The sequence below is a fragment of the Hylobates moloch genome, unplaced genomic scaffold (assembly GCF_009828535.3).
Source record: "Hylobates moloch isolate HMO894 unplaced genomic scaffold, HMol_V3 SCAFFOLD_22, whole genome shotgun sequence".
Classification (NCBI taxonomy): domain Eukaryota; kingdom Metazoa; phylum Chordata; class Mammalia; order Primates; family Hylobatidae; genus Hylobates; species Hylobates moloch.
In genome coordinates this window covers 19,653,718-19,725,806 of record NW_026652297.1, presented here as the reverse complement: position 1 = coordinate 19,725,806, position 72,089 = coordinate 19,653,718, and the positions used below count along the sequence as shown (strand labels likewise).

Genomic DNA, 72,089 nt, shown 5'->3' with positions numbered 1-72,089 from the left:
AGTCTACTTTGTCTTTCAGTGCTGGTCCTAACGCGATTTGACATATCCTCAAGCCTTTAAATGTAATTTTAGGAGAGATGCTTTAAATATCCTGTTAACTTCAGGAAATAGTGGCGCCATGTTTATTTCAATGCCAGGGACAATGAATTCTTTCTTGAAGTACATTTCTGAACTTCTCTGGGGTTCAATTTATTTTCCACATACCCCCCAAAATAGGAATAATCATATCTCTCTACATTAAAGAATACAAGATAAAAGACCTTGTAACATTTTATCATATTTAAAATAAAGCAGTAACAATAAATAGTTATGCAACAAGAAAACAACTTTTTATCCTGGGGGTAGAAAGAGGGCAAAAAGTTTCATAACAATAGAATTCCACTAGAGGGCAGTGCACCCCAGTGGAGGCTCAGAGCAAATGTGCACAGGACGTCTGATTAAGAAGTTATGTGGCAAACACGGAAAATGTTTGTGATATAATATTACTATAAATAAAACAGCTACAGGAATTTTTTTCAAATGACTTCAGATACTCCTTGAAATTTACATATGTTTGTGGTCAAATATCGTGCAGTATTTGAGAACATGATCTTAGACCTGGGGTCATTCCTGTGTGCACCACTGTCCTTCAATGAGTTGTTTAAAATTTCTTGAGTCTCAGTTTCTCTATCTGTAAAGCAGAGGCAATTACAGATACCACATAGGGCTGTTGTGAGCATTAAAAGGGATCATATATATAAAAGTCCAGCATGGAACCAGGCATATAATATTGCTCAGCAAAAAAAAATAACAGGATGATGACGACAAAAAATACTAAAAAGGAAAATAAAATAATTTTAATTATTGGAGTAGGTTGTTTAGAGATTTATTGCATAGTATATCTTTTTTACATTTACAGTGGAGAGCTTGTGATGGAATATCTATTTTTATTGACTGTAAATGAAATTATTCTCATCGATGAGAGAATAATTCTATTATTCTCTTCAGCATTTTAAACTCTAGAGAGAAAAATGTTCATGTAGCTACAAAATGTTATTTTTGTCATTTTAATGTCTACAATATCATTATCACATTTTTGCTATTTCTTTTCATTTCCTAAATGAATAAACTGTCAACACCCAAAGGAAAAAAATGGAATATACAAATAAGTTATCTCTTAATCCTTTTAAATATTATTCCTCATAAGTTATGTAGCCTTGGGATAGTATAGTATATTTCTCTTAGAACTCTCAGTGTAAGAAAATTTCATCTGATGAAAAATAGAAATATGTCAAACATGACAATTACTCTTTACAAAATGATTGTTTAAATATGAGTTCCTGTAATCATTTAGGAATTTCTTTACAAAATAACTATATGTTACAGAGGCAACAGGGCATTGTAACTTAAGGCTAAAATACTCCATCACTGACAATGAAAGTGAATAAAGATTGAATGTCTCTGAAATTATAGTATGAATCAAAGTGGAAATATTTAATTTATAAAATTTTGATTTATACATGTCCACTCTGTTCTTAGCCTTTTAAAAGTAGCTGACTCACCCACCTAACATGTGAAAAAGATCAACTAAAAGCCAGCCCCAGGCAATAACTGTCATCACAGGCATTTGTCAAGATTACACCTACTATTCCTACATCATGGCTGCATCAGTGTTACCCAGATGACCGACACCACCATCATCAACAACATCTCCAGTATAACTACTACTTCCTCTGACTGTATAAACATATTGTTCACTTTTTTCATCTCCCTATTTATTTGACCTCACCTGGCCCGTTAAGAGAGGAAATTGGTTAGGAATTTCCTGTACCTACTTGAATTCTAACCTCAGATGTAAATGACAACACATTCTTATGAAACTAGGGATGGCAGTTACCCACCTCCGTGTCTAAAGCAAGGATAGATTCTTGGAACATCAGGCTTTTGATAACCACTAGGAAATATCATCAGACCAGGAAGCTGAGGAGCTGTCCCCTAACCCACCTGCCTGTCACGAAGGAGCTCTAATGGAAGATGGCTGAATAGAAGGCTCCACACTGATTGTCCCCCACAACAGGAACACCACATTTAACAACTATCTACATCCAAAAAGCACCTTCCTAAGAACCAAAAATCAGGCAAGCACTCATGGTACCAGGTTTGAACTTCATATCACTGAAAGAGGCATTGAAGAGGGTAGTAAAGACAGTCTTGAATCGCCGATGCCACTCCTTCCCCATCCCCCTGGCAGTGGCTGCATGGTACATAGAAAGAATCTGTGCACTTGCAAGAGAGAAAGAGCAGCGATTGTGAGACTTTGCATTCAACTCAGTGCTGTCCTATCACAGCAGAAAGCAAAACCCAGCTGAAGTCAGCCAGTGTGTGCTGAAGGAGGGAGCATCTAGATGAGCCCTAGCCAGAGGGAAATTACCCATCCCAGTGGTCAGAACTTGAGTTTCAGCAAGCCTCATCACCATGGGCTAAAGTGCTCTGGGGCCCTAATAAACTTGAAAGACAGTCTAGGCCACAAGGACTGCAACCCCTAGGAGAGTAATAGTGCTGAGCTGGTTTCATAATCAGTGGACTTGAGGGGTACACCAACTACTAAGAAGCCAGCCGAAGCGGCTAAGAGAGTGCTTGTGCTACTCCTCCCATAAACTCAGGCAGCACAGCTCATGTTCCAAAAGTGACTCCTTCCTTCTGCCTGAGGAGAAAAGAGGGGAGGTTAAAGAGGACTTTGTCGTGCATATTGGGCCAGCTCAGCCACAGTAGGACAGGGCACTGGTAAGAGTCGTAAGGCCCCCATTACAGGCCCTAGCTCCCAGACCACATGTTGAGACACACCCTGGGCAAGAAGGGAACCCACTGCCTTGAAGGGAAGGGCCCAGTCCTGGCAGGATCCACCAGCTTCTAGCTAAGCAGCCCTTCAGCACTGAATAACCAACAGTGATACCCAGGTAGTATACCAGGGGCCTTGAGTAAGACTCTGAGATGAGCTGGATTCAGGTGAGACCCAGCACACTCCCAACTGTAGTGGCTATGGTGAGAGATTCTTTCTGCTTGAGAAAAACAGAAGGAAAACTAAAGGGGACTTAGTTTTGCACATTAGGTACCAGCTCAGCCACAGTCAGGTAGAGTACCAAGTAGGCTCTTGGGGTTCCCAATGATAGGCCTTGGCTTTTGGACGGCATTTCTGGACCCACCCTGGACCACTGGAGAGCACACTTCCCTTAAGGGTGAGTCTTAGGCCTGGCAGCATTTACCACAAACTAACTGAATAGTGCTTGGGCCATAAGTGAACATCAGCAGCAGCCTGTTAGTACTCCCTGTGGGCCTGTGGTGGTAGTGGCTACAGGGTGAGGCTCCTTTGCCTATGGAAACGGAAGGGAAGAGTAGGAAGGACTGTGTCTCATGGTTTGAGTTCCAACTCAGCTGCAATATAATAGAACACTGGGTACATTTCTAAGGTTTTTAACTCTAGTCCCTAGCTCCTGCATGGAATCTCTGTGTGCACCCTAAGCCTGTGGTAACTTGCTGTCATGAAGGGAAGGACACAAGCCTGGCTAACTTTGCCACCTGCTAATGGTAGAGCCCTAGGGCTGTGAGCAAATGTAAGTGGTAGCCAAGTAGTTACAGAAGGCTTTGGCAAGACCCAGTGCTGTGCTGGCTTTAGATATGACCCAGTGCAGTCCGAGTGGTGAAGGCCACAGGGGTGCTTGTGTCACTCCACCTGCAGTTACAGGTGGCTTAGCACAGAGAGGGAGACTCTGTTAGGGAGAAAGTAAGGGAAGAGAACAAGAGTCTCTGCCTGGTGATCCAGAGAATTCTTCTGGATTTTATCCAATACCACTAAGGCGATACCTCTACAATCTATAAGAACTACAATATTACTGAGCGTGGGGTGACCCCTAATGCAGATACAGGTTAGATCACAACACCCACATCCTTTCAAACACCTGGAAAGCCTTCCCAAGGAGGACAAGTACAAACATTCCCAGACTGTGAAGGCTACAATAAATACTGGACTCTTCAATGCTCAGACACTGATGAACATCCACAAGCATCAAGACCATGCAAAAAAACATTACCTCACCAAACGAACTAAATAAGGCACCAGGGACAAATCCAGGAGAAACAGAGATACGTGACCTTTCAGACAGAGAATTCAAAGAAATTCAAGATAACACAGAGAAGGAATTCAGAATTCTATCAGATAAATTTAGCAAACATTGAATTAAAAAGAATCAAGAAGAAATTCTGGAGTTGAAATATACACTTGACATACTGAAAAGGTCATCAGAGTCTTTTAATAGCCGCATTGATCAAGTAGAATTAGTGAGCTTGAAGACAGGCTACTTGAAAATATACAGTCAGAGGAGACAAAAGAAAAAAGAGTAAAAATAGAGTAAAGCACACCTATAAGATCTAGAAAATAGCCTCAAACGGGCAAATCCAAGAATTATTGGCCTTCAAGAGTAGATAGAGAAATAGATAGGAGTAGAAAGTTTATTCAAAGGGATAATATCTTGGAACTTCTCAAGTCTAGAGAAAGATATCAACATTCAATACAAAAAGGTTAGAGAACACCAAGCATATTTAACTCAAGGAAGAGTACCTCAAGGCATTTAATAATCAGACTCCCAAAGGTCAAGGATAAAGGAAAGATCCTAAAAGCAGCAAGAGAAAATAAATAAATAACATACAGTGGAGGTCCAGTACATCTGGTAGAAGACTTTTTTTTTTTTTTTTGAGTCAGAGTCTCGCTCCGTCACCCAGGCTGGAGTGCAGCGGCATGATCTAGGCTCACTGCAAACTCCGCCTCCTGGGTTCACTCCATTCTCCTGCCTCAGCCTCCCGAGTAGCTGGGACTACAGGCACCCGCCACCAAGCCCCGCTAATTTTTTTGTATTTTTAGTAGAGATGGGGTTTCACCATGTTAGCCAGGATGGTCTTGATCTCCTGACCTAGTGATCCGCCTGCCTCGGCCTCCCAAAGTGCTGGGATTACAGGCATGAGCCAACGCACCTGGCTGGCAGCAGACTTTTGAGTGGAAACCTTACAGGGCAGGAGAGTAGCATGACATATTTAAAGTGTTGAAGGAAAAAACTCATCCTAGAATAGTATATCCAGTGAAAAATATCCTTCAGCATGAGGGAGAAATAAAGGCTTTCACAGACAAACCAAAGCTGAGGGATTTTTCATCAACACCAGACCTATCCTACAAGAAATGCTAAAGGGAGTACAGAAAGTAAAGGACACTAATGAGCAATATGAAATTGTCTGAAGTACAAAACTCACTGGTAATAGTAAGCACACAGAAAAACACAGACTGTTATAACACTATAATTGTGGTATGTAAACTACTCTTATCTTAAATAGAAAGACTAAAAGATGAATCAATCAAAAATAGTAACTACAACAACTATGCAATACATAGATTGTACAATATAATGTAAATAGAAACAACAAAAAGTTAAAAAGTGGGGATTAAGTTAAGATCTAGACTTGTCATTTGTTTTATTTTTCCTTGTTTGTTTATTTGTACACTGTTAATTTGTTATTAGCTTAAAATAATGGGTTATGTTAGTATTTTCAAGCCTCATGGTCACAACAAATAAAACATAAAATGCATATATATACACACACACAGAAGCAAGAAATTAAACCATACCACTAAAAAAAATCACCTTCACTAAAAATAAGACAGGAAGAAAGGAAAGAAGGAAGAGAAGATCACAAAACAATCAGAAAACAAATAATAAAATGGCAGGAGTAAGTCTATTTATCAACAATAACAATGAATGTAAACTCTCCAATTAAAAGAAATAGTGGCTGAATGGATAAAAAATTAGACTCAATGATCTCTTGCCTATAAGAAATACACTTCACCTAAAAAGATACATATAGACTGAAAATAAAGGGATGGAAAATGATATTGCATGCCAATGGAAACCAAAAAAGAGCAGAAGTAGCTGTACTTAGACAAAATAGATTTCAAGACAAAAACTGTAAGAAGAGACAAAGAAAGTTATATAGTGATAAAGGGGTCAATTTAGCAAGAGGATATAACAATTATAAATATATATGCACCCAACACTGGGGCACCCAGATACAAAAACCAACTATTATTAGAGCTAAAGAGAGAGATGGACTCCAATGCAATAATATTGGGAGAGTGTAGCACTTCCATTTTTGGCATCGGACAAATTATTCAGACAGAAAACCAACAAAGAAACATCAGACTTAACCTGCACTATATACTAAATTGACCTCATAGATATTTACAGAACATTTTATCCAACAGCTCCAGAATACATGTTCTTTTTCTCAGCATATGGATCATTCTCAAGCATAGACCAATTGTTAGGTCACAAAACAGGTCTTAAAACATTTTTAAAAAATGAAATAGGATCAAGCATCTTCTCTGACCACAAACTAGAAAACAATGACAAGAGGAATTTTGGAAACTATACAAATATATGGAAATTAAATAATATGCTCCTGAATGACCAGTGGGTCAATGAAGAAATTAAGAAAGAAATTGGAAAATTTCATGAAACAAAGGAAATGGAAACACAACATACCAAAACCTATGGGATATAGTGAAAGCAGTACTAAGAAGGGAGTTTGTACCTGTAAGTGCCTATGTTGAAAAGAAGAAAAACTGGCCAGGCACAGTGGCTCACACCTATAACCCCAGCACTTTGGGAGGCTGAGCCAGGTGGATCACGAGGTCAGGAGTTCGAGACCAGCCTGGCCAACATGGTAAAACCGCGTCTGTACTAAACTACAAAAAATTAGCCAGGTGTGGTGGCATGGACCTATAGTCCCAGCTACTCGGGAGGCTGAGGCAGGGGAATCACTTAAACCCAGGAGGCGGAGGTTGTAGTGAGCCAAGATCATGCCACTGCACTCCAGCCTGGCGACAGAGCGAGGTTCCATCTAAAAAAAAAAAAAGAAGAAAAACTTCAAGTAACCCAATGATGCATCTTAAATAACTAGGAAAGCAAGAGCAAACCATACCCAAAATCAGTAGAAGAAAAGAAATAAAGATCAGAGCAGAAATAAAGGAAATTGAAACAAAATAAATAATACAAAAGATCAATGAAACAAAAAGTTGGATTTTTGAAAAGATAAGCAAAATTGACAAACTCTTAGCCAGACTAACAAAAAAAAGAGAAGACAAATAAATAAAATCAGAGATGAAAAAGGAGGTATTACAACTGATACCACAGAAATTCAAAGGATCATTAGTGGCTACTATGAGCACCTATATGCCAATAAATTGAAAAATCTAGAAGAAGTGGATAAATTCCTAGACACATAAAATCTACCAAGATTGAACCACGAAGAAATCCAAAATCTGAACAGATCAATAGCAAATAATGAGATCAAAGCCAGAATAAAACATCTCCCAGCAAAGAAAAGCCCAGGACCCGGTGACTTCACTGCTTAACTCTACCAAACATTTAAACGAATGCCAATCCTACCCAAACTATTCCAAAAAATAGAGGAGAAGGGAATACTTTCAAATTCATTATATGAGGCCAGTATTATACTGGTAACCAAAACTGAACAAAGACGCATCAAAAAAAGAAGGCTACATGCCAATATCCCTGATGAATATTGATGCAAAAATTCTCAACAAAATACTAGCAAACTGAATTCAACAACATATTCAAAAGATCATTCATCATGATCAAGTGGGATTTATCACAGGGATGCTAGAGTGTTTACCATATGCAAATCAATCAATGTCATATGTTATATTAACAGAATGAAGGACAAAAACCATATGAGCATTTCCATTGATGCTAAGAAACCATTTGATAATATTTAACATCTGTTCATGATAAAAACCCTAAAAAAACTGGGTATGGAAGAAAAATACCTCAATATAATAAAGACCATATATGACAGACCCATAGCTAGTATCATACTGAATGAGGAAAAACTGAAAGCCTTTCCTCTAAGATCAAGAACATGACAAGGATCTCCACTTTCACCACTGTTATTTGATATAGTACTGGAATTCCTAGATGGAGCAATTAAACAAGTGAAAGAAATATAGGGCGTCGAAAAATGGAAAGACAGAAGTTAATTATCCTTGCTTGCAGACGACATGGTCTTATATTTGGAAAAACCTAAAGGCTCTATTGAACAAATATTAGAAATGATAAATTCAGTAAAGTCATAGGATACAAAATCAACATACAAAAATCAGTAGCATTTCTATATGCCAACAGTGAACAACCTGAAAAAGAAATTTAAAAAGAATCCTATTTATAATAGTCAATTTTATCATATTTAATAAAAGTAAAAACCTAGGAATTAAGCAAAGAATTGAAACATCTCTATAATATAAACTATAAAACACTGATGAAAGAAATTGAAGAGGACACCAAAAAATGGGAAGATATTCCATGTTCATAGAATAGAAGAATCAATATTGTTAAAACATCCATACTACCCAAAGCAATCTATAGATTGAATGCAATCCCTGTCAAAATACCAATGACATTTTCACAGAAATAGAAAATATTCTAAAATTTATGTGGAACCCTAAAGATCCAGAATATCCAAAGCTATCCTAAGCAAAAAGAACAAAACTGGAGAAATCACATAGTAAAAAAAAACAGCATAGTACTGGGATAAAAAAACAGACACGTAGACCAATGGAGCAGAATACAGAACTTACAAATACGTCCACACACATATAGTAATTGATTTTTGACAAAAGTCCCAAGAACATACACTGGGGAAGGCACACTCTCTTCAAGAAATGGTGCTGGGAAGACTGGATATCCACATGTAGAAGAATGAAACTAGACCTCTATCTCTCACCATATACAAAAATAAAATCAAAATGTATTAATGACTTAAATCTAAGACCTCAAACTATGAAACGAATACAAGAAAACATTGGGGAAACTCTCAATACATTGGTTTGGGCAAAAATTTCATAAGTAATACCCCACACGCATAACCTACCAAAGCAAAAATGAACAAATGGGATCACATCAAGTTAAAAAGCTTCTGCACAGCAAAGGGAACATTCAATAAAGTGAAGAGACAACCCACAGAATGAGAGAAAATATTTGCAATCTATTCTTCTGGCAAGGGATTAATAATCAGAATATTTAAGAAACTCAAACAACTCTATAGGAAAAAAATATATAATAATCTGATTATAAAATTTGTGAAAGATCTAAATATATATTTCTCAAAAGAAGACATACAACTGGCAGACAGGTGTATGAAAAAGTGCACAAAATCATTGATCATCAGAGAAATGCAAATCAAAACTACAATGAAATATCATCTCACCCTAGTCAAAATGGCTTATATCCAAAAGACAGGCAATAACAAATGCTGGCAAGGATGTAGATAAAAGGGAAGCCTGGTACACTGTGGTTGGGAGTGTAAATTGGTACAACCACTATGGAACACAGTTTGGAGGTTCCTCAAAAAACTAAAAATAGAAGTACCATATGATCTATACCAATCCCACTGCTAGGTGTATACCCAAAAGAATCGGTATATCAAAGAGATATCTGCAGTCTTGTGTTTACTGCAGCACCATTCACAATAGCTGGAATTTGGAAGCAAACTAAGTGTCCGTCAACAGATTAATGGATAAAGAAAAGTGGTACATATATACAATGCAGTACTATTTAGCCATAAAACAGAATGAGATCCTGTCATTTGCAACAACATGGATGGAACTAGAGGTCATTATGTGAAGTGAAATAAGCCAGCCACGGAAGGACAAACTTTACATGTTCTCACTTATTTGTGGGAGCTAAAAACTAAAACAATTGACCTTATGGAGATGGAGTAGAAGGATGGTTACTGAAGGCTGGGAAGGATAGTAGGCTTGGTGGGTGCAAGGGAAGTATGATGGTTGATGGATACAAAAAGATAGAAAGAATAAGACCTAGTATTTTCTAGCACAACAGGGTGACTGTAGTAAAAAATGATTTAATTATACATTTAAAAATATATAAAAGAGTATGATTGAATTGTTTGTAACACAAAGGATAGATGTTTGAGGTGATGAGTACCCCATTTACCCTGATAGGATTATTATGCATTGTATGCCTGTATCAAAATGTCTCATGTAACTCATAAATATATACACTTACTATGCACCCACAAAAATTGAAAATTAAGGAAAAAGTAAGCTCTAATGGATCCCAAGGCAAGTTCTTATCACTGGGGTATACTCTAGAAACAGGAAACAAGGGCTCCATAAATATCTAGAAGAATGTGAAACTAGATGTCTATAAAATAGGCCAGAAGCCTCAATTTAACACACTCTGATCTTTGCCTTTTGGGTGGCCTTGACCCACACAAAGCTGGACCTCCAGGTCACCTACAACCTTGACAAGTTTAGCAAGTCAATAATTGCCTGAACTACAGGATTCTTCTACTCAACATTCTTCTACTCAACATCCTGGATCCAAAAGCTATTACCTATCAGTATTTCCTAAACCTGGCTGATAATCAGAATCACTGGAGGAGGGGTAATTTTTTGTTTTTATAGTTCAAGTTCCAGAGGTTTTAAATTCTATAACTTAAGAAAACTCCCCAGGTCGGGTGTGGTGGCTCATGCCTATAATCCCAGCACTTTGGGAGGCCAAGTTGGGTGGATCACTTAAGGTCAGGAGTTCGAGACCAGCCTGGCCAACATGGTGAAACCTTGTCTCTACTAAAAATACAAAAATTAGCTAGGTGTGGTGGTAGGCACCTGTAGTCCCAGCTACTCAGGAGACTGAGGCAAGAGAATCGCTTGAATCAGGGACGCGGAGGTTGCAATGAGCTGAGATCATGCCACTGCACTCCAGCCTAGGTGACAAAGCGAGACTCTGTCTCCAAAAACAAAACAAAACAAAACAACACACACACACACACACACACACACAACTCCCCAGATGATTTGATGATTCTCCATGCTTGAGAACCACAGGACATAGATGACCATCTCATCTCTTCACCAATCCTGGCATCACAAAATTCCCTGATGTGAGTGTTCTTTGATTGATGGCAATAGAGCTTCTGTGGGCCCAGACTAGGATATATATCCTTGAGAGCCTGAGGTAGAATCCCTGGCTCCTCCCTGCCTAGCTCTGGGCCCACCAGGCAGAAAACTCAACCTAAAATAGATGGCAAAGTGAGGGCACCAGGCCCTAGGACACTTTGGCACAGGAACTCTGGCTATCCCTCCCCAGTTTCAGGTGACAAAGATGATGCAGTAGCTCCTACTAGAGCTCAGAGCTATGCAGATGAGGCCCAGGGGTCAAGGGTTGCAAAGGCCACTAATCTAGTAGGGATGACCTGCTTTGTTTCACAATCTGAAATGCTGTCATCCTAGAACTACCCTGGATAACTGATTAAACATAATCTTCAGAGACTTTGAGAGAAATAAGCCAAGATGACGTAGCTGTTCCCAACTCTAAGTCTAAATGAAACATTATGGCAATGCACTTCATTTCAGACTGTCCCCTTGCCATACAAGGACACTATCCTGCTTGTGAATATCCTCAAGAAAATGTATATGTCCCCTCTCTACCATTGTCCTCCTCTCAAGGAACTTACCCCTCTTCATGGAAGAGCCAACCACACACTCTTTGATTTTGATAGCCTATTTCTATTTTATAGGGCTCTACTAAAAAAACAAAAAGATTCATTTGCCGTTCCACTTCCCACCTCCTATAGATCATTTATTAGATAGAGCACAAAGTCTAGGTTCGAAGTTCACCCATGTCTATAGATGCTGAGAAAACACTCCTACAGTCAAAGGCTGATCTAGTTATCATGGCATGTGGATATGATTCACAGTAGCACCTCATCTAGAATCTTACCTTTCACAATAATTAGGATCCATTCTATACTAAGATGAGGCACCTATAGTTCAAGAAGAGCTACATGCCAAAAGCGTTGAGAAATTCAAAGTGCTATCCTCCATCTGACTCCCCTTCCATTGTTAACATCTCACTCACAACAAGGACCAGATGACCTCTACTAGGACTACTTCTAGATGACAGAGACCATCTGCCCCATCACCTATACTGTAATACCCACCTTCCCTTCCATGTGCATCCACAAAATTTTTACTATTCTCTGCTGCCCACAAAGATCCTATCCTCAGTCCCATATTTCAGTGCCTAGCCCCGGTGAACCAAGATTGAGAAGATGCAATGGGTTCCTGGGCACATCAAATCTCACTTCAGTGTTTGGTTCACTAAGAAAGGAGTGGCTGAAAGGACAGTAATGGAATGCTGCCTTACACTTTGGAAACAGGATCTACCAGAACATGTAAAGCAAATTGAACAAAGAGGGTCAAAACACATCCCATACTTGTCCCTTTGAATGGGTCTGACTTTCCTATGCATTGCCCCACATAGGGCAAAAGGAAGACAGAAAACTGGCCATAGCGTATCTCAAGATTTGCCCATAATGTCTTCTCACACACCTGCTCATGACATTAACTTAAATGCTTCTATTTGTATTGGATTCTCATTCAACCCTATTGAATATCAGACCATGCCCATCCATTGCCCCCTGGCACCTACCCACACACAACTTGCCTTCATCTGTCAGGTCATAGGACTTATATAGATTAGGCTGGACTCTCTAGACCCTCCTAAGCTTCCCCACTATGGGTGAATATTTGAGAGAGGCTTTAAGACTATCCTTAGTGTGTGAACAAGGTTCTTCCTTCCCAGTTTAGTATCTTAGATTTAGGGAGCCTCTGTCTTATGCCTGGCCATGGATTCCAGGAAAGACCTAACCCACAAAGAAGCTAACTTCCCCATATTCAGGGAGGCTAAGCTTTCTTATGGCGGCAGTTACTATCCATCTGTGTTCTTCTCTTAATGTAGATCCAGTGTGTAGGTAAGGACTTGGCAGGGTGACAGAAGATATCTTTGTCTAGGGGCAAAAGTAATTTACTAAGGGGATATGCAGAGAGACAAATAGGTGTTCCTTGAATTAATGATAAGAAAGCTCTCTGGGGATTTCATTAGTAGTATTATCTTAAATGTGGTCAGTTTGGATGGTTTCTGACTTTTCAGAGGATGACCTTTGAATTCAGCCTCAAATCCTGAAGCAGAAGGTAACCTTATGGGAAGCTTTCAAAGATGTCTGAGCTTCGTGCTTGGATTTACTTATCTCTTCACAGTTGTGAACTTTGGCAAAGTTACAAAGAGCTACTGCCCTGCCAGCAAGCTGGCCATTCCTGTAGAGACTGATTCACACTTTGTAGTCATTGATCCACAGAAAGCAAATTAATAGCACAAGTAGAAAGGCAAGGCATAGGATGTAGGTTATTTGCCAAGTGGGCCACTGTTCTGGCATGCATTTGGTGATAAATTTCAGCACTGGACATGTTTTCAGCATTTAAATCTGGCCCATTAATCCAGTAGCTGCCACAGTGAGCACCTTTCTCTTTTGGGCCACCCTCAACATTGAATCATCACAGTTTGGTCACCTTCTCCTGGAATCCCTCATTAAGCCCTTAAGCAGGATGATGTAATTTTATATCTATCCTAGTAAACACAATTTCCATGGGATATATTTCACATAATACAGACAAGTTATATATTTTACTGCCTGAATATGACTCAATGGAAACAGATCTCTTTTTAAGGAGGATTTAAAAACTTTTAGGACATAGGAAAACTGTGCTAAAGATAAGAGTACCCACATGAACTAGAATAAAGAGGAAAAATAACCAGAAAACCAGACTTATGAGCTGGCAAATTAGGCAGCATCTGTTCAGCTTGGCAGAGTTCCTTGAAATAACTTCACACTACCCCATGGCTGATAATAAGCACAGCCAAAGAGGCTCTTTGACTGAATGAGCCTAAATCTCCAGCTAGATCTCAAAAACAAACTTCCTTTTGTTTCTCTGAGCTGAACTTCTAACTTCACTGATTATTTTCCAGATGGGCCTTGGTCCTGCCTTGAACTTGACCATGCTTCTTATTCCTGATCATGACTTTGGAAACTTCCAGTGACCACCTTGCATTTCTTTCCTGGCAATGAATCCACAGAATACTTGGTTTAAACACCCTCTTGGTTTGACATTATTCCCAGGCCTCTCCTCTCCAATACCACCTCTAACCATGAAGTACCCCCTTAGCTTAGTCCAATAGCAACTTCCTGGTGGAATATTAAAGGCACTGGAAGGTCTCCTTTCCTCCTAACTTGTATCTCTATAGAAGCTTTCCTAATACATTCTTGTAGAGTTGGCAACTCCCTCCTCTGTGCTCTCACTGTTCTAAAATTTGTTAAATTAATAAATTTACTCATGTGGCTATTTCTCCTATTTATCTCCTTAATAACAGATACTAAGTATCATTTAACTTTTTATTTCCTCCATTTTCTTGCACAGGGCATTCATGGCACAAAGCAGTTCTCTAATTAATGCTTGATGAATGGATGGATGAATGAATAGATGAATGCTTTCATAACATAGTCATCTTTTCTCCAACACCAGGATGAAATCATTTCCACGTAAATTACCCTAAAGTTACTGGTGTTCCTATCAACCATGAAAAAAAAATATATCTACTTCCAGGAATGTCATATGAACTCTCAGAGTTCTCCACTCAAGACAAGAATCTGCATTTATATAGTATATTTTCATTTATGTGTTACTTTTCAAGATGATAATTGTAACTGACATTGAGTAGTTACTGTACTCTAGGCATTGTTCTTAATACTTACATATATTACTCCATTAATCGTTACTTCAATCCTATAAAGTAGGTGGTATTTGTTATCTTGAGGAAATGAAATCTGGAATGGTTACAAAACTTTTCAAGTTGTCAAAGCTAGTAAGTGACAGAACCAGCAATTACACCTAGAACCCCCTTCCATAGCCCCATTCTTAACCACATAAAACCCACCCCAGACAATAGTCTGTTCATTTTCCTCAAACACCAAAGATAGACCTTCAGAGGCCATGAAAGAGGTGGACACTCTAAAACGCAAAGTTACAAAATATAAAGACAAAACCTACAATCTAAATTCTATGATTCCCTTTCTAGTTCCTTAGTAAAATATTAAACTAGTGTTCTTCTCAATCCAATGAACGAAATAGGGATTTTATAATGCTAAAGCCCAATAGATTGCAGTCTCTATTATATTTCTTTTTATTCTTAATTTTGAGCTTATTTCCTTATTATCTTTCCTCCTTATTCTTGTTCATCTGCCTTATGTTATTCTCTCAGATACCTCACACAATAAATGCACAGGAGGAAGGGGGAAGAGACACACAGATTTAAGATAAAGATGTAAGCTGGGGAGGAGACTAGTGAGGATTACTGGAAATCTGTGCCAGTGTATAAGTGATCTTCCACCTCCAACTTTTCTCACTACATTGATCATCCTTCAGCAATTTGAAAAACACTGCCCAACAACTCACAGAAGAAAAGAAAAGAATGGCCAATAAGTATATAAAAAGATATTCAACTTCTTTAGTAATCAGGTAAATAAAATTAAAAATTAATGAGGTACCATTTCGTATCTGTCAGGCTGGCAAAAATTAGAAGGTATGATATACCAGAAATGGGGAAAAAGGAATTTTGAACCCCTTCTGATGGACATGTAAATTAATATAACCACATCAATACAGCCGTTATGGAAAACACTGTGGAGGTTCTTTTTTTTTTTGTATTTATTTATTTTTTTTTGAGTCAGAGTCTCGCTCTGTCGCCCAGGCTGGAGTGCAGTGGCGCAATCTCGGCTCACTGCAAGCTCCGCCTCCCGGGTTCAAGCCATTCTCCTGCCTCAGCCTCTCCGAGTAGCTGGGACTACAGGCGCCCGCCACCACGCCCAGCTAATATTTTTTGTATTTTTAGTAGAGACGGGGTTTCACCATGGTCTCGATCTCCTGACCTCGTGATCCACCCGCCTCGGCCTCCCAAAGTGCTGGGATTACAAGCGTGAGCCACCGCGCCAGGCCTGGAGGTTCTTAAAGAAATTAAAAATAGAGCTACTGGCTGGGTACCCTGGCTCACGCCTGTAATCCTCGTACTTTGGGAGGCCGAGGCAGGTGGATCACTTGAGGCCAGGAGTTCAAGGCCTGGCCAACACAGTGAACCCCATCTCTACCCAAAAATACAAAAATTAGCTGTTCATTCATGGTGGTGTGTGCCTGTAATCCCAGCTACTCAGGAGGCTGAGGCAGGAGAATTGCTTGAACCTGCGAGGCAGAGGTTGCAGTGAGCCGAAATCCATGCCACCGCACTTCAGCCTGGGCAACAGAGCAAGACTCTGTCTCCAAAAAAAAAAAAAAAAAGCTACTATATGAACCAATAATCCTTCTTCTGGTTATATACATAAAGGAAATGAAATCATCACCTCATAAAAATATCTGCACACCCATGTTCATTGCAGCATTGTTTACAATAGCCAAGATATAGAAACAACCTAATGACCATATTACCCAAAGCAATCTACAGATTCAATGCAATCCCTATCAAGACACCAAAGACATTCTTCACAGAAACAGAAAAAGCAATCCTAAAATTCATATGGAACCAAAAAGACCCCAAAGAGCCACAGCAATAAAACCAATACTGAATGAAAAGAACAAAGCTGGAGGCACTGCACTACCTGACTTCAAAATATACTACAAAACTGTAGTAATCAAAATGGCACAGTAGTTGTATAAAAACAGACTCATAGACCAATCCAACAAACTAAAGAACTGAGAAATAAATCCACATACATATAGTCAACTGATTTTTGACAAAGGCACCAAGAACATACATTGGGGGAAAAACAACCTCTTCAACAAATGGCGCTGGAGAAACTGGATATTCATATGCTAAAGAATGAAACTAGATCCTTATTTCTCACCATATACAAAAATTAACTAAAACGGAATTAAATAATTAAATGTAAGACCCGAAACTATAAGAAGAAAACATAGGGGAAATGCTTCATAGCATTGGTTTGCATAAAGATTTTACAGATAAGACTTCCAAAAGCAGACAAAAAAAGCAAAAGTAGACAAATAGGATGATATAAAACTAAAAATTCTCTGCAGAGCAAAGGAAACAATCAGCAGAGTGAAAATACAACCTGCAGAAGAGAATAAGACACTGGCAAACTATTCACCTGACAAGGGGATTAATATCCAGAATATACAAGAAACAGAAAACTCAACATTAAAAATAGTATTAGTCTGATTTTAAAATGGGCAAATGATCTGAATATACATTTTTCAGAAGAAGAAATACAAATGGCCAACCCATATACGAAAAAATGCTTCAACATCACTGTTCATCAGGGAAATGAAAATGAAAACCACATTCTCACCCCAGTTAGAATGACTATTACCAAAAAGACAAAAAGAACAAATGCTAGCAAGGATGCAGATAAAAGGAAACCCTTGTACACTATTGGTGGGAATGTAACTTAGTATAGCCATTATGAAAAGCAGTATTCTGCAAAAATCTAAAAGTAGAACTACCACATGATCCAGCAATCTGATTACTGGGTATATATCCAAAGAAAAGGAAATCAGTATATCGAAGAGATATCTGCATCCCTATGTTTACTGCAGTACTACCTACAATAGCCAAGATGTAGAATCAACCTAAATGTCCATCAATAGATGAATAAAGAAAATGTGGTATGTCTACATAATGGGATACGATTCAAAAAGAATGCAATCCTGTCACTCACAACAACATGGATGAGCCTGGAGGACACTATGTTAAATGCGGTAAGTTAGGCACACTAAGATAAACACCACATGTTGGCACTCATATGTGGAAGCTGAAAAGTGAAACTCATAACAGTAAAAAGTAGAAAAGTGGTTACTAGAAGCTGAGAAAGAGTTGGAAGTGGGAATAGGGAGATGTCGGTTAACAGATGCAAAGTTACAGCTAAATAGAATAGGTTCTGGTGTTCTGTAGCACCGTAGGGTGACCATAGTTAACAATAATTTATTTTATATCTTCAAGTAAATAGAAGAGAGAATTTTGAATGTTCCCATCACGAAGAAATGATACATTTTTGTGGTGATGGATATGCTAACAACTCAAATTTGATACATGATGTGTAATGGTCAAAGTAATTTGAAAATAAAAATCTTCAAAATTAAATTTAATTTAATAGGTTCAAATGAAAAATAAACTGTTACATATAACATTATATATATAACAAAATATCATTTAGCCTTAAAAAAGAAGGAGATCCCACCATTTGTAACAACATGGATGAACCCGGAGGACATTATGCCAGGTGGAACAGGACAGACACAAAAAGCAAAATATTGCATGATCTCACTTATACGTGGAATCCTTTTTTGAAAGTTAAATACACAGAGATGGAGAATAAAACAGTGGTTTACCAAAGATGGGGGGTTAGGAGGAGATAGGAAATGGGAGATGTAAGTTAAAGGATACAAAGTAGTAGATACGTAGGATGCCCAAGTCTAGAGATCTAACGTACAATATGAGGACTATAGTTAATAATATTGTATTATATTTAGGATTTTTGCTAAATTAGTACATTTTAGCTGCTCTTGCCATACACAGAAAAAATGCATAACTATGTGAGATGATGGATATGTTAACTTGTTTCACTATAGTAACCATTTTATTATCTGTATGTACCTCATACATCATGCTGTACACCTTAAATACACACAATAAAATGTTTAAAATTATGTAACCACATCAGAGAGTAATTTGATATAGTTGAAGATATATGAGACTCTGTACCCCAGAAATTCTGCTTCTTCATCTATCCCTAGAGAAACTCTCCCACATACGTATTTAAGAATATTATTTGAAGCACTGTGTTATAATAGGAAAAAATTGAAACATGAATGCCCATTAACAATAGAATGGATACAACAATGAAAATTAATAAACTAGATGTATTAACATAGATAGATTCCAGGCCAGGCATGGTGGCTCACACCTGTAATCCCAGCACTTTGGGAGGCCATCAAGGCAGGATGATCTCTTGAGCCCAGGAGTTCAAGACCAGTCCGGGCAATGAGACCTCCTCTCTACAAAAAATTTAAAAATTAGCTGGGCATGGTGGCACAGCCAATAGCCGCAGGTACTCAAGGGGCTGAGGTGGGAGGATTGCTTAAGCCCAGGAAGTCAAGGCAGCAACGAGCCATGATTGTGCCACTGCAATCCAGCCTGGGTGACAGAGAAAAACCATGTCTGAAAACAACAACAACAAAAATAGATTCCCAAAATGAAACATCCAGTGAGAAAAGCAAGTTAGTGGACAAGATACCATATAGTATAATAACATTCATAAAACTTTGAAAAGGCACAACAATTCTAAATATTTTTCCTAGATCTAGACATGGAACATAAGCATTAAAATATGCATAGAATGAATCAACATTCATTCAATCATTCGAATCAACATCAAAATAGTGGTTGCCTCTGCAATGAGGGAGGTAAATAGAACTAGTGTAGAGAATTAAGGGGACTATGTATTTATTATATTTTTTCTTTTTAAAAGTGGTCTGAAGCAAATACTACAAAATAATACAATTTGGGAATTCTAGATAGTCACTCTACAGATGTTTATAATACTTATCTATTTATTTATGTTTAAAATATTTTAGTAAAAAACCAAACACTTACCATAGTTTCTAAGGGGTTAAAAATAGAGCCTAGTAAGGGAGGCTGCAATTAAGGACAAAGTGGCTTGAGGACGTAAATGAACCCAGACAGCGCTGTGCTCCAGAGACTGTGAATTATTGTCAAAGCCTGGCTATGCATCATTTAGAGAGGAAGGTGGTTCCCCTTCAAGGCCAGCTGTGGTTATTTACCAATAAGAGTGATAGTTTACACTTGTCAGACAACGTTTATTTCTCTAGAAGTTAGGCAGAGTTTCTGTGATTCACATTCTAATACTGCTTGTCTTTGGTAAATCCTGCCACTCACACAGTCATGAGACTAAAAATAACAAAGCATAATTCCGTTTCTAGTAAAATAGGGCATGTACAGACTATAAAACAAAATTGCTAGATGAGCCAAAGCAAATCTTTTGGTGCAAAATTCTTATTTCCTTTGTGGTCTTTTCTCACAGCCAGATTCTTGTTAGAAAGAATTCTAAAATATATCTTTTGTAGACTTGGGAGCCAACTCAGAGTTGGCCCCAAAATGAGATAATTTTAGCACGAATAAGGGTAATATCTGTCAGATTTCTGAACACATGAAATATGTATAAATCAATGAGTTAATTGTCTCTCTCTCACATACACACACACACACACACACACACACACGCGTGCATGCGCTAATTGATCACCTTGGAGATGCTAGCAAACCAATTACTTATTTTGGAAATTAGTAAATAAAAGAACTATTTATCCTTCCTTTCCTATATGAACTCTATCACTACATAATCAAATGGTAGATAAGGCAAAGTTTCTCATTAAAATTTTCAGCAAATAAACGAAGAAGGAATGTGAGAATAGGAATACTGCCATTTTGCAATTTGTAGAGAATTAAATCATTTGGGCAATATGCAACCATAGCTGCTCAGGGCACAGAAAGAGAGACAACCAAACGTTGCGTGCCTCCTGATGAAGTATATACATCATTGCCTGTGAAATAGTCTTGCTAAAACAACCAAACTTGAATCTGACTAGTTTTCAAGATCCAAATATCAATTCATAGGAATACAGAGGGCAGAGGAACCTGTGAAAAGGGGATATAATTGGTAAACCCAGACTGTTGGAAAATACGGGAGAAATAATCATGTTTCTACAACAAATAATTGCAAGGCAAGAGGGGGAGGAAGAAGAAACATACAAATTAAAAGACTCAAAAGGCAAATTTTTTTAAAAAAACAAGCAAAACTAAATGGCAGTTTAGTGAGGCACACTTGGGTTGTGAAACTGTAAAGAAAAATAAGAAAGTGAATATCATAAAGTCAAGACAGTGCTTACTGTTGGGGGAAGGATGAGTTGAAACTGGGACTGAAAATGTGTAAGATTTGTGGAGTATTTGGAGAGCCTCTGTCTTCTGACATGAATGGTGGTTGTAAGGATGTTTGCCTTATACTAATTTATTAAGCTGTATGGACCATTAATTAAGGACAGAAAGCCTATTGAATATAAGTGTTGAAATATAATAAGCTGATAAAAATAAAAAATAATATCACTATTGGCCGGGCATGGTGGCTCCCGCCAGTAATCCCAGTACTTTGGGAGGCCGAGGCAGGCGGATCACGAGGTCAGGAGTTCGAGACCAGCCTGACCAACATGGTGAAACCCCATCCCTACTAAAAATACAAAAATTAGCCAGGCATGGTGGTGCCTGTAATCCCAACTACTCAGGAGGCTGAGGCAGGAGAATCGCTTGAACCCAGGAGGTGGAGGCTGCAGTGAGCCGAGATTACTGCACTCCAGCCTGGGTGACAGAATGAGACTCTGTCTCAAATAATAATAATAATAATAATAATAATATCACCATTAATTTGCCTCTAATAGAACCTCAATAGATCTGTAAATTGCATGATTCTTATCAAAAGCTTTGAGAGTGCATCAAATAGTTACAAAAACAGTGTTAAAAAGATGGACTGCATAGTGACAATTATATTCCATTTGGCTCTTAATTTTCAGGAATGAACATAATGCACTCCTGCCATGTGTTATTTTCCAAGAGAATTCTGAAACCTTATCTCCCATCACGCCATTAAGAAGCAAAACATAAAAAAGATAAACACAAGCCTGTTGATATCTTAAAGTAAAACAGGAATTTCAAATATTAGGCCATGAAAACAATTTGAATACTTTTTGATCCCACAGAATAAAATTAAATTTCACTTCCACATTTCAGTATATGCTAGGTTCCAAATTCAAACACAGTATATGTCATATTTTAATTTGTTAGCTGACAAATCACACTTTTTATAGAGTGTAAATTGAACAGCATGCATGCATTCTTAATAGGGGAATAGGCAAGACTTGTCTTCATATATTACTGATATTAAATAGTGTACCTAAAATAAACTTTTTAATAGTTATCTATTTTACTTCAGTTCATTCAATTGTCATGCACATAAAAATGATTAAATGATCAAATATAAATCAAAAAATTGTTTGCAATATTACATATTTCTGTGAAAGTGGTTCCAGAAATTGTTTTAAAGGCCTGAGGAGAGGAGATCTGGCAAACGCTGGTCTACTTAGCTTGTCTAGATGTTCCTTCATAATCTGATTCCACCCATCCTCTAGCTTCTTCCTACTTTATATAAGCGCATGAAAACATGCTCATCATTATTAGCATTCAGGTAAATGCTAATTAAAGCTGCAATGGATATCACTGCACACCCACTAGAATAACAAAAATAAGAAAGTCTGACAATACAAGTGTTAATGGAAATGGGTAATAACTGAAACTTTCATATACAGCTGGTGAGAATGTAAAATGGTACAACACTTTGAAAAACGGGTCAACAGTTTTCTTATAAGGTTAAACATATATTGACCATACAATCATATATATGTGTATGTTATATGTATGTAGGTACATATACACATATAGCTGGTATATATGTATGCATACATGTGTGTAAGAGAGAAATGAAAATATATGTCTGCGCAATCGAAAAGAAATTGTATATGTAGAGAGTAGAAGGGTGGTTACCAAGGGTAGGGAGAGGGAGGGAATTGAGAAGTGTAGGCCAAAGCATACAAACTTGCAGTTATGTGGAATGAATAAGTCTAGGTATCTAATGTAGCGCATGAGGACTGTAGTTAGTAATACTGTGTTGTATACTGAAAATCTGCTAAGAGTGGAGTTTAAGTGCTCTTTTCACACACACATAAACTCTGTAAGGTATGGATATGTTAATTTGTTTGACCACAGTAATTTCACTATTTATATGTATATCAGAATATGTTAGACACCTTAATCGATGAATTTTTTAAAAAGAAAAATATATATCCACACAAATATTGTACAAAAATGTTCATATTAGCTTTTTGTAGTAGCAAAACATGGAAACAGCTTAAGTCTCCAACAGTAGTGAATGGATCAAGTAATTGAGATCTATTTGTACAACAGACTACAACTCAGCAAGCAAAGGGAATAAAATACTGATAGAACAGCATAGGTAAATTGTAAGAACATTATGCTGAGTCAAATAAATTGGACACCAAACAGTACATATCATATGATTCCATTTATATGAAACTCTAGAACAGGTAAAACTAATCTACAGTGACAGGAAGTAGATCAGGAGTTGTCTGGGGGCAGAAGTGGTGATATAATGGAATTACCTACAGGGGCATGAGAACATTTTGTGGGGAATAGAAATATTCTGTACCTTGATTATGATGGTGGTTATAAGGGTGTATACATTTGACAAAACCCTTCAAACTTACATTTACTATGGGTAGCATTATATGTGAACTATAGTTTAATGAAGTCGATATTTTTTAAAGTGCTAGAAGAAACTATACCTTAAAGGTGCCAAAAGTGGGCCTGGTGGGGCACACCTGTAGCCCCAGCTACTTGGGAGGCTGGAGCAGGAGGATCATTTGTGTCCAGGAGTTCAAAGCTGTCGTGTGCCATAATTATGCCTCAAAATAGCCACAGCACTCCAGCCTGGGGAACATAGCAAGATCCCATCTCTAAAAATAAAAATAAAACAAAAAGTACTAAAAAGATTCAGAATGGGGGAAAATTTAGCATGCTGTGATCCCCAGAGAGGGTTTCCTAGAAAAGAATCTTAAAGAGATGTTTTAAAGAGACAAGAAGCCAGAGACCGTGTGCAGTGGCTCACGCCTGTAATCCCAGCACTTTGGGAGGCCAAGGCAGGTGAATCACGAGGTCAAGAGATCGAGACCATCCTGGCCAACATAGTGAAACCCTGTCTGTACTAAAAATACAAAAATTAGCTGGATGTGGTGGCATGCACCTGTAGTCCCAGCTACTCGGTAGGCTGAGGCAGGAGAATCACTTGAACCTGGGAGGTGGAGGTTGCAGTGAGCTGAGATGGCACCACTGCACTCCAGCCTGGCAGCAGAGCTAGACTCTGTCTCAAAAAGAGAGACAAGAAGCCAGCCCAGGAAGAGGAAATGGCAGAAGCAAAGCACAAGAGTAGGGAATTTACACAGTGAATTAAAAAAAAAAAAAAAAAAAGGATTATTGTTAGTATGTTTTGAAGTTGATTTTTTTGATGAAATAATATTGTTGAGAATTTGGGCTTTTATTATTTTCTCAACATTGTTTAGCAGCAATAAAGCAATTTTTAAATGCACCAACAAGTAAATATTGCAGCTTTTAAGTAATGTTCTTTATGCTTTTGTTTAATGGATTTTCTGGAGGTTGAATGGCTGTGTCTAGTCCTTGACCTACACAGTTTAATTATCCTTATCGACTGACTCATGAAATTCTATCATGCGCAGTGGTGTGCTGTAAGTGAAGCTTTGTTCCTGTTGTGAAATTGAGAGTTCTCTGCCTTTCCTCCTGGCTTGTGATCAAGAATTAGGCTATATCTTATCCCCCTGCCTGAAACAGAAACCTAGCAAGTTAGATGACTATGAAAAAGACATCCTGATACTTTATCAGAAGTCCAGACAATGACCTATCACATGAGATTCTTCTATATTACACAATGAGACCAGATTTCAGAATCAGGGTTAGGCATACCAGCAAAAAGAGGGGTGGCTGAGGTGGGGTAATTTCTGAACATTTCAAAGACCAGGCTGTCTTTTCAAATGTATCCCTCTTGCTGACTGGTGGCCAAGAATCTATAAGAAAGTGCCATTCCTGTAGTTTGAGGCCTTTTTAAAATAGATGACCTCTGAGGCTCTTTTGCACCCTCAACTTTTAACATTCCAAAACAGTGCTTGAAATTTTGAGGTTCCTGAGCTAAAATAGGCCTGTGTCTATGTTTTTTCTCAGACTGCCCAGTTTTAAATTTGTGTGTATGTGTGTATTCAGAAAAAGAATAATAAACAAAATTTTAAAGGTTTTTTTTTCACTCTAGCTCACCCATCCAATTTATCACTTCTTTTCACTGTCTGAGCTGCTTTTAAAAAATAACATAAGTGATTGTTGTCCAGAAACATACAAATTCATTGTGTTTAGTGAAATGCAATTGATTATTACATATAGATGATTGATAGATGATATAGATTGATAGGCAGATCTGTTTAAATCTTTTTTACGCCTGTTTAGAAATTTATTTCCTAATTTTTTATTCCCTTGTGTAAGTCTCTGCTCTTTAAATGTCTTTTGAATTGGTCATAGCATCTTACTGGTTCCCACTGTAGCATCGTAACTGGTTCATACTGATTAATGAGTTAATCAAAATATTTGACACGTACATTTTATAGTTGGTTTTACCTTTTAAAAAATCTTTTAAATATACATTATTTTAGATCTCAAAAGGAGATAGTTGAATGAATCATTAACTATTTATAATTTAGGATGCATTACCACCTTTGATTTGATTCTGAAAAGTCCCTTTCTTTTTTCTTTTTTTTTTAAACGGAGTCTCACTCTGTCACCCAGGCTGGAGTGCAGTGGTGCGGTCTTGGCTCACTGCAGCTTCCGCCTCCCGGGTTCAAGCGATTCTCCTGCCTCAGCCTGCTGAGTAGCTGGATTACAGGCATGTGCCACCACGCCCAGCTAATTTTTGTATTTTTAGTAGAGATGGGGTTCCATTTCTTATATGTTTGTTTTCATAATATTTTTATTCCCTTACCTCACTTCTATTTTCTCTTCACCCCCAACATGGACAGCTGTTTTGATGAGTATAATGGAAATCTTGTTATTTGAGTGTGTTCTTGCAGATTGGTGGTATTTTGTGTGTATATATGTTTTTAATTGAGGTAAGACATATATGAAGGTGCATAAAGTATACTAATCTTAGGTACAGGGCTCAATGATTGCTCAATCACCATATGTATATCCATGTAATCACCACTCAGTTATAGAATATTTTCAACAATGTAAAGTTCCCTTGTGCCGCTTCCCAAGTAATACCACACCTACCACCTGCCCTACCTCCTCAGAGGTAACCACTATTCTGACTTCTATCTCTATAGATTAGTTTTGCCTGTTCTTGAAACTTTATCTATGTTCTTGAACATATCACACTGTTTTCTCTTCTGCATCTGGTTTCTTTCACTCATCATCATCCCTGTAATAGTCATCCATGTTACTGTGTATAGGAATAGTTTGTTAATTTTTTGTTGTTGAGTAGTATGTAGTATTCAATTTTATAAATATGTCACGATGTATTCGTTCTCTTATTGAAGATGAGAACCCAAACCATCTACATTTATACAGTTGACTACCTACATTAGTATGACTCTACTATTCCACTGGCATCATCAGGATCATTTTAATATTTTAAGAAACGCTCGCAGGCCGGGCGCGGTGGCTCACGCTTGTAATCCCAGCACTTTGGGAGGCCGAGGCGGGTGGATCACGAGGTCAGGAGATCGAGACCATCTTGGCTAACACGGTGAAACCCCGTCTCTACTAAAAATACAAAAAAATTAGCCGGGCGTGGTGGCGGGTGCCTGTAGTCCCAGCTACTCGGAGAGGCTGAGGCAGGAGAATGGCGTGAACCCGGGAGGCGGAGCTTGCAGTGAGCCGAGATTGCATCACTGCACTCCAGCCTGGGCGACAGAGCGAGACTCCGTCTCAAAAAAAAAAAAAAAAAGAAAAGAAAAAAAAGAAACGCTCATCTAGGAAGATAAAAGTCACAAACCACTTTATTATTCATTCCAGGAAATTCTTGAAACTCTTCAATAGAAATCAACAAACAATAATTTATACCTTTAGTTGCTTTAAACCCTTTACCTTGCCTTGCTGTGTCCATCAATCCTAATTATCATATTCTTTCTGCTCCTAACCAAGACCTACTCTCTTACACTGAAAGACCCACCTTAAAGCACTTCAAGCTATCAATAAATATCCTGACTTGGTCCTTACTACTCTGAGACACTACAGAGACTCTGTCACACTACAGAGACTCGGTCAGGATAGTTCTTGATTCAGCTTTGTCTTTATCAACAGGTAGTTTGGGTGATAATTTAGAGAGCCAACATTAAATAAGGGACAGTTGGCTTTTTTCTCATTTTTTGGCTTTTATAAATAAAGCTGCTACGGGCATTCTTACACATGTTTTTATGGACATAACCCCTTTCTCTTGGGTAGATATTTAGGAGTGGGATTGCTCACTTGTATTCTAAGTTATCTATTTAACTCACTGGAAAATTGGAAGATTTCCCCTAAAGTCAAGCTTTCCAGCTTTTTTGAAAACCTGGAAAATACTTGGCAATACTGGGCCAGCATTCCTCATTGTCACAGTCAGCTAGAGCTGAGTAGCAGCTCATCACTAGACAATGACAAGCTCTCCTCTCTGGCTCATCCACCCACTTTCCCCATGTAAGTCAGCTGTCTGTCTGCTTCAGTAGGAATGTTATTAATAGCTGGTAATCTCTGTTCTAACCATAGGCTTGGAAAGGGTAACTCTTTAAGCTTTTATTAATTCTACTCCAGTATAGATAAGCAAGAGTGGTTTTTATTGGAAAGGAATAGGACAATCAGGGGCTGAGAAATGAGGCCCCTCTGCCACTGATGGGGGAAAGCAGCAACAACAGAGAACAAAGATGACTTTGGAAATCTTGATCTATTTTGCAATTTAATCTAGAGCCAATGCTCTCTAGAAGGAGACTGGCAGTGGAGAAATGAGAGGAATCAAAACCAAAAAAGACCTAAATCAGTCTCCCTTACTTATTATCATCATAAGTAACATTCATGAAACATTTTTTGCACTTAGGGTATTGCAGATGTAAAGAAAAGTTAAAATAGCTCCCTACTGTTGAAATGAAAGAATTTAACCTAATCCAGAGTCCTTTATGCTATAAAAAAAGAAATAGGTCATTAAAGACTAAAAGAGCTTCTTTTTATTTTGGTAGGTATGTGAAGAGAGCAGAACAGAAATCAAGTGTACTTCCACATAATTAATGGGGGCTCATCGACTCCAAGGGCCTGGGATAAGACTCTAGCTAATTGAATAAATTTTTTCTTCCTCAGAATGGGTTTTTTTCCCCCCAGCCTATTAAGAAAATGCTTGGGAGGCATGTCTGTGCTTGGTATAATAAGCCTATTAAAAGGAAGTGGTCTGTCTACACCCGATACAGAGTTGCAAAAAAGGTGCCATTCCTTCCCACCACCCTGCATCCAGGCGAAGGAGAAATCAACTCTTGGCCTTCCTTATAAACTTATGCTAAAATTCCTTAACCCTCCCATAAATAAAATTTGTGTCTACCTGCTTGGCCTGGTATGATGGTCTTAGGGCAATTGAGTGGTCAGTGAGGAAAAAAAAGTGAGGCTTGAACCATCTCGTTCTCATATTGGCTCAGCCTATTCTGTGTACTAAACCACAGAAACACCAGCAGGAAAAGGAGGGTGGCTAGGGGTGAGATGGAAACATAAAGACCCAGGAGGCTGGGGCACAGCTCTGGTATTATAGAATGTTCTGTTTATCCTGGTAGCTAAGAAGATACTGTCTTCTGATAGGTGAAGGGAGGGAGACCACATATATAAATTGCACTTACACTGTTTAAGAGCCAAATAAATCATATCCAACATCATTTGTCAAAGAGTTTGATGTGAATTGAATGACTCCATCAGATGTCAACCACGAAGAAAGATAAACGAGAGGGCTTTTCACACCAGGCTAATTGTTAGCTGCCCAGAACAACCTTGGGGTTTGCAGGCAGTACTTGACCTCTAGACTTTCAAAGTGCATGATCCTCAATCATTCAGGGCAGAGCCTGCTGCTGTTAACCCTCTCCAGGCCAGGCCAGGCTATGAAACATCTGAGCCTCTATCTCCAATTTCTACTCTGCCTTTCTTTCTCTGATCCCCTGCAATGTCTTTCCAGGTTCTCTCTACTTCTACCCAGTATCCAGCTTCAGCCTGTCAGTCAACCTGAATCTTCATATTTCAACCACAAATTTGTCCTTGAGTTAATCACCAGTCTCCTTTGTTCAAGTTCTCACAATGCTCAACAGTCAGCCTGACCTCCCTGGGTCTCCTCTCGAGAATTGTTTCAACAAGCAGCCAGGCCAAGTTTCTTGCTTCCCATGTAGATGTTGGAAAATATTACAATGAAAAGCATTTCAAGATATTCCTCCAACCTAAGTCAGAAGCCCTTAGCCCTTTATGTAATTTTTGTTGTTTAAAAACTTTATCAACTGCTTTCTTTTTGCCAAGTGTATTAGTCCGTTCTCACATTACCATAAAGAACTACCTGAGATGGGGTAATTTATAAAGAAAAGGAGTTTAATTGGCTCATGGTTCTGCAGGCTGTACAGGAAGCATGGCTAGGGAGGCCTCAGGAACTTAAATCATGGCAGAGGCAAAGGGAATGGAGGCACATCTTACACGACCAGAGCAGGAGGAAACGGGAGAAAGTGCCACACACTTTTAAACAACCAGATCTCGTGAGAACTCACTTACTATCATGAAAACAGCAAGGGAGAAATCTGCTCCCCTGATTCAATCACCTCTCACCAGGCCCCTCCTCCAACACTGGGGTTTACAATTTGACATGAGATTTGGATGGGGACACAAATCCAAACCATATCACCAAGCATGGTACTAAATGTTAGTTTAGGCATTAACTCATTTCATTGACATTTCCATGTTTCTAAAGTGATGTATCCTCAGCACAGTGATGCTTGGGACAGTTCAAAAAGTTACGGTATGGGATCACTTATGTTTTTAAAGTGTGAAGTATAAGCCAATTTCCTTAGCTACCTCAGTCATCAGCTCCAATGAACTAAAATCAAGTGAGGCCTTTACCAATGAGTTTGTGGGAAACGTTAAGGATATAAAACACATTTAGGAGATATTAGAAAGGCATCATACAGAGAATTAAGTTTAATGCCCTCCATTTTCTGTGTAATAACCTGTAGCTGCTCCCCTCAAAGCTCATCAGTTTCGGCTGGACGAGATATTTCTTTTGAGGTCATAACCACACTTAAACATTCATATTGAGCTCTACAATTTAATAAATTTATCTAACTCAGTCTCTCTGAGGAGTCAGCCTCGTCATAACCCACATGTAGAAGTACTGAATGAAGCTGAGCCCTAGGCTAAGCAACCCCATGGGAGTCAGGAGACATAGGTGCTACACAGTCTCTCCCACCACTGGCTCTGTGACCTTATGAGAGTCACAACATCTGGGAACCTCCTTTCATAATCTGTAAAGTTAAGGGAGAGCTTCACATAATCTAAGTCTCTTCAGTCTAACATTCTATCATCGTGTTAATCTCCTATCGCACGAGTTATGTAGTCACCACATGAAAATGCATATAGAAGCCAGGCCAAATAACGAAATGGCTAACTGTTGGGGTAAAAACAAAACTGGGCTTGGAGAGGGAGGAATTTAACACAAACTTCTCCAACCTCAGGTATGGACAATTGATGTTTTCTCATGTTGTATAAAATGCTAAGTAAACACAGCCTTATGATAGCCTTCCACTTCCAGCCACAGTGTCATGCCAATCCCTCCATTATAGAAACCCTGGAGCTGCAGCTGGCCAGGAGTGGGAACTGGAAGCGGTAGGACTGTGGCACACTAGATACCATGTACCCCATTTGTAGTGGACCTTGTTGGTGCCCCAACTGGAACCTACAGATCTCTTTTGCCAGCTGTGTGCCCTTCCCCCACTTCTTACATGCTTCGCTGCTAATACTTCACCCATGTGGCCTTCAGAGGCTTGCTCTTAGGCCCTAAAATTAATCACTGATAAGGACGAGGGAAGAACTTGTCGATTATGCTGTCTCCTCTTCCTGCAGGGGAGGAGGGTATATAAAAGCGCACCTCCTTGAACACTAGGAACAATAAACTGAGGTATCATTTGTTTTAGTCTGTAACTTCACCTGGAATCACACCCTTACTAGGCTTCACCCCTTCCTTATCATGTTTCCCAACTCCCTTATCAGTTTCTCTTGGGAGCACTTTATTTATTTTTGTTTTTAAGGCAGGGTCTTGCTCTAGAGTGCTGTGGTGTGAGTGCAGTGGCGTGATCCCAGCTCACTGCAGCCTCAACCTGCCAGGCTCAAGTGATCCTCCTGCCTTGGCCTTCCACAGTGCTGGGATTACAGGCATGAGCCACCATGTCCAGCTGGAAACACTTTTTAAATAAATCACTTACACCCAAATTCTTGGCTTAGAGAATCTTCTGGGAGAACCTGATCCACAATACTACCTAAATGCATTCACATGCATCTTTTTAAAAGATTACTATTCTGTCACATGACGTGTATCAAAAAGTCAAATTTAGCCAGTAAACTGCCAGTTTAAAACGTCTGATTTAGTCTAAGAAAAACTTTTATTCTCAGGCCAGTAAAGAAAGCAAGGAACTTGACAAAGTTAGTGAAAAATTTGACAAAGATGTTGAGAGTCTCCAGAGACCTGTATATCTAATGCCTATGGTTCTTTCTGCTCTATATATCAACATCTGCTATAAAGATTGAAGAACAGAAACAGAGTGCTGTAATTCTTGGGCTGGTTTATGATGCAGAGTAGAAATCACTTATTCTTCTATATTTTAAAGGCCCTGTAGTATTCTTCGTACTAATAATGCCTAACATTTGTTTAATGTAATATACTATTCAAGTCCTTTCTAATACATGACCCTGTGCAATCCCTACAATGCTTCTGTGAAGTAATATTATTATCCCTGTTTCACAGATGAGGAAACTAAGGCTGTGAAAGTTGCAAATCAGAAACATGAGTCTAAAGTGTGGATGTTTTTCCAGCATATAGAGTGTAGGTGAAAGACCTACTCTTTCAAGATCAGAAAACTGCTGATTCCAAACCAGATAGTTTGTAGAAGGAGAAGAGTATGTGAGAACTGAGATAGAAACAATTAATAGGGAATGTAAAAAAAGGGAAAATAAGATGTTTCCAGGAGAAACCAAAGAAGGTGATATTATGAAGATTTAAAAAAATAAGTAAAATACAGAGAAGGCAGAAAATGATGTGGTTCATAAGAAAGGTGGAAATCTAGAGGGAGGAAAGTTTGGTGGAGTCAGATGAAGAGTCCATTAAGAAGATAAGTGGGAAATGACAAAAAAAGGAAGGGTCAGAACTGAGGCCGGTTTGGTCAGTTTTGAGGGTAACAAAAACTATAAACAATACGCACTCACTGGGCAAGCCAGGTGTTAGGGCTGTCCTGACAGACATGAAGGAAATCCAGAGAGCTGTCTGCCAGCCTTAAGAGAGGTAGACAGCTAACAAACTGGCCAAAGACTGGGCCAAGTCAGGCATGGAGAGGTTTGGTGATAGGCAACAGGCTATAGCAAGCCGCAGAGTCTGCAAGCTGATAAGGAAGCAAAGAGTGCTTAGCAAGCTAGGATCAGGAGCTCCAACATCAGGTTGTGGGAATTCTTTCCCATACATAAATTAAAAAAAAAAAAAACCTATCTTGTGCAGGACCTATGGTTTGAGAGAGCAAGAGGTGATGTTGAAATACATACCCAATCATGAAAACTGAGGTCTAAGGCAAAGCAGATCAAGACTGAGCTGCAGGCCAACAGGATGCTGATCTGGCCTTAAATTTTTCTTATTTGCTGGTCAGTTTGATCTCAGAACCTGAAGTCAGCTGTGACACTGTGGAGCACAGTGGTTAATAGTATAGACTCCTAGAGTTCATCTGCCTGGATTCAAATCCTGGTCCCACCACTTGCTAGCTGTATAGCCTTGGATAAACTACTTAACTTTTCTATGTATCAATTTCTCCATCTCTAAATTGGGGATAAGAATAGTATCTTCTTCATAGGATTCTTAGGAAAATAGCATTAATACATGTAGTAGCTAGGAGGGAGGTTCATATGGTATACATTAAATAAGTGTTACCTGTTATTTAGAGTAGAGCCTGCAACTGGTATGGGAGAAGGGACTATATGGCTAGGAAACCAGGCAGGCTATTACAAATGGGGAGAAAGGAAAAAAATCCTTAATAATCATTATAGTATCATACTGAAGGCTGTCAGGTAGCTTTGGAAAGGGATTGCAGACACTGTGAGGAAAAATCACTGTCAGAATTTTATAGTTTTGTTTTTCTCAGTGGCCTTGAATCTTCACTATGCTGAGAACATATCCCAATCTTTACAAGTCTTTAAAAGGTCAGGAACTTGGCAATAAGGCTGCACTTTGTCAGCCCTTGTTTTTGTTTTGTGCAAACACAAAGAACTTCAATTCTATTAATACCATGAGTCATACAAACCAGGACATTTTATGTAACCTGTCCTGAGTTCCGTAATTTTTCACCTGAAAGTAGATATACCTGTGAATTTGGCCAAGGATGGAATCATGATTTAAAATGTGTGTCTTTTTAAACAGGAAATGATGGAGATAGCTTTTGTCATGCCAAAGTAGATTCAGAGAGGCAAAGAGTTCGCTAAATTATTATTACATATATGCATAAATTAATTACAAAAGGTTTTGGTAAAAAGCTTTTATCTGGGAAAAGAAAAAGGAAGCCACGGCTTTAGCTTCATAAGAAGACAGGGTAGAAGAAATGTAACAATGAGTGGGATCTTCAAGTACCTAGGAATAGCAGGATATTGTAGAATCACACACAGTAAGATTTGACACTCACCTAACACTGATTTTGGAAGTCCATGGCATGTGATACACTATGCTAATCACATTTATATCATACATAATTTTTCCTACCATAAATGTAGTTTAAATGTTAACATCACAAACTATTTGAAGATTAGTTAATGGTTCAGTTTTTCCATTATATGTAATATTACACTAGCAAGCCATGCATAAAATTGAATTAAAATATTAATTTTCTAAGAGTTCTGGGAGTTGCAAGTTTTATTTCCATAGATATTTAGCACCTCCTAAAAATGAGCTATGACTGCTGTGATGGTTTTAGTAGAATTCTCCTAAAACCTCTTATTTTTTTCCAGACAGTCTAGGTTCTGGCTAACGCAGGAGTGGCATAGAGCTAAATGAAAGGCAGCAAACTCATTTGCTGAAACCGTTTTCCCAGTCTGAAAGATAATGACAGTGGCAGCCTAGCATGGGAAAAGGATTTGAAGATAATCAAAAAACCAATCTGTGCACCTGCTGAGAATCATAGATACAATATGATTTGACAATGGGCCAGCTGACCATGATCCTCAGTAAACAAACATTTCTGGAGGGTTTACTGCACAAAGGGCATGCCATTAGGTGTGGTAGAAGATCTAAAATAAACAGAACTCATAACCACTACCCCTGAGAATGTTCATAGCCCATTTTGTGGAGAACACAAACATACTTGAAAATGTGGCAAAACTTCAGAAGGGAGGACCTCCGTATGTCCATTAGGACTCCGTCTTGCAAGAAGAGAAAATAAACTTGAATATTAGAGAAAACTTGGGCTTATATCCCAGGAAATCCGAAGATCAAGTGGGCTGCAGTTGGTTTGCCTGGTCCACTCTGCAACGTCGTCAAGGTCCTAATTTCTTCTTATTTCTCTACTCTTCCTCCTTTAGGCCAACTTCCCTCGTTACCCTGAAATGATTGCCACAGTTCCAGGCTTCACCTCTGAATATTACACCAACCACTCTGAAGAAAGAGAATGTGTTTCCTAGCAATTTAAATAAGAGTCTTGAAATTTAGTTTGGGTATCTTAAATCCCATGACCACCTGCGTGGTGGATATGTTCATTAATGTAAGGAAATTGGGATCCACCTCTGGAATGAGGGAAAGAGTGAGATTCCCTCCCAAACACTTTTGGGCTATTTGAAGGAGGGATAGATGAGCATAGAAGATTCTGGGTACTGTTAAAAAGGGGAGGCTGAGCACAGTGGCTCACGCGTGTAATCCCCGAATTTTGGGTGGCCAAGGCAGGTGGATCGCTTGAGCTCAGCAGGAGACCAGCCTGGGCGACATGATGAAACTCTGTCTCTACCAAAAAATACAAAAAAGGAGCCGGGCATGGTGGCACGCACCTGTAGTCCCAGCTACTTGGGGGCTGAGGCAGCAGGAACTCTTGAGCCCAGGAGGTTGAGGCTGCAGTGACCCAAGATCGCTCCACTGCATTCCAGCCTGAGTGGCAAAGTGAGAACCTGTCTCAGAAAAAGAAAAAAAAAGGGGGGTGGGGGGTTGGGAAGAGGAAATGGACATTGTATAGGTAACTACTCATATACATCCGGGAAATTCTGCAATCTCTCCTAGAACTGGGTCTAAGGTTTCACAGTTAAAATAGTGACCATTTTGTTGAGCATAAACCCCCTCATTGAGATTTAATTCATTTTTCCTTTATCCAGAATACAACTGAAATGGTATGAATTCCTTTTTTGTCTTCATAAAGGTCTGTTAGATCATGGCTTCAATTGTCATACATCCATTTCCAATAATTTGAATTCCTTTTATTTCTTAAAACTTGCTTGAGAACGACCTATTTTTCCACTTCAGGATACTTACTTACCTTCCTTGGGTGCTCTTCAGTGTCGTTAAAGCAGAGTAACAATCTCAGTGGGGTCCTATACTTGCTATAGCTACCATTAACTGAGAACTCTGTGCTGACAGAGTCTATGTGGTTTTCAGACTTTAGCTAATTTAATGTTCCTTACAATGTAATGAGATAGTACTCACATTTTTAAGATGAGAAAACAAGACCAAAGAGGTTAAGTAACTTGCCCTAAAGCATGCCATAGCAGAGATTGGATTAGAACCCAGCATTCTCTGATTCCAAAACTTACTCTCTGTACGTTAAGCCAAACTGCCTCTAAAACACTAATCTTCTAGCTTGAGCAATGCTAAGTATAATTGGTGAATAAGAAATATTCCTGAACATTATGTAAATATAAGGAAAGAATAAGTGCCAGCACCTGCAAGCCTGTCACTTAAAAATTATTCCAAGGTTAAAACATTGAAAGAATCTATCCTTCTTCAGTATTCAAATTGTGTCCCACAAATCACTTAATTCTCCTCTGAAGTCAGGTTTATGAAGTGGTGTGGGTTGAATGCATTATAATATATCAATGATTAATGATTTGCATATGCTAATAACATTTTTATAACCCTACTTCGAGTCTTGCTGATTAATTTTAGACAAGATTACTTAGCTTTCAAAATATAAGAAAATGAATATCCTTTGCTTTAAAGTCAGTAGAAATTCACTGATGAAGGCAGTTATTGGAAGAAGTTAAAAAGGAAAAGTGCAAACAATTATGTAATGTTGAGTTTAAGTGAGGAATAGGGGATAAAGGGCCTCAATTAAAGCCAAGCCAAAAAAAGTAATTAGGCTGCACATAATTGTCGGAATGAACTGGAACAAGAAAAATGAAAAATCTGGTCAGGAAAAGAGAGAGACACGTCATAGTGCTGTCACCTACATTAGCACAAAATTATCTTCTTGGTGACATCCCTTTTCCCCTCTCTTTATGAGGAATGCAGCTCTTCACACATTTGCAAATGCTTCTGACAGTCTTAACTTGGTCTTACTCCTAACAATCAAAGCACTTCTTTTCCAAATGCTTTTTAGATTTCCTTTTCTCTAAAACCACCAACAGAACATATACTAAATAGGATTCTGTCTGGGTTATGTGACTCCAAGAAGAACATTTGGCCTTGGTACACTTTTAGAAGGAAAAGAAACTTCATCCTATATTACATAAATGGAGAGACTCAGTTAATTCAATCCAAATATTTTTATTTTCTGGAAACATTTTTAGTTACTAAAAAAAGTTTTAAGTTTTTCTGCTCACTGTAACCTATTTTTCTGATCCACTATATATTTACTTATTATATAAATATTATAATAAATCATAATGTTTGTTATATAATAATTATACAAAACAATGTTCCCCTTTTATAAAGAAACATACACGCATTTCCATTAGTCTAACAACTGAACTATTCTTTTCTCATGTCCCTTTCCAGTTTGTGTCTTTATGGAAATGAAACTTAAAATTTGTTGAAATTTTAATACAAATAAAATTGTGTACTCTGCATTTTTCATTTAGCATTGGTTGATAAACATTTTACATACTGCTATGTGAACATCATGAATATTTTTAATAATTTCATGATAATTCAACTAAAATAATATTCTATAATTTACCCAACCACTTCTCTATTGTATACACAAAATATTTTCAATTTTTCCTGATTACAAATGAAGCTGCCATAAATTTTATCCTGCATAAAACTTTCTCTGCATTTTGATATTTTCTTTGGACAAATTCCCAGATATTTTGCTATAATTTTTTAGATGTGCCTAAGTCCATTTGGTCTATACTGTCGCTCAAGTCTAATGTTTCTTTTTAGTTTTCTCTATGAGTGCTCTATCTATATTGAAGTCTCCCTCTATTATTGCATTGCTGTCAATTTCTCCTTTCAGATCTGTCAATATTTGCTATATATGCTTATGTGCCCTGATGTTGGGTGCACAAATATTTACAGTTATTACATCTTCCTGTTGAATTGACCCTTTATCATTATCTAATGAACTTCTTTGTCTCTAGAGACAGTTTTTGACTTAAAGTCTACTTTGCTTGACATAAGAATAGCCATTTCTGCTTTCTCTTGGTTACTATTTGCATGAAATATCTCTTCCTACCTCTTCATTTTCAGTTAGTTTGTCCATGAATTGAAACAGAGTCTTTTGTAGGTAGCATATAGTTAGATGCAGTTTTTGTTAATCTATTTGGCCATTCTGTGTCTCTTTTTTGGGTTTAGTCCATTTACATTTAAAGTAATTATTGATAAGAAAGTATTTACTATTGTCATATTGATAACCGTTTTCTGTTTGTCTTGTGTTTTTTGTTTTTGTTTGGTTTTGTTTTTTGTTTCTTTGTTTTTGAGACAGAGTCTTGTTCTGTTGCCCAGGCTGGAGTGCAATGGTGCTATCTTGGTTCACTGCAACCTCCACCTCCTGGTTTCAAGCAATTCTCCCACCTCAGCCTCCTGAGTAGCTGGTATTACAGGCACCAGCCATCATGCCTGGCTAATTTTTTTTGTATTTTTGCAGAGACAGGGTTTCACCATGTTGGCCGGGCTGGTCTTGAACTCCTGACCTCAGGCGATCTGCCCGCCTCAGCCTACCAAAGTGCTGGGATTACAGGCGTGAGCCACCGCACCCGGCTCGTGGTTTTTTTGTTCCTCTTTCTCTTGCCATTTTTTTATATTGCTAGGTTTGGGTTCCTTTCTCTTTTTCTTTTGTGAACTTCTATAACTATTTTATCTGTGGTTACCAAGGGCCTTATATAAAATATCTTATAGTTTGATAGTCTATTTTAAGCTAATAACAATTAACTTCCTTTGCATGCAAGAACACTCTGCCTTTACCTCTCCTCCCCCTGTATTATATGCTATTGAAGTCATAATTTGCAACTTCTTGTAGTATATATCCATTAATATTTTTTAGTTATAGTTGTTCTTGATATTTTTGTCTTTTAATTTCCATAGTAGGATTATAATGGATATACCCACTACTGTTATAGTAATAAAGTATTCTTTTTTGTCTTCTTTGCCAATGAGTTTTATACTTTTTAATGCTTTCACACTGCTGTTTAGCGTTGTTTCATTTCAACCTGAAGAACTCCCTCCAAAAGACTCCTAGATTTGATTAATAAATTCAGTAAAGTCTTAGATTAAAAACTCAGTGTACACAAATCAGTAGCACTGTTATGCACCAACAACAACCAAGCTGAGAGCCAAATCAAGAACTCAATCTCAATTCCTTTTACAACAGCTGCCAAAAAATAATTAAAATACCTAGGAACATATGTAACCAAGGAGGTGAAAGATCTCTGCAAAAATAACTACAAAATACTGCTGAAAGAAATCATACATGACACAAACAAATGGAAACACATCTCATGCTCATAGATTGGAAGAATCAATATCCTGAAAATGACAATGCTGCCCAAAGCAGTCTGCAGATTTAATTCTTCTCAAAATACCAACATCATTTTTCACAGAATTAGAAAAAACAATCCTAAAATTTATATGGAACCGAAAAAGAGCCTGAATAGCCAAATCAATTCTAAGCAAAAAGAATAAATCTGGAGGCACCACATTACCAGACTTTAAATTATTCTACAAGAGTATAGTTATGAAAACAGCATGATACCAATATAAAAATAGACACATAGACCAATAGAACAGAATAGAGAACCCAGAAATAAAGCCAAATACCTACAACCAACTGATCTTTGACGAAGCATTAAAAAATATAAATTGGGGAAGGGAAACCCTATTTAATAAACAGTGCTGTGAAAACTGGCTAGCCACATATAGAAGAATGAAACGGGATCTCTATCTCTCCACCTTATACAAAAATCAACTCAAGATGGCTCAAAGATTTAAATCTAAGCTCTGAAACCATAAAAATTTTAGAAGACAACCTAGGAAAAACTTTTCTGGACATTGATCTACGCAAAAAAATTCGTGACTAAGACCCTGAAAGCAAATGCAACAAAAATAAAAATAAATAAATGGGACCTAGTTAAACTAAAAAGCTTCTGTACTGTGAAAGAAATAATCATCAGAGTAAATGAATAATCCACAGAATGGAACAAAGTATTTGCAAACTATGCGTCTGACAAAGGACTAATATCCAGAATATACAAGGAACTCAAACAAATCAGCAAGAAAAAAAATTCCATCAAAAGTGAGCAAATTACATGAACAGACATTTCTCAAAAGAAGTTATACAAATGATCAACAAATATATGAAAACATGCTCAACATTACTAATCATCAGGGAAATGAAAACTGAAACCACAATGAGATACCACGTTACCCCTGCAATAATGGCCATGAAATAAAACTCAAAAAACAACAGATCTTAGTATGGATGTGGTTAAAGTGGAATGCTTATACACTGCTGGTGGAAATGTAAATTAGTACAACATCTATGGAAAACAATATGAACATTTTTTAAAGAACTAAATCTACCATTCTATCCAGCAATCCCACTACTGGGTATCTACCCAAAGGAAACGAACTCATTATATCAAAAAGACACCTGCATATGTATGTTTATTGCAGCACAATTCACAATTGTAAAGATATGAAATCAACGTAAGTGCCCATTGACCAATGAGTGGATAAAGAAAATGCTATATATACACCATGGAATACTACTCAGCCATAAGAAAGAATAAAATAATGTCTTTTGCAGCAACTTGGATAGAACTGGAGGCCACTATTGTAAGTGAAGTAACTCAGGAATGGAAAACTAAATACCATATGTTCTCATTTATAAGTGGGAGCTAAGCTATGGGTATACAAAGGCATACAGAGCAGTGTAATGGACTTTAGAGACTCAGAAGGAGGATGGTGGGAGGTGGGGTGAGCTATAAAAACTTCACATTGGTGGTGGCTCACGCCTGTAATCCCAGCACTTTGGGAGGCCGAGGCGGGCAGATCACGAGGTCAGGAGATCGAGACCATCCTGGCTAACACAGTGAAACCCTGTCTCTACTAAAAATACAAAAAATTAGCCAGGTGTGGTGGCGGATGCCTGTAGTCCCAGCTACTCGGGAGGCTGAGGCAGGAGAATGGTGTGAACCTGGGAGGCGGAGCTTGCCGTGAGCCGAGATCATGACACTGCACTCCAGCCTGGGTGACACAACGAGACTCCGTTTCAAAAAAAAAAACACTTCACATTGGGTGTAATGTATATTACTTGGATGATGCGTGCAGTAAAATCTCAGACTTCACTACTATGCAATTCATCCATGTAATCAAAAATCACTTACCTCAAAAACTATTGAAACAAAAAATATTTTTAATAAAGAAAAAAATAAAAGATAGGCAAAGTAGTAGAAACAGTTCCTGCCATATGGCTACAAACTGTAGAGAAGCCATTAAAAGGAATATTTCTACAGTTTGTTTAAAAAAAGAAAGGAAAAGAAAAAAACAGTTATTAAATACACCTTCTATGATAGGAACCAGGACAGGCAATTTTACATACAATATTCACTGTATTATCACAATAACCTGTAAGTACTATTATTCATATTTTCACGTAAAGAAACAGACTAAATGAAGTTAGGAAATTTACTTAAAGCCATTTGATGAGAGAATGTTAAGACTTTTACCTTTGTAGTTCTGAAAATTATCAGTTATAATTTCTAAACTTCCTTCTGTTTTGTTCTTGATTTTATTGTAGGGCTACTCAACTATTTGAACACATTATGATCCCATATTATGCATACTGTATTCCCCCAACAGTTGGCAATATTCATAATTATTAAGAGAATTGAAAATGAAACCAAGGCACAAATAAACCTATTAACGTACTTTAGTATCTTTTAAAGTTTTACTCTCACCCCACAAAGGTTATTCTTTCATGAAAAATATATCAGATACAGTCTCTGAAAGAAAATATAATTACCATTGAAATCAATGTTACACGATTAATTCAAATATTAACAAAGAAATGTATAATGGTTCTTGATGTATTTAATACTCAAAGATTAATTAAATATTTACTGCAAGAAAATAGATAAATGATTCAATGAAAACAAAGCAAAAGTTTCATGTGATTGTCAATTCTGTTTCTTAGCAAACTATGAATATCCCAAGAACTAAATTTAAATCACCTTCAGTCAATCATGCATAGTGAAGTTGACCACAAGATTGCTTTTATTTTAATTTTCTAAGACAAATAACAAAATCCAAATGAGTCACCTGGTGGTATTAAATTTCCAAAAGCAAATACAAAAGAATAGGAGGCAAATATGTAAAGAATGTAAATTGGCCAGGCGTGGTGGCTAATGCCTGTAATCCCAGCACTTGGGGAGGCTGAGGTGGGCAGATCACTTGATGTCAGGAGTTTGAGAACAACCTGGCCAGTATGGTGAAATCCCCCTCTCTACTAAAAATATAAAAATTAACCGGGCGTGGTGGTGTGAGCTTGTAGTCTCAGCTACTCGGGAGGCTGAAGCAGGAGAATCGCTGGAACCTGGGAAGTGGAGGTTGCAGTGAGTCAAGATTGTGCCATTGCACTCCAGCCTGGGCATCGCAGAGAGACTCTGTTTCAAAGAAAAAAAAAAAGAATGTAAATCATATAAAAAATGGACTTTTTTTTAAATGTCCAGCAATATTAAGTTAAAATGATAGCTATTTAGTTAATTGTATTAACTATATGTTCAGTTGAGAATAATTCTACCTTATAGTGGCTGTCTTAGATTTCGTGTCATACTTATTAAATTATAATTTAAAATGGATGCTACATAAATAAAATATGCTTTGACTTATTAATTTTAAATATTGTCATTTTAAGCATTTTTGCTAAAATCAATAAAGTGAGACTAATAAGCAAAACAAATTGTGGCATTTATATAAAATGAAATATTATTAGCCTTTGCTAATGGAGGAGATCCTGCCATTTGCAACAAGCTGGATGAGCCTGGAAGATATTATGTTAAGTAAAATAAGCCAGACACAGAAAGAAAAATACTGCATAATGTCACTTATATGTGAAATCTTAAAAAAGTCAAAAAATATAGAAACAGAGAGTAGAATGGTGTTTACCAAGGGCAGAGAGGGGGAGAAAATGGGCAGATGTAGGTTAAGGGGTACAAACTTGTGGTTACATAGGATAAATAAATCTAGAGATCTAATGTATAGCATGGGGGCTATAGTTAATATTGTACAGTATACTGAAAATTTGCTAGAAGAATAGATTCTAGCAAATTTGAAAGATAATTATTTGAAGTGATAGATAAGTTAATTTGTTTGACTACAGTAGCAATTTCACTATGTATATGTATATCAAAAGATCACTTTGTACATGAAATATATACAATTTTAAATAAATAAATGCCTGCTAGGAAAAAAAAGAAACGAAAAGTAGATTCACATGCCCAAGTTGTTCAAAACTTACTTAAAATTTTCAAATAACTCAATCAAGTTATCAATTTTTAATTTAAGTGAATGAAAATTAAATAAAATTTAAAATGTAGTGTCTCAGCTCCACTAGCCATATTTCAAGTGCTCAATAGCCATATGTGGCTATTGTGTTGGACATCACAAATGTAAATAGAGGTATTATAACTGACTTTTTTTTTCTGAGTAAGGGCTATAGTTCACAGAACCATTAATTGCTTTAACATTTATTTCCTTTTCGGAAAAAAATTTTGTATTGACCTTCTTAAAAGCATTTGCCTCCCTTCCAACAAGAAAAATCATTCAATAATCATTGGGATTCATGCTGGTCAAAATGGCCCGTGGGGATCCAATAGATGGAGTACTAAACTCTTCTTAAAGTCTTGAATAGATGGATACTAAAAGAAGATTTTTGTGAATAAAATATTCCCGTATAAAAAGAGAATAAGTTCTTTTAGAAGCTTTTTCTGAGGGAAGTGGAAAAATCCAATTAACTGTTTTTATATCACCAGCTGGTTCCTTAGAGCCGAAAGAAATAACACCTCCCAGAAGTGAACATTTATTTCACTTCTAGTTAGAAATTCAGTCACCCTGCTTCCCTCAGAGATCAGGCTACCTGTTAAACAATATTGATGGTAATTAGGATGACAAATAACAACAAGTAATAAGGACACAAATTCTTACCCTTGCGGCTCTTCTCTAATCTTTATTTAATTTATCTATGTGTTTTCGGTACTAATGAGATTTTTTAAATCTATCTCAAACTGAGGCTCACTTTCCTGTCTTTTGAGAGAGTGGTGCTTCATGGTAGTTCCATGATGCTAAAAATAATGATGATAGCTTCTATTTTATTTTAAGAATTTCCATTTTCCAGTGCTTAGTATGCACCAGACACTATTATAAGTATTTCATAATATATTAAACTATTTAATACTCACATTTACTGAATAAAGTAAAGTAACTTGCTCAAAACCACACAGCTATGATCTTCATAGACATTATTTTAGATGGGGAATTTATTATTGAATACTATGTGCTGCTTCCTAATGACACCTTTCCACACATACCCCACTCATTTGCCTTCATTCATTCCTTCCTCCCTTCCTTCGTTTCCTCCCTCTCTCCTTACCTCCCTTTCTTCCTCATTCTATACCTTTTCTCTCCATTCCACTATTCAATCTATCACACCAGAGTGTGTCTTCACCACCCAAAACTGCTTTTGTTGAGGTCACAAGTGACTTCATAAACGGTAATCTCAAGGGGCCAGCTTTCAGTTGCCTTGAAAATATCTTCAGCAAGTGGTCTCTTAAACATTCTCATCTCTGGATTTCTAGGGCACATTCTCTCATCTGATTGTCTACCCATTTTCTCCACACTCCTAGTCAGTCACCTTTGCTGTGCTCCTTCTGTTTCATCTTCCCCTTAAAGGTAGGTGTTTCACAGATTTTCTTTTATTCATATATGTGTATTAGTTTATATATAACTGTGTATATAACTATATGACTGACCAAACAATCCTCTCTTCTCTACCAACACTCATATCCTGAGCGAGCTCATCTAGTCTCTTGCCTTTAAATAACATGTGTAAACTGCCAACTCAATCTCCATTTTGGACTGAATTAAAAACTTATATACTCAACTGTCTTCCTGACATCTCCACTCGGATGTCTATGAGGGATCCTCAACTTAGTACGTCTAAACCTGACACCAGACAGCACCTCCACCACTAGCACACACTTAAAACCAAACCTGCCTCACCTTTTCCTACACCTAAGTTACCAAACTGGATTAACTTTATCTTATGGATTTCCATGAATTTGTTCCCTGTCATCACTATCCTAGCTCAAGCCATTGTTGTCTCTTACTGGGATCAGAATTACAACCCCCTAATTGGTCCCTGAAATGCAGTCATGTGACCTCATCCTTCTGGTTCCATCTTAACTCTTCAGCCTCATCTCTGGTCTTTTTTTTCACTCACACTCTATGCTTCTATAATACTATAATCATTTTTTCAGTTTAAAAAATATTCCAAGACTGCTCTTGCCTCTGCACCTTCAAATATGCCACTATACCTGGGAGGCTCTTTCTTATTCTTTTCTCTACTCATCTTTACCTGGGCACAATAAGAGCACCTACACATAAAGATCTTTGAACAGTGCCTGGTACAAAATAAGCGCTTTTTACTCAATATCTTTTACCATAAGTATTATTTTCAGAGATATTTTCATATCAGGCTATAATTCTCTTTACAGGCCACATAGTCTATCTAACCTGTCTGCTTCTGTGGGCATTTATGTTGTTTCCAATCCTCGGGTATTATAAACTATCCTTATGCATATGTAATTTCAAATATGTCTTGGATTTGTTCTCTGGAAACGGAGTTGTGTGCAAAATACTTATCGGAGGTGTTCTTAAGAGATACATGGAGAAGGGTGTGAGAAGGGCAGAATTGGGAAGAGGGAGAAGCTGGCCTGCAATGTGGTCATAACTGAGGCCTCAGCTGAGTTATGGAGAGCTCTCAAGAGGTCTCAGGGTACCATATGACTTCTACTTTTTCTCTCTTGAAACCCTGTGACTGCTATGTGACTGCCATGTAAAAACACCTGGCCTAGCCTCCTTAATGATGACAGACCACATGGAGAGAGATGCCTGGTTGATACCCAGCAAGTAAGTAGGCCACTTAGATCATCCAGCCCCAGTCAAGCCACCAGATAAGTCCAGCTGCATGAGTGATCCCAGATGAGATCAGTAGAAGAGACCATATAGCTGAGTTCAGACTAAATAGCTGAACCACATAAAAACTACCATAAGCAGAAAAAAAAATTGTTTTAAGTCGTTAACTTTTGGGGTAGCTTGTTACGCATCAATACCTAAGTGATACAAGAGGCAATGCTGTAGGAGGTTGAGAAACAACAAGATAGAAGAAACATGATGCCTGGGCTGCCTCACAGGACAGAGAGGCCTGAATGTGCTAGATTATTATATGAGACAGAAACTTCTATCTAGTTTGACTCACACATGACATATTATTTCATTTTCATGCCATCTATGAAGTAAATAGGAAGATTATTTTATTTTATTTTGTTTATTTTATTTTATTTTATTTGAGATGGGGTCTGGCTATGTTGCCTGGGGTGGTCTCAAACTCCTGGGCTCAAGTGATCCGTCTGCCTCAGCCTACCAAAGTGCTAGGATTACAGGCATAAGCTACTGCACCCGGCCTTCTTTATTTTATAAATAATGAAACCAAAGCTCCCAATGGTAAGAGAAATTTTTTATACCTAGTGGTGTAAGAAAAAAGCATTCAGGAAGCTTAAAAGCATTTTTGGCAAGGATCTGTGGATCCGGACAATAAGATTATTTTAGCACTAGGTTTGAATTGCTTTCTCACTGCAGGAAAAAAAAAATTACGTAGCGGTTACTATTTGAGAGCTTGGTTAGAGAGTCTAGCAGGGGAGTGCAGCTACTCATATTCCCGTGATCAAATAATGGTCCTCTACTCTCAAGAAAGGTAATCTTCTTCATCTACATGTACAGCTTCAGGAGGGATGCACATGGATCAGAGAGGGAAGAAGGAGACACCCTCCTAGCCAGCCTGGCCAGCCTGATCAGCCAGATCAACCCTGGTGATCAATGGGGTGACAGATGTTGCAACCAGATCACCCTCACAGCCATATTACTACTTGAAAAAGGCTGTTCTCAAGCATTTTATGTTAATATATTTACTCAACAAATATTTATTGAACTCCTGCTATGTGCATCACTCAAGACATTTGGGATACCTCAGTTAAAACAAACAAACAAAACCAGAAAATGATGTCTGGCTTTGTAGAGCCCCACAGCTAGTATTAAACTTAAAGATGAAAGAATAAATGGTTTCCCCCAAAGATTAGGAATAAGATAAGGATGTCCATTCTCACCACTTCCATTCAACATGGTAGTGGGGATTCTACCCAGGACAATTAAGCCAGACAAAGAAGTAAAAGAAATCCATATTGGAAAGAAAGAATAAAACATTTTTTATTTGTAAGTGCCACAATCTTATACACAGAAAATTCTAAGAAATCCACTTAAAAAAACTACTAGAACTAATAAATGAGTTTGGCAAAGTTTAAGGATATAAGATTAATATACAAAAGCAAATTGTATTTCTATAAGCTAGCAACAAACAGTCCAAAGATGAAATTAAGAAACAATATCCATTGACAATAGCACCAAAAAGAAAAAATACAGTATTTACTAATAAGTTTAGCAGGAGAAGACTTGAACACTGAAAGCTACAAAAATATTGGAAGTAATTAAAGGCAGCCTAAATAGAGAGACATTTCCATGTTCATAGATTGGAACACTTAATGTTGCTAAGAAAGCAATACTTCCCAAATTGATCTATAGGTTTAGCACAATCCCTATAAAAATCATAGCTTTCTTTTTACAAAAATTGATAAATTGATGCTAAAATGTATACATCAATGCAAAGGACCCAGAATAGCAAAAATAATCTTAGAAAAGAACAGACTTGGAGAATTCACAATTACTATAAAGCTACAGTAATCAAGACAGTGTGGCATAAGGATAGATATATAAATAAATGGAATAGAATTGAGCCCAGAAATAAACTCTTGCACTTACAGTTAACCAATTTTTGACAAAGGTGCAAAAGCAATTTAATGTGGGTAAAATAGCCTCTTCAACAAATGGTGCTGGGACTACTGTATGTTCACATGAAAAAATATAAATTTGGACCTCTATCTCACATTATACAAAAAAAATTAACTCAAAATGAATCATAAGCTTAAATGTAACAACCAAAATTATAAAATACTTAGAAGAAAATGTAGGTGTAAATCTTCACGAACTTGGATTGGGTAATGATTTGTTAGATATAACACCAAAAGCTCATGCAATAAAACATTAATCAACTGGACTTGATCAAAATTTAAAACTTTTGCATTTTAAAGGACATCAAGAAAGTGAAAGTGTGTCCGAAATTGGTGGGTTCTTGGTCTCACTGACTTCAAGAATGAAGCCACGGACCCTCGCAGTGAGTGTTACAGTTCTTAATGATGATGTGTCCGGAGTTTGTTCCTTCTGATGTTCAGACGTGTTTGGAGTTTCTTCCTTCTGGTGGGTTCGTGGTCTCGCTGGCCTCAGGAGTAAAGCTGCAGACCTTTGCCGTGCGTGTTACAGCTCATAATGGCAGTGTGGACCCAAAGACTGAACGGCAGCAAGATTTCTTGCAAAGAGAAACACTCCAAACCTTTCACAGTGTAGAAGCAGTCCCCAGCAGGCTGCCACTGCAGCCTGCTTTTATTCCCTTATCTGGCCCCACCCACATCCTGCCGATTGGTCCATTTTTCAGAGAGCTGATTGGTCTGTTTTACAGAGAGCTGATTGGTCTGTTTTGACAGGGTGCTGATTGGTGCGTTTACAATCCCTGCTAGACACAGAGTGCTGATTGGTGCATATACAATCCTCCAGCTAGACATAAAAGTTCTCCAAGTCCCCACTTGACTCAGGAGCCCAGCTGGCTTCCCCCAGTGGATACTGCACCAGGGCCGCAGGAGGAGCTGCCTGCCAGTCCCGTGCGGCGTGGCTGCACTCCCCAGCCCCTGGGCAGTCAATGGGACCGGGCACCGTGGAGCAGGGGGCGGGGCCCATCTGGGAGGCTCCGGCTGCGTGGGAGCCCACTGCTTTGGGGGATGGGGGGTGGGGGGTCGGGGGCGGGGGGGTGTTGGTGCTCGGGCATGGCAGGCTGCAGGTCCCGAGCCCTACTCCACGGGGAGGCGGCTGAGGTCTGGCGAGAATTCAAGCATGGTGTAAGTGGGCCGGCAGTGCTGGGGAACCTGGCATCCCCTCCGCAGCTGCTGGCCCGGGTGCTAAGCCCCTCACTTCCCTGGGATGGCGGTGCCGGCTGGCTGCTCTGAGTGCAGGACCTGCAGAGTCCGTGCCCACCTGGAACTCGTGCTGGCTCGCTAGCGCCGCATGCAGCCCTGGTTCCCGCCCGTGCCTCTTCCTCCACACCTCACCGCAAGCAGAGGGAGCCGGCTCCGGCCTTGGCCAGCCCAGAGAGGGGCTCCCAGTGTGCAGCGGTGGGCTGAAGGGCTCCTGGAGCGCAGCCAGAGCAGATGCTGAGGCCGAGGAGGCACTGAGAGCCAGTGAGGGCTATGGGCACATTGTCACCTCTCAAAAGGATGCATAGATTGAAAGAAAATATCTCCAAATCACATATATAAGGGTCTTGTTTCCAGAACATATAAAGTACTCTTACTTACAACTCAATTACAAGAAGACAAGTCACATAATTTAAAATGGGCAAAGAATTTGAATAGATATTTCTCCAAAGGAGGTATATAAATGGGCAATAAGCAAATAAAAAGATGCTCAATATCATTAATTATCAGGGAATGCAAATCAAAACCTACTGTACATTCACCAGAGTGGCTAGAATCAAATTTAAGTATGACAGAGGACGTGGAGAAATTGGAACCCTCTTATACTGCTGGTGGAGATGTAAAATAGTACAACCACTCTGGAAAACAATTTGGCAGTTCCTCAAAAGATTAAAGATAGATTACCATATGACCCTGCAATTCCACTACTAGGTATATACGCAAGACAACTGAAAATATGTTAACGCAAAGGTCTATACATGAATGTTCATAGCAGCATTATTTATAATAGCCAAAAAGTGGAAACTCCAACATCCATCAAGGGGTGAATGGATAAACAAAATGTGGTAGAGATCCATACAACGAATATTATGAGACCATAAAAAGAAATGAAGTACTGATACATGCTACAACATGAATGAAACTTGAAAACACGCCAAGTGCTGGGAGGGACAGGAGAAGTGAAGAATGCTAGCTAAAGTGTACAAGGATTCTTTTTGAGGTGATGAAAATGTTCTAAATTGATTGTGGTGATAATTGCACAACTCTGTAAATATGCTACAAACCACTGAAGTGTGTATTTATTTTTATTTATTTATTTTTTTTTGAGACACAGTCTCACTCTGTCACCCAGGCTGGAGGGCAGTGGCATGATCTCGGCTCACTGCAACCTCTGCATCCTGGGTTCAAGCGATCCTCTTGCCTCAGCCTCCCAAGTAGCTGGGATTACCGGTATGCACCACCATGCCTGGCTAATTTTTGTATTTTTAGTAGAGATGTGGTTTCACCATATTGGCCAGGCTGGTCTTGAACTCCTGGCCTCAAATGATCCGCCCACCTCGGCCTCCCGAAGTGCTGGGATTACAAGTGTGAGCCACTGTGCCAGGCCTGAAGTGTGTATTTAAAACAGGTGAATTTTATGACATGTAAATTCTGTCTCAATAAAGCTGTCCAAAAGGGGAGGGAGGGGAAGATGGAGTGAACCATGTAGATATCTGAAGAAAGAATATTCTAAGCAGAGGGAACAGCCAGAGTGAATCCCCTAAGGCAGAAGAACAGCTGGTGTGTTCAAAGACAGCAAGGAGGCCAGTGTGACTGGAATAGGTGAGGGAAGGGAAAGCCGACAGGAGACAAGGTCAGAGAGATCACGAAAGGTCTGGTCATATAGGGTCTATAAGACCCTATAAGGCCATTGTGAAGACTTTGTCTTTCCAGTGAATGAGATGGAGAGCTTTTGCAGGGTGGTGAGCAGAAGGATGACAGTACTTCTGATTTACATTACAAAAGAATACATCTGGCTGCTGTGTGGCTGGGCAAAGGTAAAGACAAAGAGACTAGTGAGGACATTGTGACCCATAAAGAGATGATGATGGTTTAGACACCATTGATAGGTATTAATGGAGATGGTAAATAGTTGGGATTTGGTGATATTTAACTCTAATCCTCACAACAACTCTATGAGGTAGCTAATGACATCATCCACATTTTACAGACGACAAAATGATTACATATAATTTCACAGCTTGCAATATCCCACACAGAATAGGTCATAATTTTATCAAATGTTAAACCCAAGCAGTCTGAGTCCAGAGTCTGCATCTCACTCATCATCTCATACCACCCTTCTGCTGGAATTCTCTTCCTAGTAACAAGCAGCATTCCTGAGGTCTTGGTCTAACAAGTTTATACTCATATTGAAATAATTTGTTTCCCTGAAAAGTGAGCGAGCATCAGTGCTGACCTAGACAGAAAAAAAAGTTGAGGCCTAAAATGAGAATTAAAAAAAACAAGACTGAAAAGTATGGCATTGCTCTAACAAGGAAGAAGAAAATAAATTCATGAGGCCGGGCGCGGTGGCTCACGCTTGTAATCCCGGCACTTTGGGAGGCCGAGGCGGGCGGATCATGAGGTCAGGAGATTGAAACCACGGTGAAACCCCGTATCTACTAAAAAAATACAAAAACTTAGCTGGGCATGGTGGTGGGCGCCTGTAGTCCCAGCTACTCGGAGAGGCTGAGGCAGGAGAATGGCGTGAACCCGGGAGGCGGAGCTTGCAGTGAGCCAAGATTGCGCCACTGCACTCCAGCCTGGGCGATAGAGCAAGACTCCGTCTGAAAAAAAAAATAAATAAATAAATAAATAAATAAATTCATGAGAAGAGAGACTGACAAATACCACAGAGGGGAATTATCCTATGAGCCTTTGCGAATTGAAATTTGGGGTTCTACTAAAATTATATAATGGGATTGGAATTCTTTCTACTTTATAAAATGTTTGAATTGAGCCATTGTGTAGCTTTTACTCATAGCTCTGATGACAGCCTTAACTACAATCCTGAAAGCTTATTCTGGCCCTAGGCTGGCCTATATCCAAGTTTTCTATAAATCCAAGTTTTTGAATTGGAAGGAAATTGCATGTGATTGGTTTTTCTTTTGCTTCCTCCAAATAATGGCATCTATCAAGGGTAGATCAGAGCACTTTGCCAGAATTCATACTTGCCTCCCCCACTTCTCTCCTCCCTTCCTCTCATCCTTTTTAAATCCAACCCATACTCCTTCCATTTATAAAAGGATATTTTATTTTGTAAACAAAAAACAAAATTCAAAGATCCTCCTGTTATATACAAAGTTTCAGTGTCGCAAAAGGACTAGCACTTGAATATAAAGTTTTCTTTTTAATTCTCAGCAAGGCAAGTTACTTCTATAGAAGGGTGTGCCCTTACAGATGGAACAATGGTGAGCACACACTTGGACAAGGGAGGGGACAGAGTTCTTATCCCTGATGCACATGGCCCCTGCTGCTGTGCAATTCCCCAATTGACTAGGGTTAGACTGCACAGGCGAAACTAATTCCAATTGGCTAATTTAAAGAGAATGACAGGGTGATTGCTTTGGCGGGAGTCAGGGCAGTGCAGGTAGCAGGTAATCGGAATGAGTTAGGGTGGAGCAGGTGATCGGAATGAGTCAGGGTGGAGCAGGTAATCCGAATGAGTCAGGGTGGGGTAGGTAATCAAAAAAAGCTGCTTTACGAGGAAGTTAAGTTTAAAAGTAGAAGGCAAAGAATTGAACATACTGACATATTAATTCTTTGAAAAGAAATTTAGAACTCATATCAACCATCTGAATGGACCCCTCTCAGCCAAGGGCATTCCAAAGTTAACCCAAAAAGCTAGTTCAGGCCATGATGGGAAGAGGGAGTCGTTCATGCCTCATTCTGCCCTTCTCCCTTTTGGAATTCAGGCACAGCTGACCAGCATCCACATCAACACAGACCTTAAGACCAACAGAACAGCCTCTTTAAATCTGATAAGAAACATTTACAATCTATTCTCTCTGAAACCTGGACGCTTCATCTGCATGGTAAAACCTTGGCCTCCACCACCCCTTATTGTAATTCAGACATTCCTTTCTATTGATTCCAGGTCTTTAGATAACAAGACTTTCAACCAATTGCCAATCAGAAAATCTTTGAATCTGCCTATGACCTGGAAGCCCCCTTGTCCTGGCTTTCAGTTGTTCTGCTTTCCAGATCAAACCAATGTAATACAACTTAGATGCATTGATTGATATCTTTTGTCTCCCTAAAATGTAGAAAGCCAAGTTGTGAGTTGTAGCCTGACCACCTTGGGCACATGTTCTCAGGCTCTCCTGAGGGCTGTATCACAGGTCATTGGTCACTCATATTTGGCTCAGAATACATACCTTCGAATATTTAACAGAGTTTGACAATCTTTTCATGGACAATTTCCAGTTCTGCTCTGTGTTTCAGCTTCTTGTGATCATGTGAGACTCATCCCTTTTACTGTTTCTGTGCATCCCTTACCCCAGCCCCCACCCTGCATCCTGTAAGGATAAGATGCTTGGAGCAGTAGCCACCACCTTGCAGCTGGAGGAGAACGCCAGGAGAATTTTAGAGTGCCACCTCATATTGAGATACTCCTTCCTCCAACTTCTTATTATAGGAGCTATTTCATGATTTTGTTGCCTCAATTTAGTTTTCTATTATAGCAGAGGTATCCTAAGGAATCAAATAATTACCAATCTCACCTTTTCTTTTTCCTTCCACAGCTCTTCTCTAATATTGGATCGGGGTTGGGGAGTGGGGTAGAGGGTGATATTTGCCTTCACCTGTCCTCCAGCCAGTGCCCAGTCATACTAGGTCTAACTTTCTAAACTTCTGGATCTTCTCTCCCTCCCTTCTTCTCCTCACTGCTCTCCCCCATGCCCCCAGCAATCAAGTCCTGTAAGAATCAGGATCCACTTTCAAAAATAACAACTATATTTTCCACTGTGGGTCTGTGTCATAAAGGAATGGCAAAAGGTTAGTGTAATAGCAGCTTCCCACTGACTAGTCTCTAATCACCATTCTTTTGTGGAACTCAATCAAGTATCTCATTACATAAAATATTGAACATTATTTTGTCATTTATTTCCTTGGTTTAACTTGCTTAAATAAATATTTCTGCCAATTCAAAAGCAATTTAAAAAGCAACACGGTTTTGTAAGTTGTATGTATTTTTTAAAGTTTGGGTGGCAAAAAGTAAATACCTTGTCTTCTTTTATACACACAATAGTATTGTATAGACTTGAGCTTTGCACGGACTGCCTTTATCTGCTTCTACAGTATTTTAATAAATTCAGCTCAGCTAAATTCTCCGCTTTCCTCCATGACCTTTCTTTACTGTGACATTATCCTGCTATGATTGATGGGAGCACTGTACAATGTACTGGCATATTATAAAAATTGTATTTGGGCTGCCTAACTTAATTTGTGATGAAAAACTTTGGTATACCTGCTAAAGCAATCCCTATTCCCTATGAAGACCAGCTTGAGTTTCTATTCCCTTTTTCAATTTTTTTTTATGAGTTTGAATGAACTTGGAATCTGTCTCAGATTCAGGAGAAGAACACACTTTATGTTTCTGCAGAGTTGTTTTTCATCACAAACCAATAAACAGTAGACAAAGCCCTCTGTGGAGTCTGATCATCAAATCAGATCTACACTGTATCACTATTTAGACAAAATGAAAAAAGGCCAAGAAATCAGGCACATCCACAGATATATGGCAACCTCTATGATAAGGTTGTCATGACCCTGTCATGAGACAGGGTTTGTCTTCCCAGAAATAAAAAGATGATGGGACACTCTGACAGAGGTGTCTCATGCACTGACAATTTTCTTCACAGAGGCTGTGCCTCTGATCTATCTCCGCTGCATTTCATTGGGAATTTAAATTGTATCCAGACGTGAGTATTTCTGAACTGACTTAAACTGAAAAATAGCCTTTAGTGTTTTCCTTCTTCTATGGACATTTGTTAAATCTTTGTTTGCATGTATATAGAAGCTGTCCTTAGGGGAAATAGAATTCAGCCCATGTAAGAGAGTATTGAGTTTTCATAGTATATTTGCCCAGGTTCGCTCTAAGGGCTCTGCTGGTTGTTTTATCATCATAAACCACCTGGAATCTCTCAACAAGACTGGGTACTATGTAAATTACATTCCAAGACAAGAAAGGCTGTTTTAAACCCTCTTCAAGAGAGTTTATATTGAAAAAAGGAAAGGATTCAATCATAAAAAAGTATGAGCATGACTTTGAGGGCAGAGTCAAAGGTGTCTCTAATCCTATGACTTGAGACTCGTATGACAGGACAATTCCATGTAGCAAAAGGGGCAGATGGAGAAAGGAGGGAACCTAGAAGTGTCAGGGAGGCAGTGTGGCATGGCTCTGATCCCTGCTCTGCCACGTAGCAGTGATGTAATTGTAGTGGGCACTTCCTAAGGCCACCTCCAATGAGTCACACCCTTGCATAATCCCACATCCTTATGTAATCCTGTCCCTTTGAGTGCAAGTGGAAAGTGTGACTTGCTTCTAACCAACAGAATATGGCAAATGTGATGGAATGTCACTACTGATGGAATGTAATTACATTGCATTATATGGCAAAGGCGATTTGATGTCACTCCCATGATTTATGTTATGATATATAAAACTGCATCTTAGTTGACTAGAGTGAGAGACTTTCCTAGCTTTGAAAAAACAGCCATATGAACTGCCTATGAAAAGGGCCATATGGGAGGAACTGTGGGCCATCTCAAGGACCTGAAGGGGACCTCCAGCTGAAAGCCAGTAAGAAGTTGGGGCCTCAGTCATACAGCTGCAAGGAAATGAATTTTTCCAACAACCTGGGTGAGCTCGGAAACAGATTCTACCCCAGTCAAGTACTCAGGTAAGGATACATCCAATCTGACACTTTGATTGAAGTCTTATGAGATCCTGGGTAGAAGACCTAGACCAGCTGTGCCCAGACTTCTCCCATGAGGACTTTGAGATAATAGATGTGTGTTGTTTTAAGGCACTAATTTCTGGTATGTAATTTGTTATGTAGCAATAAAAAATTAATACAGCAATCTAAGAACAAATTTTTTTTTTCTCTGAGTCTAATTCTCCTCATCTATATAATGGGGATGATAACATCTACTTATAGGTAGGTTTAATCATCAAATAAATTTTAGCTCTTGCTAAAATGGTAGTTGTTTTATTGTATTATTAATATTACTATTCTTTTCTGGGTACATGAGACCCAGAGCACCAGGCTAAGGGTTTCAGGAGTTGAAGTCTGATCCTGGGCCCTAGCCCACAGTAACCCAGGGAATGCCATGCATGAATAAAGAAGAAATACAGCCAGCTGTCCTGTCTCGACTTTCCTTGAAGCTGATACAGTGGTGCACTAAATCTTTTTCTATGATCTACTCTGTGCCCAGCAATATGCTAAATATGCTAGGCACAGACAATACCAAGAGAAGTAGGAGGTTCTCCCTGCCCTTGAAATTGTCCAGTCAAATGGCCACAATTTAGACTCCAAGACTTACATTGCAGTTCTGTGTTCAGAACTGGGATTCCAAAATTTGAGGGCAACCAGTGCCAAGCTGTGCATATTTTAGGGTGCAGTGGGAAGCTTTGAGGCTGCTTACATCCTTGGGTGTCCAACACCTGGGGTAAGTAAGGGCTCCCTTAACACAGGGAGCAAGTAAGGCTGAAGCTAAGGGAATGATGTTGCCCCTTGGCATCACTATCATGAACTATCTTGAATCTCCCAACAAGGCAGGGCACTGTGCAATTGACATTCCAAGACCAGGCAGGCCTATTTTAAACCCTCTTTAAGAGGATTCACAATCCACCCTCTTGCTGCACTAGCATGGGTGGAGCAGGAAAATTCTCCATATTATCATTGAAGCTGTAAAGGTTTGGGAGATGGGTCATTCAAAATATTCAGAAGTTCTTGAAAGCCAAATGTTAGTGGATGAGGAACTAAATTGGCTTCTCTTTCATCTTTGTTAGGTTTCTACAGCAATGTTATCTTGAATGGTTTGTCAACATGTTTCACTGAGAAAACCTAAAGCAACTCTTGTAATTACAAGTGGAACCTTGTTACAAGTGGAACCTTGACAACTTCAGAAGTGCCCATCACAACCAAACATTCCTGCTCTGAATCACCTGACATTCACTGTCTCATTCACACCAGCTTCTTCAGGTGGTCCTTGATGATCTGCCTGCCTCCACAGAGGCTCAGAAAATTAGCCTTTTCTTTTTTTCTAGATTTCACTCTTCATGATGGATGTGAAAGACAATAAAGTATGCTAGTTAAAACCTAGCCTCTGGAGACAGACTGATGTGGGGTAAATCCAGCTTTGCCACTTAACAGTTCTCTGCTCTTGCACAATTTTACTTAACCTCTCTGAACCTGAAATCGGGCTAGTTACAGCATATTAGTGAAGCATTCATCACAGAGCCTGAACATAGGGAGTCCTCATTAATGACAGTTATTATCATCATTATTAATATATTATCATGACATGGCTATTTTTTTGTACTTATCATATAGTCATTAATGTCCCTAGAATAGTGCAGATCAGATGACACCAGTTATAAGACCTTGAGAAGCTTAACTAAGTTAAGCTTAACTTAACTCAGCAAAACTAAGTTGTTTAAATCTACGTTCTAGCTCAGAGGTTGGCAAACTTTCTCTGAAAAGGGCCAGATAGTAAATATTTTAGGCTTGCAGGCCATATGGTCTGTGTTGCAACTACTTAATTCTGCTATTGTAACTCAAAAGCAGCCATAGACAATACATAAGAAAATGAGTATGTTTGTGCTCCAATTAAATGTTATTTACGAAAAGAATTGGCTGTTTGGATTTAACGCATAGGTCATAGTCTGCCAACCCCTGCTCTAGCCCCTTGTCCGGGTACAGCAAGGTACTCCCAAACAGAACGCTAATGGGAAGGGCACGTGGCAGAGTAGACACAATAGAGTTTGAGTCTCAATTTTGTCATGTCCTGACTGTAGCATTCAGGGAATATTACTTAACTCTGTAGAATTCTGAGAATCTTACTTAATTCCTCCATGCCCCAGTTTATTCCTCTGTAAATCCTAGGCAATAGTATTTCCTGGGCAGGGTTTCTGAAGATAAATGACCCCAAATATATAAAAGACAATTAAGTAAAAGAGATAACATATGTAAATGAGATAGTGTAAGTGTGTATATTTCAGGCTTTTTTGCATGAATTTACTTTGTATCTGTCTGTTCAACTGGATTATGAGTTTGTTGAAGGTGAAACATCTGTTATCTTTTGCCTTTATTTCTCTCATCCTTATCTCTAGATCCTAGAAAAGTCCTCTGCACAGAGCAGGGCATGGCCTGCATTCCAAATTTTGTTATTCTCAAAGGTCAATTGTTCTCAGTGGCAGACAACAGAAGCCAAGACTTGCTAAGTAAAACAGAAGACAAATTTGCTGGAAGGACATGTGAAAACGGGCACAAATTAGGGAGCAAGGTCATACTTGCATCACTGCTGTTAGGCTGCTACCACTGACTCCTCTGCTCCTGCACTCCCAACAGCACCATCAAGAAAAACCCCACACACAGTTCCTTCATCTTTGCCTTACTTGCTGAAGATTAGAAGTCCCAGGTAGGAGTCTTTCAATGACTAAGGCCAGGTCACCTGCCCATGCCCTGGCTACAAGGAAGCAAGGAAAGAAAATGATAGCCAGCCCTTTTGGCTTTTGGAATGAGAGCATTTTACCAAGTCACTTAATGGTGTAGAGCTCCCCAGTAGGAAAGGTTTTTAGGGGCTGGGCAGCTAGAAGAATGACAAATGGCTACTCCTCTGATTATCTGCTTACCTGGGACACCTGTTTGTAGAGAACTTTGAGGTCACAACATAGTCCACCACCATTATGACTTTCAAATTGGTTGCTTGTTGCATAGGTAGTGGGATTTTAATCTAAGCCCTCCAACCTCTCTCCCTTGGTTTCCTGCAGTAGATACACCAGTGCCCCTTCCATATCACCTCACTTCTATGCATGCCAATCTGCCTTCCAACAGTCAGCATCTACAACTTTGTTAGAAGGCTGCCCTCAGGCTGCTGGAACCCACTTTGCCTCCATGCAGGGCAGATCCAAAGCGCCTGGGTAACACCTAACCCATCAGTGGTATCCTTTAACCAAAACTTATTAAGTACAATGTATAAGTACTCCAGCTCCCTTGCCCCTTGACTGGAATCATAATGAAGCATGTGTTTTGCACCATTTTTAAAAACTTCTCCACAGGATGAAACTTCAGGTGGACACTATGGTAGTTGCCTTAATAGTTTGCCTTTATAGACTAGCTTCCTTATGTTATTTCTTTCTCTCTCTTCTGCCCTTCTCTCTCAACATTCCAAATAGACAGTGTGCACTCAATCTTTGTCTCAGCTTTGCTTCTGAGAGGAGCTCTGCTAACACATCTCTCTTATATCTGAGTATTGGCATGCTATTTTGCAGACATATCAGGAATACTGAGACGACTATTACTACAAAACTCTATAATTCACAAGAACACTTGCAGATACAAACTAGGTAAATATGAGATCAAGAATGTATTATTTTCTTTCTCTATTAGAATAACAGTACTCTGTGTTTATATTAAATCTACCCCTATAATGAAAACACGGATGTCAGAAAGAAAGAAAAAAAGAAAGAATGACAGAGAGAAATGAAGGAAGGAAGGCAGGGAGGAGGGAGGGAGGGGAAGAGAGAAAGGAGAGAAAGGAAGGAAAAAAGGAAGGGAGGGAGAAAGACAGGAAGCTGGAAGAAAGAAGAAAGAAAATAGACAATCATTATTTAGAGAATCAAAAGAGCATGAAGGAAATAGGCCTTGAAATTCCAGGAGATGATAAGAAAAATTGCTTTGAGGCAACAGGAGAGGTTGCCTCCTCAGAGTAAAAGGAGTGCTCCATATACTCTGGAAAAGGGAGATACGAGAAGCAAATGAGAAGGGATGTAAATCACTGGGTAATCAAAGCAAACGTTATTCTGCAGGGCCCTGCAGAAAGCTTTCAGAAGAAGAAAAATCAGATCAACTCTCTGTGCCTGAAAAAGCACAAAGCTGTGAAGTCTTGAAATGGAGGGCACTCATCTTGGTATTTCTAATGGCATTCAGTAGTTGCAGTGGCTGCTGTCCTCCTCCGGGAATTGGGAGGAGGGGGCTGTTGCTGGATGTTCTTGTACAAGGAGGAAGATAACTTGAACATGATTTTTTCTCTTCAGTGTATCCTGAAAAATTGAATTGTGATGATAAAGATCAGGCAATTGTGCTGAAGCACTGAACTCTTTATGAAATAATAGCCCAAGTGCTGAACTCTAATCTTGTTTCTCTCTTCGTTGCAAAGGGGAGGGGCAGCACTTGTGCTATCACCTAACTAGGCACAGGCAGGACGATGGAGTAATAGTTACTCTATGCCCTGTGACCAAAGTTCTCTTTGATGCAGGGAGCCAGCTAGGCAACCAATCTAATATGGAGGAGCCGAGCTGTCCATTTGTATCCAGAGGAGAGAAAATCCTTGGGACCAAAGGAGGGTTAAGAGAAATGGAGAAGGGGAATTGGCTGGTTGTGGAGATAAAATTCAACAAAACAACAGACAAATTCCAACTCTCACCCCAAAAAAAATTAGGAAGGAAAAAAAACCTAGAACGAATTTGAGTGAGCAACCCTAAAAGATGTTGATATCCCAGTAACCTGCAGAAAGTAAACTACATGAATTTGGATAGCAGAGATAATCTAGTTAATATAGGAAATTCTGGCTAAAACATATTTTTTTTGTGGACTTAGAACTGAATTGTGTCATAGTCATCAACTGCAAAGAAGATTCTAGACCACACATAAGGGCTACAGAGAGTTCTCACAGTGGTTCCAATAGCTAACACATGCTGGGCTGGTTATAAGTGGATTTTCCCCACTGATAATATCAGTTTTCTTTCCTGAATGTCATAACCGAGGCCTTGTTAGCCCCTTCTTCTTATAGAACAGAGAGCACATAGCCTATCTTGAGTCTTGGAAACGCCAATAGGTTTCTGTCATAACCGGTGTGGTCCCGGAAGCCCAAATCACACTGGCTCATCTATGGTGGCAGGCAGTAAATACATTTTTTAAAAAAGATTATCTATTAGCAGCAATGGTGTAAGCATGGTTGATTCCCTCTCTGGACTGGTCACATCTTTTCTGAAATGCAAGGCATGATTTCTGCCAAGGTTTAGCTGAAAGTAGTTCATGTAATGATTCTGGACGATTTATGCACAGGCATGCAAATGCAATGAAAACAACATGAGGTCATTAATAACTGTAGACACTGTCAGGTGACAGATGTGAAATGAATGAGCTCCTGAGCATTTCTTTACTTAATCTTTAAAAACTGAGTTTTGAGGCCAGGCATGGTGGCTCAAGCCTGTAATTCCAGCACTTTGAGAGGCTGAGGCAGGTGGATTGCTTGAGGCCAGGAGTTTGAGACCAGCCCAGCCAACATAGCAAAGCCCAGTCTCTACTAAAAACACAAAAGTTGGCCAGGCGTGGTGGTGCATGCCTGTAATCCCAGCTATTCAGGAGACTGAGGCAAGAGAATTGCTTGAACCCGGGAGACAGAGGTTGCAGTGAGCCGAGATTGCTCCACTGCACTCCAGCCTGGGCAATGGAGCGAGACTCTGTCTCCAAAAGCCAAACAAGAACAACAAAACAAAACAAAAACCTGAGTTTTAAATTTTTTTATGAGTAACACTAAATAGAAATGTATCTTCCTTTTTGAACTTAATAGTGTAATTATAAGAATGTCATACTAATCTAAATGTGTCAGTACTCAATGATTACTCAAAAATAATATGTGTTTGTATAACTTTGGAGATTTTTTTTACTTCATTAAATATTTTAAAGTTTAAAGAGATGTCAAATGTTCAAAATGTCGATGTCGAGAGCCTGCGGCACTGGCAGCTTGGCCTGCGCTGCGCTGCGATGTTAGAGGAGTCAGCCAGGAGCCTGGGGAAGGGAAGCACACCCCTGGGGCTGGTCCCAGAGGGCCTGATCTGCATCTGCAGCATGAGGTTCTGCCCGTTTGCTGAGAGGACCCATCTGGTTCTGAAGGCCGAGGGAATCAGGCATGAAGTCACCTATATCAACCTGAAAGATAAGCCTGAGTGGTTCTTTAAGAAAAATCCCTTTAGTTTGGTGCCAGTTCTGGAAAACGGTCAGGGTCAGCTGATCTATGAGTCTGCCATCACCTGTGAGTACCTGGATGAAGCATACTCAGGGAAGAAGCTGTTGCCGGATGACCCCATGAGAAAGCTCGCCAGAAGATGGTCTTCGAGTTGTTTTCTAAGAGGCCATATTTGGTAGGAAGCTTCCTTAGAAGCCAAAATAAGGAAGACGGTGCTGGCCTGAAAGAAGCGTTGTGTAAAGAATTTAGCAAGCTAGAGGAGGTTCTGATTAATAAGAAGAAAACCTTCTATGGTGGCAATTCCGTCTCTATGATTGACTACGTCATCTGGCCCTGGTTTGAATGGCTGGAAGCAATGAAGTTAACTGAGTGTGTAGACCACACTCCAGAACTTAAACTGTGGATGGCAGCCATGAGGGAAGATCCCACAGTCTCAGCCCTGCTCACTGGTGTGAAGGACTGGCAAGGTTTCATAGAGCTCTACTTACAGTCTGGAGGCCTGTGACTGTGGGCTCTGAAGGGGGCAGGAGTCAGCAATAAAGCTATGTCTGCTGTTTTCCTTCACTTAGAAAAAAAAAAGTTGGTATCAAAACTCTAGTAAAACCTTAGAGAAGAGATCAAATAGTACACAAACCACAAAGGACTAGTAACAAGGAAGATATGCAACCCTGAAGAAAAAAATGATGCAAAAGAGGTGAAGAGTGAACATAAATCTCTCTGAAATTTTCCTGTATTAACCAGATAGCCTTTGCTGCCCACATTAATATATTAATGTACTCTGCTTTCTGCAGGGTGATGGGACATTAACAGCTTTTTAATATTACTTATCCAAATTTGATTTTAGGTCTTTTTTCCTTTCTAAATCCCTTTTAGGTGAGAGCTAGAGTCTATCTATAAATAAATCAATAGAATGAATTTGAATAATCAACAAAAAGTAATTAACATAGATGCAATTAATGTTAGAAAATGGCCCAAACTGGGAAGACTTCAATGAACTTGGTTTCTTTTCTTACAGTACCTTATAGTTCAGTTTAATATAACTACCTCTTTCATATTCAGAATAGAACAATGCTTCATTGCTTTAGCCTTTTCATGACAATTAACAAATTATGGAAAAAACCCACATTTTCGATTGTATATTTTTAAATTTTTCTATGTTATGATGTTTTGACATCTTAAGAAAACCTGTCTAGCTGGGGAGAGACAGCCCCTTTCAGGGTTAGCCAATTCTTAGAGACAGCAAAAGACTCAGCCAGGAGCCTGCATGCCTTTGATATGCAAACTAACCAATCCAGAGTCTTACCTCAACTATCTGACTCATACACCCAAGAGACAATATTCCTCTGCCTTAATTATCCCAGTGCCAGGTACCAGGCAACTAGTAATATAGGAGTTAGAAAAAACTATTTAGCCAGATAGTGAGGGTATAGGAGTTCTCGGTAAGGCTTTTCTTTTAATAAAAAGCAGCCCCCAAACCATTTGTTTTCTAACAAAGAGCAGCCTGTAAAATCGAGCTGCAGACAAGCCAATGGGTGAATGTATTCTAATTAGTTGCTTGGTTGTTACCCATTGACTTGTGAATAACAGAGACTTACTACGACATCCATTTCACTTTATTTTTACCTTATTTTTCTCTTAAAAACATTTGTTCCTTAGTTTTTCATGGCAATTTTCCATACAAAAGCTTTGTATGGAAAGCTTTTATAATCGGTTTTTCAGGGAATCCAACCTTATTTTATCTTTGAAAATATCCTGAAGTGCCAAATAAACCAACAATCTGAAGTGGGGGAAGACTATAGCCCCAGCAATACCTGCGACTACTAATGAAAAAGACTTGACGGACTGAAACTGCCTCAGATTTCTCACATAATGTCATCATTATGTGGATGTGCTTCAGTGCTCTGAAATAATGGCACTTTAATCTCAAGTCCACCTGCCACCATCTGAAAAGGGGGAAAAAAAAGCCAAAGATATAAAATACTGAAGAAAGGTGAGGGTACTGCTTCATTACCCATACAATACAGTTTTATTGCAGTGCTACAATATAATTCTTTTTCCTTCTAGTACTAAGAGTTATTTAGTGTTACGCATTCAAAATTTTACTTCATGATTTACCATGAATCTCATTTTACTGAAAAATTTTGGTTTTTGGTCAGGCGCAGTGACTCACGCCTGTAATCCCAGCATTTTGGGAGGCCAAGGCAGGCGGATTACCTGAGGTCAAGAATTCAAGACCAGCCTGACCAACATGGTGAAACCTCATCTCTACTAAAAATACAAAAATTAGCCACGCATGGTGGTGCGTGCTTGTAATCCCAACTACTCGGGAGGTTGAGGCAGGAGAATCCTTTGAACCCAGGAGGCGGGGGTTGCAGTGAACCAGGATTGTGCCACTGCACTCCAACCAGCGAGAGTCTGCCTCCAAAGAAAAAAAAATAGTTTTTGTGAAACTGTTTTCTCTATAAATAATTGATTTCCTTACTCATTCTGAAATGCATTTATTGCCTATAATAGCAACCCAGTGACGTCCTGGTGTTCTGCAGAGGAAAATGCATATAGAGCAGCAGCCAGGACAGATCAGTTAAAAGCTAAATAGCAAACATCCTGAGAATTGTAACGGGTCAGAAATGGGATAATTAGAAATTATTATATATATCTATCTTGTGTTTACTTGATGCCTTTGTAACAGTCTGCACAATTGACGTATTCGTTCTAAAACAAAAAACAAAAAAATTTCTTGCTTTTATTCTGGAACACAATAACTCACTTATCCCATCCTATTGCACTTAATGGGTCTCTCTCTTTCTTTTTAATTAGCTTTTCATCCTCTCAATTTCTTCTAGCTATATCTATGTTCTTTGCCAGCATTTAAATCCTGGCTCTGCTGTATACAAACTATGCAAACTAGCTCCTATGCTTAACCTCAGTGAGCTTCAGTTGCCCTATCTATAAAATGGGCCTAATAGTAGCACTCACTTAATTATGTTGTAATGATTAAACTAACGACAAAAGTGAAGTACAATCCTAGGCAGTACTGGGCCTATCATAGGCTCCTCAAATTTTCTTCTCTCTATCTGTTATCAGCCTCAAAGACCTCATCTCCCTCATAGGTTTAGCAGTCACTGCATTCGAATGATGCCCAAGTTGACATATGCAATCTTGATATGCCTACCTGGGCTCCACTCTTGCATCTTCAACTCATGGTGGGCATTTCTCTCTGACAGTTCAGCTTCTCCTAAACATCAGTGTGTCTGAAATCTATCGTATCATCTTATTCTCCCCGAAAAGAAAAGACTAAAAAATGGTTGAAAGTTCTTCAGAAACATAAACATAGAGTTACTATATGACCCAGCAATTCCAATCACAGGTATATTAATACATATACATACAAATGAAAACATATGTCCGCACTAAAACTTATACCTGAATATTCATAGCTGCATTATTCATAATAGCCCAAAAATGGAAACAACCCAAATGTTAATCAATTGATGAATTAATAAATAAATAAAAATAAAATGTATATCTATACAATGGAATGACAGTCAACCAAATAAAGGAATGGAATACCGAAACATGCTACAACATGGATGAACCCCGAAAACATGCTAAGTGAAAGAAGCTAGACACAAAGTCCAAGTATTGTATAATTCAATTTATATGAAATAACCAGAATAGGCAAATCCATAGAGACAGAAAATAGATTAGTGGGTACCAGGGAAAAGGGAGATGGAGGAATCAGGACATGACAGTTAATGGGTACAGGGTTTTTTTGAGGGGTGCTGGAAACATTCTGGAGTTAGTGCTGATAGCTGCACAACATTGGGAATATACTAAAAACCACCAAAATGTACACTTTAAAAGGGTTAAAACAGTAAATTTTATGTTATATGGATTTAATCTCAATTTTTAAAAAAGAAGAAAAAAGCAATCTCTGTAGACAGCGGAGTGACACTTGTCCATGGAAGCAGGAGGAAATGGAGCCAGAGCTGCAGAAGGGAATCTCTGATCTCCAGGAAACCAAGATATTCACTAATAGCATCAGAGCAAGGCCCTTGGGGGATATCGCTGTGCTCACTTCCAAGAAGCAATCAGAATCTGACTCCCAAGACTCAACCAAATAGGTCATTATGCAGCTTTGCTGAAATATCTGCAAATCTAGACCTAAAAACTAGAAAAGGATAGAGAAGATTAGAGGGTGAAAATAGCCAAAGGAAGGAGTTGAAGTGGAAAAGAAGTTCCTCAGGGGGGCAAATTTATTATATTCTCTATTGTCAGATTGAACTGGAAGGGCAATAAATCATATGCCCATTCGGAGCCTCACTCATTGCCAGCACAGCAGTCCGAGATTGAACTGCAAGGCGGCAGTGAGGCTGGGGAGGGGCGCCCGCCATTGCTGAGGCTTGAGTAGGTAAACAAAGAGGCCAGGAAGCTCAAACTGGGTGGAGCCTACTGCAGCTCAAGGAGGCCTGCCTGCCTCTGTAGACTTCACCTCTGGGGGCAGGGCATAGCCAAACAAAAGTCAGCAGAAACCTCTGCAGACTTAAATGTCCCTGTCTGACAGCTTTGAAGAGAGTAGTGGCTCTCCCAGCACAAAGTTTGAGATCTGAGAATGGTCAGACTGCCTCCTCAAGTGGGTCCCTGACCCCCAAGTAGCCTAACTGGGAGGCACCCCCCAGTAGGGGCAGACTGACACCTCACACGGCCGGGTACCCCTCTGAGACAAAGCTTCCAGAGGAACGATCAGGCAGCAACATTTGCTATTCAGCAATATTCGCTGTTCTGCAGACTCTGCTGCTGATACCCAGGCAAACAGCGTCTGGGGTGGACCTCCAGCAAACTCCAACAGACCTGCAGCTGAGGGTCCTGACTGTTAGAAGGAAAACTAACAAACAGAAAGAACATCTACATCAAAACCCCATCTGTACGTCACAGTCATCAAAGACCAAAGGTAGATAAAACCACAAAGATGGGGAAAAAACAAAGCAGAAAAGCTGAAAATTCTAAAAATCAGAGCACCTCTCCCACTCCAAAGGAACGCAGCTCCTCGCCAGCAACGGAGCAAAGCTGGACGGAGAATGACTTTGATGAGTTGAGAGAAGAAGGCTTCAGATGATCAAACTTCTCCGAGCTAAAGGAGGAAGTTTGAACCCATTGCAAAGAAGTTAAAAACCTTGAAAAAAGATTGGAAAAATGGCTAACTAGAATAACCAGTGTAGAGAAGCCCTTAAGTGACCTGATGGAGCTCAAAACCATGGCACGAGAACTACCTGATGAATGCACAAGCTTCAGTAGCTGATTCGATCAACTGGAAGAAAGGGTATCAGTGATTGAAGATCAAATGAATGAAATGAAGCAAGAAGAGAAGTTTAGAGAAAAAAAAGTAAAAAGAAACAAACAAAGCCTCCAAGAAATATGGGACTATGTGAAAAGACCAAATCTACGTCTGATTGGTGAACCTGAAAGTGACAGGGAGAATGGAACCAAGTTATTTTCGATATATTTTCTGTTTGTCATTCTTTCTCCTTGGTATTTCTTCTTTAATCAACTTTTGACCAACAAACAAGTAGACTTTATAATATTTTACAAGTAAAGCAAAATCAGCCCTCACAAGGACTCAGTCTAAAGTCAGGTTCTTTGAAGGTAGCCTGTCAGATAACCTGATTAAAGGTGATAAGAATATTTCAGGGGGTTTTCAAGACATTCTGTATCTGCCTCCATTGAAATTTTATTAACCTTTTGTTTTGGAAAAGTTTCCATTAAAAGGACCTAGGAGAAAAACATTCCCAAATCACCCCCCCTCAGACTGTAGAACAGATCTTAATAGCCACTAACCAAAGGAGTCCATGTGTTCCCACAGATCCACAGATGGCTGTGAAAAATGAACCCTGCTTATCAATTCAAGAAAATGGAAAGAAAAGAACAAGGAGTATAGAACTTCAGGATTTAGCCATTCCTATTCAGGGTCTCACGAATGACCGAAGTAAAAAATCTTGAGTTAGTTTGCTCTTCCCAAGTTATTTTCTCCCTAATCTCAATTTCTATAATGAAGTGTTTCCAAAAGGGCAGACACTGCCTTCTGATCCTCTGTCGTACTTCACATGATTTGAAAATGATGGAGAAAAGCTAATGCATCCTACCTGGTTGTATTAATTTGCTAGAACTGCCTTAACAAAGTACCACAAATGATGTGGCTTAAACAACAGAAATTTATTGTCTCACTGTTCTGAAGCTAGAAGTCTGAAATAAAGGTGTCAGCAGGGTTGGTTCCTTCTGAGGGATGTGAAGGAAGGATCTGTTCCAGGTCTCTCTTCCTGGCTTGTAGATGGCTTTCTTCCCTGTCTCTCTTCACATCATCTTCCCTCTATTTGTTTTTATGTCATGGTGTCCAAATTCGTTCAAATATCTGTTATCTGTATTCAAATTTCCCCTTTTTATAAGGACACTAGTCATATTGGATTAGAGTCCACCCCAATCTCATTTTAACTTGATTACTTATATGGCCTTATATGGAAATAAAGACCCTATCTCCATATAAAATCACATTCTGAGGTACTGGAGGTTAGGACGTCTATATATTTTGGTGGGGTGGAGGGAGGGATGCAATTCAACCTATATCACTAGTCTATGCAACTTAATGAAGAGCTGAGGAAGAAGCCTTTTCTCTTAACATCTAGGAAACCCTTTCAGGGATGAATCTAGAGGAGTTTGGTTCTGGGCCAACCAGGAAGGACTGGGGCCAGGGGCTGTAAGGTAGTTCAGGAAGAAGTATATGCAGAAAACTGGAGATAAAATGCTGTGTGGAATCACCAGGAGTCTTGAGGACAAAGCCATAATCAGATGACCTGGAATCTGACCAAACTGACTCACACAGGCAAAAATCAGAATCTACGTCCTTGGCATACATCAAAGATGCTCGGCAAGAATTGAAATGAAAAGAAGTGCAGAGGACCAAGCTGGGTACAAATGCAAGACAAATGCAAGATAGGATTATAGGATTATATCATCTAGGAAGTCTCAGTTGTAAGCAACAGAAACTGACTCTGGCTGATTTTTAATAGAAAAATGAATCAATTGAGAGGATACTGGAAATATAAGGAAACTTTTGGAGTTGAATGATACTTTTATTATCTTGAATGATACTTTTATTATCTTGTGGTGGTTTTACTGATGTAAATATAATGTATGTCACAATTTATCAAATTGGATAATTTAATATAGAATATATTGTATGCCCATTATATCCCAATAAAACTGCTTTTAAAAAAGATATTGGAACCGTATGTTACACTGATGCTGAGAGTGTAAACTGGCACAGTCACTTTGGAAAACTCTTTGGCAGTGTATATAAAAGCTGAGCAAATGCTATATTCTATAATCTACCATTTTCACTTCTAGTTAACCATCCAATAGAAATGCATACAAATCTTTAACAAAAATGTGTACAACAATGTTCACAGCAGCACTATTCATATTAATAAAAATGTAAACTGCCTAGATGCTCATCAACAATGTAATGATATGTATAAAGGGTTAACCCTGTAGGCCTGGGCTACTCAAACCCTGTACATTCCCAAGTTCTTCAGCAATGGCCCTTAGCCTGATTCCTGGGAAAAGGTCTCTGAGCCCTTGGACTATCATGCCTGAAAAGAGTATCTTTTTATGACTAATGCCTTGGGCTATGCCAGCTAGTTAGCACTAACAAAATGCCTAGTTTTTTATGCCTAAGGCTTTAGGCCTCACTGTATCCATTTGACCTATGGGGGCTGGAGACTGAGTAGTTCAGTCTCCAATAAATATCCTGGATGCCAAGGCTCAAGTAGCTTCCCTAGTTGGCAACACTTTGCATGTGCTGTCACATACCATTGCTGAAAAAATTAAGCACTATCTGTGTGACTCAACTGGGAGGTGACAGCTAGAAACTTGTGCCTGGTTTCTCCTGGACTCAACCCTGTGCACCTATTCCCTTTGCTGATTTTAGTCTGTATCCTTTTACTGAAATAAATCTTAAGTATGAGTATAACAGCTTTTCTGAGTTCTGTGAGTCTTCCCAACAAATCTTTAAGCCTGAGGGTGGTCTTGAGAACCCCCAACACAAATTCATAAATATTATATTTATAGGATGGAATACTTTGCTATACTAGTAAGAGTGAATGAGATACAACTAAACCAAACAACATGAAAAAATTTCACAATCATCATGTTGGACATACACAACAAATGTGGTATGATTCTATTTGTATAAAGAAAAACAAGACAAGTAGAATTAATCCATGATGCTAGGAGTCAGGATTTTGGTTATCCTTGGATGGCAGACGGTAGTGACTAGAGGGGGAATGAGGAAGCTTTTAGGATGTTGGTAATATTCTGTTTCTTGATCTGAGCCCTGGTTATAAAAATGCACTCAGTTTGTAAGAATTCATTTTGTAAAAAAAAAATTTATGTGCGTGTTTTTCTGTATATATGCTATATTTTAACAATGCAAAATGTTAAAGGATACTGGATGGCATGCAGAATCTTTGGAAGAACAACCAGATTGCCAGGCAACACAGCTAGAAAATTGTCCCAAATCTCACCACAGAACAGATTTAATGAAAATCGCACTTCTGCACTGCTGGGCCATTATTACTATGACCAACGAGAATGCTGCCTCTAAAGAGTGGATGGAGCTGCTCTCACTGCCCTGCTGCTTCCTGTCCCTAGAATAAACTCAGTGTGGTCTCTGCTTCTTCTCTGCCTTGCTTCTTTGCAGTTTCTATGATGGCAGACAAGCTCTGCCTTATTAGAAGAAATTATAGATGCTGGGTAGTCAAAAGAATGAGAAGGCTGGGCACGGTGGCTCACACCTGTAATCCCAGAACTTTGGGAGGCCACGGTGGGTGGATCACAAGGTCAGGGGATCGAGACCATCCTGGCTAACACAGTGAAACCTCATCTCTACTAAAAATGCAAAAATCTAGCCGGGCGTGGTGGTGGGCACCTGTAGTCCCAGGTACTTGGGAGGCTGAGGCAGGAGAATGGCATGAACCTGGAAGGCGGAGCTTGTGGTGAGCTGAGATTGTGGCACTGCACTCCAGCCTGGGCGACAGAGCCAGACTCTGTCTCAAAAAAAAAAAAAAAAAAAGAATGAGAAATGTCCACTAAAGTTTACTGTATCTGGAGATCTAAATTGGATTTTTAAAATATTTATTGAGCCCCAATTATATGCTGGGCAACAAGTTAGAGGCCTTTACATATATAAAAACTCTTGATCCTGAGAACTGCTCTGTGACAGAGCATAGACTCCAGAGAGACCTTAGAAATATCCTTTAGCTGGGTAGTGATCTGTGTATATATGATCTGCAAACTACCTAAGGCTGGGGAAGAAACATCCAAAAGAAGTAGAGAGCAACAGTACCTAGTTAACATGATGTCGGGAATAGTACCTGTTCTTAAGCCAGTTGGGGAAAAACTCAGAATTCCTGGTGCATTGGGTAGAAAACTCAGGAAGGTTTTATCTTACTAATAGGAAATAATTAGCTCTGACTGAATACAGCTAAGAAATCATAAATCATAGATGTTTACACCTAACAAATCATACAAATAAGACCCAAAAAGATCAAACTATATCTAAGTAACTTAACAAACATTTCAGAATAAAACTTAAGAATATTTATGACAACACAAAAATATTCCACACTCAAAAGGTAAAATTTATAATGTAACTGGCATTCAAACAAAAATTACAAAGAAGCAGAAAAATATGGCCCATAATGAGGAAAATAATTAGTCAATTGAAACTAACCCAGAACCAACACAGATGCTAGAATCAGAAGATGAGGACATTACAATAGCTATTATAACTGTATTTCATGTGTTCAAAATGTTAAATAGAAACATGAAAATATAAGAAAAGACTCAAGTAGAACCTCTGAAAATAAAAACTAAAATGACTGAGATGAAAAGTACACTGGATGAAATTAATAGCAGATTAGACATAGCACATGAATTGAAGACATGATCAATAGAAGGCATACAAAGTGAAACATGGGGAAAAAGAATACAGAAATTGCCGGACTTGGTGGCTCACACCTGTAATCCCAGCACTTTGGGAGGCTGAGGCAGTTGGATCACTTGAGGTCAGGAGATCAAGACCAGCCTGGCCAACACAGCAAAACCCCTGTCTCTGTTAAAAATACAAAAACTAGCTGGGTGTGGTGGTACGTATCTGTAATCCCAGCTACTCAGGAGGCTGAGTAGCAGGAGAATCACTTGAACCTGGGAGGCAGAGGTTGCAGTGAGCTGAGATCATGCCAGAGT

The 72,089-nt window shown here is 38.9% G+C and overlaps 1 long non-coding RNA gene and 1 pseudogene across 1 annotated transcript; both read left to right on the top strand.

The window, feature by feature from the left end:
- The first annotated feature begins 44,239 nt into the window (after positions 1-44,239).
- LOC131382330 (uncharacterized) lies at positions 44,240-56,745 on the top strand. The gene is made up of 3 exons (XR_009211714.1): positions 44,240-44,307; positions 47,838-47,920; positions 56,608-56,745. It is a non-coding gene; the product is annotated as an uncharacterized LOC131382330 (long non-coding RNA).
- A 4,828-nt stretch (positions 56,746-61,573) lies between these two features.
- LOC116461709 (glutathione S-transferase omega-1-like) lies at positions 61,574-62,308 on the top strand (annotated as a pseudogene).
- The last annotated feature ends 9,781 nt before the right edge of the window (positions 62,309-72,089 follow it).